At 34.1% G+C, this 70414-nt stretch overlaps 8 protein-coding genes and 1 pseudogene across 11 annotated transcripts; 4 read left to right on the forward strand and 5 right to left on the reverse strand.

Annotated features, from left to right (window-relative positions):
* Positions 1-184: 184 nt before the first annotated feature.
* On the reverse strand, positions 185-6070 carry LOC132622067 (peptidyl-prolyl cis-trans isomerase CYP65). The gene is made up of 11 exons (XM_060336587.1): positions 5727-6070; positions 5577-5639; positions 5384-5487; positions 4886-4977; positions 4693-4782; positions 4507-4582; positions 4056-4429; positions 2384-2640; positions 1998-2286; positions 935-1042; positions 185-818 (listed from the first exon to the last, which is right to left on the reverse strand). The coding sequence occupies exons 1-11, from the start codon at positions 5852-5854 to the stop codon at positions 612-614; spliced, it is 1788 nt and encodes a 595-aa protein (XP_060192570.1). The 5' UTR covers positions 5855-6070; the 3' UTR covers positions 185-611.
* Positions 6071-7462: 1392 nt separating this feature from the next.
* LOC132623674 (uncharacterized) lies at positions 7463-10992 on the forward strand. Its single transcript, XM_060338466.1, has 4 exons — positions 7463-7818; positions 8514-8661; positions 10358-10428; positions 10551-10992. The coding sequence occupies exons 1-4, from the start codon at positions 7606-7608 to the stop codon at positions 10773-10775; spliced, it is 657 nt and encodes a 218-aa protein (XP_060194449.1). The 5' UTR covers positions 7463-7605; the 3' UTR covers positions 10776-10992.
* Positions 10993-11696: 704 nt separating this feature from the next.
* Positions 11697-12275, forward strand: LOC132624705 (uncharacterized). The gene has a single exon (XM_060339445.1). The coding sequence runs from the start codon at positions 11697-11699 to the stop codon at positions 12273-12275; it is 579 nt and encodes a 192-aa protein (XP_060195428.1).
* A 254-nt stretch (positions 12276-12529) lies between these two features.
* LOC132622679 (adenylyl-sulfate kinase 3) lies at positions 12530-16181 on the reverse strand. 2 transcript variants are annotated; one of them, XM_060337332.1, is made up of 7 exons: positions 15601-16181; positions 14629-14769; positions 13920-14069; positions 13719-13837; positions 13548-13621; positions 13097-13142; positions 12530-12781 (listed from the first exon to the last, which is right to left on the reverse strand). In XM_060337332.1, the coding sequence occupies exons 1-7, from the start codon at positions 15845-15847 to the stop codon at positions 12683-12685; spliced, it is 876 nt and encodes a 291-aa protein (XP_060193315.1). In that variant the 5' UTR covers positions 15848-16181; the 3' UTR covers positions 12530-12682. The 2 variants fall into 2 exon arrangements, with proteins under 2 accessions (XP_060193315.1, XP_060193314.1); XM_060337331.1 differs by having other exon boundaries at positions 13097-13143; positions 13537-13621; positions 15601-16180.
* A 4522-nt stretch (positions 16182-20703) lies between these two features.
* On the reverse strand, positions 20704-22606 carry LOC132623409 (peptidyl-prolyl cis-trans isomerase CYP59-like; annotated as a pseudogene).
* A 227-nt stretch (positions 22607-22833) lies between these two features.
* LOC132623408 (BTB/POZ domain-containing protein At3g49900) lies at positions 22834-26814 on the reverse strand. Its single transcript, XM_060338155.1, has 4 exons — positions 25993-26814; positions 25810-25879; positions 24193-24714; positions 22834-23700 (listed from the first exon to the last, which is right to left on the reverse strand). The coding sequence occupies exons 1-4, from the start codon at positions 26136-26138 to the stop codon at positions 22930-22932; spliced, it is 1509 nt and encodes a 502-aa protein (XP_060194138.1). The 5' UTR covers positions 26139-26814; the 3' UTR covers positions 22834-22929.
* Positions 26815-35773: 8959 nt separating this feature from the next.
* On the forward strand, positions 35774-36430 carry LOC132621370 (large ribosomal subunit protein uL24z). Its single transcript, XM_060335608.1, has one exon. It carries the CDS (start codon positions 35827-35829, stop codon positions 36265-36267), a length of 441 nt encoding a protein of 146 aa, XP_060191591.1. The 5' UTR covers positions 35774-35826; the 3' UTR covers positions 36268-36430.
* Positions 36431-39141: 2711 nt separating this feature from the next.
* Positions 39142-43823, reverse strand: LOC132621369 (mitochondrial outer membrane protein porin 2-like). Of its 2 annotated transcripts, XM_060335607.1 has the most exons (7): positions 43580-43823; positions 43212-43271; positions 43012-43079; positions 40319-40429; positions 40147-40233; positions 39846-40054; positions 39142-39746 (listed from the first exon to the last, which is right to left on the reverse strand). In XM_060335607.1, exons 2-7 carry the CDS (start codon positions 43258-43260, stop codon positions 39440-39442), a joined length of 831 nt encoding a protein of 276 aa, XP_060191590.1. In that variant the 5' UTR covers positions 43261-43271; positions 43580-43823; the 3' UTR covers positions 39142-39439. The 2 variants fall into 2 exon arrangements, with proteins under 2 accessions (XP_060191590.1, XP_060191589.1); XM_060335606.1 differs by lacking the exon at positions 43580-43823 and having other exon boundaries at positions 43212-43454.
* Positions 43824-51249: 7426 nt separating this feature from the next.
* On the forward strand, positions 51250-54931 carry LOC132622738 (uncharacterized). 2 transcript variants are annotated; one of them, XM_060337396.1, is made up of 4 exons: positions 51250-51941; positions 52105-54239; positions 54408-54588; positions 54661-54931. In XM_060337396.1, exons 2-4 carry the CDS (start codon positions 53569-53571, stop codon positions 54829-54831), a joined length of 1023 nt encoding a protein of 340 aa, XP_060193379.1. In that variant the 5' UTR covers positions 51250-51941; positions 52105-53568; the 3' UTR covers positions 54832-54931. The 2 variants fall into 2 exon arrangements, with proteins under 2 accessions (XP_060193379.1, XP_060193378.1); XM_060337395.1 differs by lacking the exons at positions 54408-54588; positions 54661-54931 and having other exon boundaries at positions 52105-53555.
* The last annotated feature ends 15483 nt before the right edge of the window (positions 54932-70414 follow it).

A 70414-nucleotide genomic window follows, 5' to 3' on the forward strand; every position in this document is an offset into this window, starting at 1 on the left:
TCAATCATAGTATAGGTTCCATTGCAAGGAATATCATATGGAGACTCGCATGCAAGCAAAGCATCAAAACCTTAATCCCCAATCACCACTCTGAACAAGGGGAGAAGCGGTAAAAATCCTACTATATAAATGTTAATAATAGTACTACCATAGTAAAACAAAAAAACATGTCGGCAAATGTCTATACAAGTGTAATAGATCGTTGTTTCTTGTTTCTCCTTTCTTTTCCATACTCGACCTGAACAGAGAAGAGTCTTTAACAAAACTTAAATGGACTAAAGTAAACTCCACCGAATTAAAAATCATTTGGGAGAAAAACTCTAACCCTAAAATCATCGATTGTTCATAGTACACAGACAGACATAACTATAGTTCAGAATATCAGGATTGAATATGTTACAGATGATAACAGTTCCTCTAGTTGATAAAATAACAGTAAAACTACACCCAAAGCATCTCATGTGCTTTTATTAAGTATCTAACTGAATCACCCTGATAATCTCAAAAAAGAAGGATCACATCGAAGTTTAGATCCTAACCATTTAGCTTCCATCTTACACTTGTCTGCTGAATGCGATTCAATGTCACAGTATTAACAGATAATTGCAAGTCTACCATGCTGAAAAATCTTTAAGCTCTGCTGAGGTGCCCGTTTTTCTCTTCTTTGCTGCAGAAATAGGTGGTAGACTGCTTTCAGTAGTAGTTTTGGAATCAGCCTGTCCAGCCCTTGCTTTCAAATACTTCCCAACACCACTGCCAGCAGCTTGAAACTCTGAGGTACCGGTTCCAGGGTTGCTGTACCATGATCCAACTTTCTCCTGGAACACAGGAAGGAAGAGAAAAGAGAGAGATGGACACAGAGTATTAATAGATCCAACCAAACAAGCAAAATGGCTCTGTCATCAAAAGGCAAAAGAAAAGGAACAATACTAACATCATCTTCATCTTCGGTTTTATTATCATCCTTTGCTTTCTCTTCTTCTTCATCCATCTCTGCATAGGGGTTGACATAAACTTCTACACTTATTATCTTGATCTCTTCCTGCACAGGCAGCATAAGCAAAAAAAATTAAGGACTCAGGCATCAGACCAAAGAACTGTCGGCTTAAAAAAATCTACATCAGAAATGAAAACACTCAATGTGCTGAGACAGCAAGATTTTCAAGCCTGGGCTCTGTCCAGGGGAAGGCTATGAAAGATAAAGGAAGACTAAATGAAAATACCCAGACAAATGAAAGGTCACTTGACAACAAGATTTTATCTGGAAGAAGATGAAGTCTTCTTTGGAATAAGAAAGCATTATATATAAAGGCATAAACAACCAAGAGCCCAGACAGCCGAACAGGTGGGAAGATAAATTAACACACATATGCGGTACAGGTCTATACTGGGAAGATCTTCAAATCTCATCCTTATCCCAAAGCTGAACGGGTTAAAACAGATTCTTGACTTGTTTGATCTCAATTATGAAACTGTTTCTAATAATTTAAATGAAAGAATAAAAATTACCCCAAAAGCTAAGCAGGTCAATGGAGATTCTTGACATGTTCAGTTTGGATTACGAAACTGTTTCTAATAATTTTAATAAGCAAAATTTATATTAGAGAAATATCAGTATTCGCCATATCAACATGTAATCACGTGCTTCTAATAATTTAAATAAGCAAAATTTATATTAGATACTATCAGATCGATCACTTGTATTAGAGAAATATCAGTATTCACCATATTAACGTGTAATCATGTAATACAATAACAACATACCCAGTGAAATCCCACAGATTAGTCTTTGTAATATTGGTTTAATCACGTAATATTGGTTCAAATAATGGAAACTAACAGAGTAAGCTTTCAGATATGTAAACTAGTCTTTTATAGTAGTATTTCTCCCTAAGTTGATTACTCTCAATCAAAGCATATTATTTGCTTCCAAGGCATGACTCAAGATGCTATGTTGTTGAATGAGAGTTAAATATAGAGTTACTTTTCCTACTAACCAGAGGTCGGTCATCGTCATCAACGGGAACGCTCTCCATAGTAGAAAGCGTTGGCAAGCCTCCAACAACCATACCAAAGACGGTGTGTTTGAAATTTAAGTGAGTGGCAGACTTGTACAGTATGAAGAACTGTGAGCCATTTGTATGAGGACCAGAGTTAGCCATGCTAACAACACCTCTACCAGAATGCAGCAACTTGGAGTGCACTTCATCCTTGAAGGGCTTTCCCCAGATAGACTCACCTCCTTTCCCGGTACCAGTTGGATCTCCACCCTGAATCATGAAATTCCTGCAAATGTGGACAAATAAGTTCCTTGACATTCACTAGTTCCTATTGATAAACAAAGATTTTACAACTATTTTCAATTAGAAATGTATCACATTACCGGATGCTTCTGTGAAAAGCTACTCCATTATAATATCCTCGTTCACAAAGAGTAATGAAGTTTTCACATGCCCTTGGAGTTATGTCACAATGAAGCTCAATGTTCAAATCACCATGTGTTGTATGCAGCTGGACATAACCTTTCTTCTTGGGATTTTTCTCAACTTGAACATATTCATATTCATTCGTTGTTACTGGATCATAGGAGGTGGAAGTGAAGGATCGTGAAGCAGCACCAGTGGTAAAACGACTCTTAACCTGAAAGAGTTGAATAGCTTTATAAATCACTTTAAATAAAACAACAGATTCCTATCATGGTTCTCCGTTATTTTCTTGTTGCACCTCGCATCCTTTTTTTTTACTAATAAAAGATTGTTGCACCTAGTATCTCATAAAACCTCAACATTATAGAAGTTAAGACTAACTACACAAGAAAATGTTAACAAAAACTACATGAAGAGAATAACAGATGGAATATGAAATTCCAAATGCAAGCCAATGTCAACTGTTGTAAGCAATTAAAAAGGGGCACAACTGATAGCTACTAGGTGTAAAGCAATGTGTAAAAACCATCTTGTCTATGTCCCATAACAAAGAACTATATGTTTCTTGATTAACGTGTGAAGAAGGAATATTACACCAGCAGCAAATTCTTATAAACATACATCCATATTATGTACTATGTTTTCACTAGTGAGACGTGGTTGTAAATTGGATTATCCAGATGAAGAAACCATATTGACAAGCCATAACAATATACACAGTATAATCCCACCAGGTTGGGTCTTGGGAGGGTAGAGTGTGCGCAGACCTTACCCCTACCTTTTTTGATGACATGGGAACCCGCAGTAGCTACCCTTCAGGTGCGCACAAGGTAAACCCAGCTCCTGTGCAATAGCTCGCAAACCACACAGGAGAGGTAACCCGCACTCGGCAAGCTCCGTGCGACGAGCTCGACCCAGAAAGCAAATCCCCTGCTGTCGGCAGAGGGTTTCGAACCTGAGACCTCCATTATGAAAGCCCCCTGCTCAACCAACTGAGCCACCCTTGCGGGTCCTTACCCTACCTTTTGACGGGTAGGGAGGCTTTTTACGATAGACCCCCCGCATAGTTGTTGTTGTTGTTTACGTCGTCCTATTATCTTGTGCTATTAATGCTTATTATTACTGTGTACTATTACTGATGTTTTTTCGCAACAAGAAGGACAAAATCAACAACTAACAACTATGCCTCAACGCCAAACAAGTTAGGGTCAACTACATGAATCCTCACTAACCATACTGCTCCATTTAAACATATCTTAGACTCATATAAAATACAATAATAAATAATAAGACATAAAGTAAACATGACATGGCTAAAACATACTTCCAATTAACAGGGATTTCCCTATATAGATCTTTTTCTTCCATTGTGTCCTAATTTTTTTACGAGGTGAAGTGACAAAATTACGACGTTACTCAGGCTGTATCACTAGTTATAGAAAAAAAAATCTAGAAATAGACCAGAAAGTAATTTGGGCAATTCTGAAAGCACACCAAGCATACGGATATCTAGCATGAACATAAAGGTTTCCAAATGAAAAGTATAAACTATGCATGCATGTTTAAAATTACTCTCTGTGAATTGATCCAAAGAAAAAGGAACGAGATGATTGCTTTCTAAAAACTAACCAGCTTAGCATTCACTGGTGTCCTTTCACCCGCCATGTGCAAAGCTATCCGCGCAGCTGTTTTATCAGTTGAACCAGACTTTGCAGCAGCAGCACTTCTTCCATGAACTGATGCAGATGCAGCATCCACAATGCTGAAAGTCTGCTTTACTGTTCCTTCACCATTTTCTTTTGTTTTTGTGTCATCTTTGATACGTGATCTTGCAGCTAAAATAGCCTCCAGGGCAGCAGCTCTTTCATTCTGTGCCTTGTTGCCACCTCCACCATGCAGTACGATCTCTTTCGCTTTCTCACTTCCAAGTTCCTTAAGCATTTGCTTGATGTCCCCAGTAATATTTATGTTGTATGTTGGGTCAGATTGCATTTTTTGAATTTCTGATGAAGTACCAAACACCTATTAGCAGTGGAGCCGTAATTGCAGCAAAACCTGTATGAATAAAAAAATTACTCACCTTCATCATCAACCTTTAAACTTTTCTTAACATGATCAAAATCTACAAGCACCTTGGTGTCCAATGCATTGGGATTCTGCAGATAGATGTTCAAAGGTATTGATGTAAACAACACGTCACAATAGTCAGCATTCTCATTAAGCATATATAACAGCAGAGGGGAACAATAGTAGTTTAGAAGCTTACTTGAATTGTTATAAGGTCTTCTCTAGTGAATGGTTCATCAGTGAGAAGCTCCTTCCAGTTTTTTGTTTTGATATTCAATTCTTTAACTGCCTAAGCAAGAAAGCCTGGATCAAACTCTCCATGCAAGAAATGGAAGATGTATTTTCTTTGATGCACATAAATGAATAGTGGTCAGGAGACAAGTATACCATACCTCATAACAGAAAACATTTCCCGTAGTTCTTACAGCAACTATATGCGTGAACTCCGTAAAAACCTTGTTCAAGACGGGGCAATGATACTCTCCTGAAACAAAAAGACACCAGTTTTCATCCCATTCCTGGAAAATGACAATAACTACTAATATCACTGCCCCCCCAAAGCTAGTAGAATTAATAGGTATATGAATATCTACCCTAATTACCTTCACAGGGTAGGGTAAGGTGCGTACGCACCACCATCCCCAGACCCCTCTTGTGGGGTTACATTCGGTTGTTGATGAATATCTACCCTAATTACCAAAGGCTAAAGATCCAAGTTTTCATCTTTAAATTGTGAGTGGAAGTTTGAACTGATTACTCTGAACGAAATAGGCCTAAGTGAATTATCGATCATCCCACATTCAACGTCAGACAAGACATACACAATTTCTTTGCAGCTTCAAGTATACCTTTCTTTCAATTAAGTAAATAACTTCAAATCAAGGTCTTACCTTCAGAATTCTTGTGGAAAGTAAGAGGAATTAAGTCTTCTTGCTTCATAGGTGCTCCAGTCACTGGATTCCTCCCATATTTCCTGATGTATGGAACTATATGCCTACAGAAAACAAAAATATCAATTAATACTAAATGCCCAGATGAAAATCCAGCTTGAAATAGAAACGCTGAGGGGCAAGAAAAACTTACATTATTTCAAAAACACTGCCATCTTTTGTGCATACTGGGTCCTCGAACGGCGTAAATGTAAGACTGCATATACAATTAAACGCCAAGTTTAACAAAAGCAATTAACTTAAAATACGGCAAGTTATGAGGAAAAAAAAAAAAACAACTTACGCGCAGCAATAGAAGGGAAGGCGTTTAAAGGGGGTTTTGAGTTCTTTAGATTTGGCGCCGCCCCATTCAGTGGCCCATTCTGTCTTGGTTATGAACATTCGATCTTTACTATGTTGCTTCTTCCCCATGCTGCTGAATTAGGGTTTTAGAAGAGCTTTAAAGCTTGTTATTGAAATATCTTCCTGGCGATACCGCTTTATTTATAGCATCGTATGAATATCTACTCCAGAGGACGGTGGCCACTTTGGACCTTCTTCTCCGGCGTCTAAATCTGGACCTAATTTCAACCCGAATAAACCATTCACTGGCCCGACCCATATTTAATCTAGTTGTCGTATTACTTTTGTTTGAAATAAAAAACAAATAGAAAATAGAGCTATTTGCCCATTTAACCCGTTATTGTGGTAAAATTTTTATTTTGGCCTTGTGATGGTTCCTAATAAATCTAACCTTAAATTCATAAAAACGTACTTTTTATTAGAAACATATTATTTTTAAACTATATTACTCCCAGGTATAAAGTAATAGTACGAATTTAATATAACTTATGAGTAGTTAAATCGTTGTCAAAATTGCATATGAGCAAAAGTGCACATTTGAATTAATTAATGGTTAACTATGCTCAGCTAGATATTCTTATGACGAAAATCTGAATTTATAATTATTCTAGAAATAAAATGTAATTTCCAAAAGTATAATATGTATTGGAAATTGCAAAATACGAATTTGGCATCAATTGCGAAAATGCTCAATTTTATCAGAAATTTTAATAAAAGTTTTGTCATTCGTCTTTTTTATCTTTCTTCATCCTCAAAATGTTGAACGACACTTAAAAATGTTTATGTTTCACGAGTACAATCATCGTCTACATAATAACTAGTCTACTTTGTACATTTTATTCTCCGAGTGATGAGCATATTGTGGAGCATCAGTGTTTAAACTTTAAACTTATAATATTGTTTTTGTAATCACAACAAAAGCTTTTTCATATGTGTCATCATCATAAATCAAATTTCTATAATGTACATGAGTGAAGTAATTAAAATCAAAACCCTTAGTTTCCCTATTTTTATTTTGTATGATCGATTTTAACATATAAATAAGCCCTAATACATACTTATCCTCTTAAACTTGTCATGACATATTATTTAGACACTCAAATTAGGCGTTCCAATTAAACACCTCAACTCCCCTTCAAATAGGTTGATCTTTTAAGTTTTGCTTTTTAGCAATCGAACTTATGCATAAATTCTTTAGTCATGCGGGACATAACTTGTGGAATATTATCATGTTAAAATATAAACTTATACCTTACAAAGTACTGTTAGTATTGATCATTTTTTTTGTGCGGATTGCCCTTCAAAGGCACTAGTCTTTAATTTTTACCCCTCAAATTGCTGGTCTTGAATATTTGCCCTTCGCCTAATACCTCGAGGTTCAGGGTTTGAGCTCAGTAAAAAAAAAATCGCAAGACAGAGTTTCGTAGCAAAATTAGGCATATTCGAGCAAAAATTAGGCCTTAAGGCAGAGTTTTGTAAAATTTTAAGTGAGTTAAAAAAAAATTGCCTTAACGCAAACTTCTACCCTCTAACTTAAGGGAGAGCCTTAAATAGAGAGGAGAGTTTTGCAGGCGAACTCTACCTTGTAATTTTTCTTAGCGGAAGCTCAAATTCGGAATCCAAAAGTTTTATGCGAAGGCCCAAAATTAAAGGCCAGTAATTTGAGGGACCAAAATTAAAGACCGACCGAATAAGGGCAATCGTGACCTGCACAAAATAGGGACGTAAATAAGCGCCAATGAGCCACAAAAGTTGAACCCAAAGAATCAGAGGCTTTAGGCCAAGAGTGACACCGCCTGAAACCCCTGAAAAAATACTCGATGGGTAGTGATGGGAGTAGAAGCACGAGTAGCAGCAGCAGTGAAGAGGATGGAGATGCTGAATGGAGAGCCGCCATAGATTCTCTTGCTGCTACTACTACTTTTGGCAAAACTACTCATTCCTCAGCCACTCCTACTAACGGAGAATCTGTTTCCCAAGAAGATCAAATTGATACTTTACGACCCAAGAAGCTCAAATATTATCAAATAAAGGTACCTTTCCCCATTTTCACATTCTCATTTGCTTGCTTCAAGATTATACCTTGCAACCCTTGTTAACTCAACCAGTGAGTGCTCCGATGATAACATATCTTGTTTGGATGGTTGTTACCTATTGTATGTTGTGTTTTGTTCTGATTGTTACTTATACTTTAAATCCGAGAAAAGTCTCATTTTGTGTTATTGCCACATTACCTTATTCTTTTTTCTCATTTTGTCTTCACTTATTATCTAATAATATTATTTTATCCTTTACCCTACCTTTTTTATAGTAGAGGGAAACAATACCATTTATCCAAACGCTGTATTCATCAAAACAATACAAATAATACGATTCATTATGAAAAAATATTTAACAACCATCCAAACAGATACTCCAGAAATCCCCTCATTTTTATAGCTCGATTATAGCATTTCCAATTTTTTTTTCATTTTCAAATTTTATAGCTCGATTTTAGGGAGTCTTCTGTCTCTATTCTCATAGCCTGATTATTTTATGCCTTATCATGCAAGCACGAATAACATGACAATTGAAACTAATAATTTTTTGAAAATGTATGTCTTTCATGCTGCACCGTGCAAGATTGTTGTAATTTTCCTGCAGGGTCTTTAACCACATTTTGGTCTAACATTTGCTTGCTACTGTGGTCATTGCTTGATGAATCATCTTCATGAATGGACACTAACAGGCTCAGAAGACTTTGGAAGACATGCTAGACAAGACTATAGAAATAGTGAGAGATCCTGATCATGCTTCACAGGAAGAACCCTCAGTGAACGGAGGTGGAATCCGGTTGTTTAAGCGTGCTCCACCTGGGATTGTGTTTGATCACACAGGTAAAAGAAAAGAAATTCTTAACCAAGTAATTTGTTGATTGTTACGTCCCTATGCTGCTAAAATTTGTTTGTTGTTAGTTTAACATTCTTAAATTCCAAATTTGACTGGATAAAATAAAGAATACTGACTAACCTTGTGTAATAGAAATCAAAGGCTAAAGTTGATATTATGTTAACTTGCTTCTACTTATGGGATAAAAAATATTAGATGCATAATGGAAAGACTATGGTACAGTGTTCCCAGGCATATTGTTTACTTATTCTTAATAAATCAAAATAACTTGATTAAAAAAAAAAATCAAAACAATGTGACTAATGAATACCAAGTCAGTGTCAAAAGTATACGATGTGGCTGTCGGGCAATCTTTTTACCAACACAATGAAAGGAGGTTGGACCAGCTTGACAATTACTCAAATCATTGATTGGGGTCTTAACATCTGGGAATTTCACATCAAAGCTGGTTCTATAAGGATCATGCCAAAAAGCAGTGCACTCTCTTGAACTTTTAGTATAGGCACTTTGGCTTTTTAATTATCATATGTGGCAATTCACATCAAAATTTTAACTCTGAAATCTAGCAATCTACTACTGCTGTTTAGTTCCTTTATTAAGATGGATGAAAGTAGACATTATTTTAGTCAGGTGTACTGCCTGGTTTCATGGCAAGCAAAGGACTTGAATATTACAATTGTGAAGAGATCCTTGGCTAACTCCTCCTCTATGCCCGTGGTCTTTGTTTTCATTGATTGCTGGCATTAGAGTGGCCAATGTGAAACTGGTCTACTTCACGGACAAGAATATTGCACATGTAGGAAGGTGATCTTCCATACAATTGAGAGTTATGTTGATGAACAAAAAATATCTGAGAGGGGGATCCAGAATTTGAGGAAGCAACCGAAAGGGAAGAAGCAGGCTAGTCGATCTTCTGGAGTAGTCTGAGAAACTTTAATAGCCACAATGATAACCATGTCGTACTAGAATCCTGTAAAGTCATAAGCAGGCTGACAGTTGGTATTAAATGCTGACCAAAGCTGCTGGCCAGAAGAGCCAGGCTATTTTCTAATAGCAACTACCGATGCTTCACCCTAAATTTGCTCTTATTCTGGCTATCTTTTAGATGTCTAATTTGTTGTTTCACCTACTCTGTCGTCGTTTTAGTAGAGATGTTAACAAAAACTAACAAAAGGAATAATCTGCTGAATTACTACCCTTATATGTTGCTGTCTTTTATTGCCATCAGAAAATAGTTCTGAGGAGCCAAGTGACCAAACTACAGAAGTTTTTTTTTTTTTTTGCGGGGTTGGGGGGGGGGGGGGGGGGTTGTTGTATATCTATTGGAATTAATTTGTCAAAAATATTAGGCATACAGTGGGGTGAAGACTGGATAAAACTTGGACTTCAACTCTTTCTGATTTTATTTTGATAAGGGGGCAGCGTGAAGGATAGGTGTGGTGAACTAACTGTACTTAGACATAATCTGCAGCAGAATCCCTCAATGACTTACAGGAGGGAGAACTAGGTGAGTGGGTTGAGTTTTAACCGTTACTTGCCCTCCTTTGCCGCCTGAACACATTGCTATAGAGCAACTATAGATGCATACTGTTGAGAGGATGCACATTATGTAAATCCCTCAAAGATATCAGTAGTAAGACTAGAGTGTAAAACTAAAAATTAACGTCCCTGCTTTGTTGCTAGATGAACTCCAACAACCCAGAAAGAAACCAAGAATTCGTCCTGGGAAGGAATTTGATGAGAACTCAAAAGAGGTTTGTCTTTTCTTCTTCGTGTTTTGATTCATAGTTAGTGAAAACTTTTATTTTAAACTCTCTATCCACCTCCAATTTTTTGTTATTTCACCTTCTCACTTGCCCCTTTATGGTCGCCACAGTTTAAAAACCAAATCAAGATCGTTGCTGTTGATGGGATGGACATTTTAGCTGCATCAAAAAATGCTTACCAGAAATTGTTGGCTAGAATAGAAGCAAGAGAAGCAGCAGCCAAAGCAGCTGCTAAAAGAGAGGAAGAAAGAGTTGCAGCGTTAAAAAAAATTAGGGGGGAGAGATGGCTCCCTTCTGTGGCCAGAGATATGCAGTTAAGGCTTCAACGACGTTGACACCTGTAGATGGACAAGGATTCCATTATTCAGCACTCATCTTTCATTCTTTTACTATTGAAAGTTTCTATTGCTCATTACAGCCTGTATTTTATGTTAGGCTACCTGAGCCGTTGTCCTTTGTCAATTCCAGAAAGAGACGTTGACACTGTTTTAGTATTGCCAGGAAATGAAAAAAAATCTTCTGATTAAGTTATTTTGACATTTCTGTATTAAAGTTAGAAAGTGCGGTTATTGGACTGCTATCGGCAGGCAATCGGTGTCAAGGTAAAGCATTTCTGCTTTGCCGCTGCAGATTACTCGCGGTAGTAATTGTATGGTCTGTATAATGTGTCTAGCGTGCTTATTATTACGTCAGAATTTCAGACCTACTTGAACTTTCTTCATGATGATTTGGATAGTTGGTATGCGAGTCCAAAGGCAATATATATTTGGACCAGCAAGAATAACTTTAGTTTCTGAAATAAAAGGATCATCCATAGAAGTTGAGTGGCATGAGATATTTATAATGATGTCAAGCTTTGAAGAGGAGACCATGTACAAGACAAAAGAAAAGAAAATGTATTCTTTATGCATTTTTTTAGAAGAACTAGTTGTGTGAACTTGACAAGCCCTTAAAGTACTAATAGATGGAAACAAGAAGCTGATAATACGTGTAGATTTTAAGTGTACAACCTCAAAGAAACAACTCTTCTTCTGTTGTTATAATCTCCATTACAATGACAAATTAGAAACAGCCAAAAAATCTCAGAAAACTTAACAGAAAGAATTGGATTCACCTCCTAATCGTTGGTTAATACAAAGCCACCTAGGAATAATCTCCATCTGGTGATTCTTCAATGAGTAATCGTCAACACTCGTGGTGTAAATACTCTCTAAATCTCCCTTTGTTCTTCTCAGCATACCAGCAGAAACTGAACCATGGGATGTTGCAACCCAAGGACAAAAAAAGCCCTCAAAATAGGCTGTGGCATCACAGCAATTCTCCTAATTATTCTTCTAGTAGTTGGCATTATCCTATATTTCACTATCCTTAAGCCAAAAGATCCAAAAGTCACAACTCAGTCTGTCACATTAGAGTCCATAAGATTTGAGCCATTTCCAGCATTTCACCTCAACGTCACAATTGGCCTAATCCTCACTATCCATAACAGGAATTATGGTAGTTTCAAGTATGACAGTAGCAGAGCTTATGTGACTTATCACGGTGATCCAGCAGCAGAAGCACCAATTGAAGCAGACACCATCCCAGCTAGAGCAGATCATGATTTGAACACAACTGTGCTAATTGATTCAGATGGTTTCTCTAAGAATCCTGATTTCTTAGGAGATGTATTTTCTGGTTGCTGGAATTTTACTTCGTTAACCACTTTACATGGGAAGGTCACTGTGTGGAAAGTCTTGAAGCTCAAAGCCACAACAGTTAGCACCTGTGACATTTCAGTTTTCATCAAATTCCAGAATGCAAGTTCTGTCTGCAAATCCAAAATTAAGTTCTGAATTTTGTTTATTTATGATTCTGCTATTCTTTTGTCTATTTCTGTTGACTGGTTAGATGAAGAATCCATATCAATAACATAGCAACCAGTTTTTGTAGAACATTTTTCCGACACTTGCATCTTTGTCAGTCAAAGTGTCTTGTAGTTATGTTTCACGTATCTTTCTTCACAACTTATAGCTTTGACGAGGGTAGATTTCAAATTTTCATGTTTTTTATCTTTTTTAAGACGTCGAGAGGGTGAGGGACTGACACATGAATGCAATGTTTCTTTCTGCGATCATATCCTAGCCCTGTATAATAGCAGTGCTAGGCCTTTAGTTTACAAATTAACTCAATCTACATATATTATTATCCACTTATACAAAAGGAAACATGTAGCTTCGCCTGAAGATAAGGTCCGGAGCAGTTAAGCTTTCAGGTATCCTTTTTTATCCAAGTATGAGATGACAACATCAGCCAAGTCATTAGGAGAATCACATAGCCCTTGGTTCTGACGCAACACTATCTGCACAATGAAGAGATACAAGATCCAGAATTAATTAGAGTTTAGAGAAGCCATGATTTCTAATTCTATCCTCTTTATTGAAAACATGGTGCAACTGAATCTACATCCAAAGAAAGTTGAGGCGATTGAAAGATTGTAACTTATATCAATTGCTTATTTGGTTTATCTTGAATTTCAATACATAGTCACGTCATGAAGTCAGGAAATGCTGATTATCTGAATACTGAGAGTAACTGGTTATATGAGCAAGCACTCAATCTTCAAATCAGTATAGCATGTTAAATTGGTTTAAGCAGGAAGGGAGATTTGTCTTACCTCTGATTTCGGGGGTGGCTCATATGGATCATCAATACCAGTAAAGCCTGCAAATTGCCAAAGTCCCATATTAACCTTCAAGAACTAAGAATCAATTGAATGCCACAAAAGATGAAATCACACAGGACACGGAATAAATTTAGTTCATAATTGTGAAACGTTTAATTACTCGAATGTATCATGAGAATCATTTTCTTATTTCTACTAATGATTCTACAAAAATCCATTTTTGTGGTCTCCTGCCTGCAGAAGCAGTGCCACAAAAGTTAAAGTAGCAGGTACTAAATAGCTAAGAGAGAGGCAAACTCAATTCTCAGATCACCTATTTGATATGGTCTTACTTTTCATATTAACCTAATTCATGGGTGCAAGATTGTATACAGCTATATAATATATTTCGTAGTTCACAAAAGAAAGAGATGCTGAATAACGGATAGAACCATTTATCTTTCCTGCTCGAGCAAGCTTATACAATCCCTTAGGGTCCCTTGCCTCACATACATGTAGAGGAACATCCATGAACACCTAGAAATTAGCCAATTCAATCAGCTATTTAGATGTGCAAAACCAGCGAGCTCTCACTCTACAAGCTAATCTTGTGGGTACCATTCCTTGTACAAACCTCAATGAAATCCCCTTCAGGTAGTAAAGCACGGCAGGCATCTCGCTCCTTTCTGTAGGGAGATATCAAACTGGCAATGCAAATAACTCCAGCATCCGCTAAAAGCTTAGCCACTTCCCCTGTGAAATAACCATTTGCAATTGTTAGATCCGAGAAGGAACAACATGATGGCACTGGAATATGGACAAGGTAGAAGCCAACCGATCCGCCTTATATTTTCTGCCCGATCTTCAGCTGCAAAACTAAGATCACGATTCAGACCATGGCGAACATTATCACCATCAAGGATGTAAGTGAGTTTTCCTCTAGCATGTAAACCACGACTTAGAGCACATGCCACGGTGCTCTTCCCTGAAACCATGTTTAATATTTAAAAAATGAAAAACTTAGGAAGTGCCAATTTAAACAGCTCATACACTGAAGAAAGAAACTAGGCAATAAGAGCAATAAGCATAATAGTACTGCTTGATGCCTCCATCTCCTTTTTTGGGGTCGGTGCTTGGCGCTAATAAAAAAGAAAAAAATAAAGAATTTAAGCAATGTCAAGAAAACAAAATAACTGGTCGCGTATTAAGAATATTATGCCACAATCATTCCATGTGCTCCAAGTATGTCTACTCACATGGAGTAATAACTATAAACCAGCATGTTTAGACCACATATGTTGGCAAAATAGCTTTTGGAGAAACTAGAAATGCTTTTGTTGGTAACAGAATGATAGATTAAAGCATTTCAAACTAGTGCATTGTTCTGAAGTATCATATGCATGTTCAGAAAACAAAACAAAAATCAAGTAAATACAGAAACGGCCAGTACATCATATAGAAAAAAGTATCTGCAAAACTATAAAGTGACAAAGAGGTTTAGAAAATTTGATAGCTGGTATGAGCTTATGGAATGTTAAACAAACCTGAACCACTGAGACCAGTAATCCATATAACACAACCCCTTTGCTTAAGCAACTCCTCTCTGTCGCTTTTCTCTACAGAGCATTTGTGCCAAACAATGTTTGCTGAATTCCAGTTTGTAGACATCCGAGGTATACTTTTACCTAGTTAGATTATTCGCCACATCAGTAACTATTCCACTTAAAATAATACTAAGCCACATGGAAACAGTAGTCCGTCGTCTCTTGCACATAGGCAAGAAAAAATATGTCCAAACAATCAAGGAAAATCAGAGGTTAACAACTTCTAATGCTTCTACAGGATATAGCAATATGCAGGGGCGGAACTTGCTTTTTGTTCATATCTTGTATTTCTATTAAAAAAATTCACACAATTTTTATAAATAGTTGACTGTGAACCCAATTAGTATTTTAAGTTAACTTGAGATCCATAAACTTCGAAACCTGGATCCCCTTCTGGCAATATGAGCCAGGGATCAGAATTTCACACTGGTTCCAATCCATACAAATTAAGATTCAAGATTTAGAGCCAGTGCGAATGCTAACTGCACTAACTCCTTTTTCATGATAATTGGTTCAGAATTCAGATCATAGTCAAATATACATTGTTAAAATTTCTTTATTATACATATAGTTTGAGTCCAAAACTTCGCCCGCTGCTGAAAAGCTACATCGTGCATATTCCATAATAGATTAGCAGTTACAGCCTACCGGCATAATGTGCCTCAAGAAAACAGAGGAAAAAATTACTCTCTCTGTCCCAATTCATGTGATACAGTTCGGATTTCCAGAGTCAAACAAGAAAAAAATTTAACCGTCATTTATTCGTATGTTCTTTAAATATTTTAAATCTTTAATTATTGTGACTTATAGTACTTTTTACGTAATTTCTAAATATGTAAATTATTGTACGTCAGGACAGAGGGCAGTCCTACATAAAGTAAGGAGAGGAAAACAAAAGGCAAATATCAATACCAGAAAAGCTACGACAATCATTTACAGTCATTTCATCGTTTGAATTGCATCCGGCTTTTCCGTTGATACGAGACGTTGTACAAGTCTCCGTATGCGCTAAGAAGCTGGTACCGGTAATGTTGAAGCCCAATGAGCAATTACATGCCCCTAGCTTTAAAACCCCTAACTTGGTCGACCATGTCTTAGCACAGTCAAATTCCGGCTGAGCACAATAAATCAACGAACCGTTTCCTATGGCAGTCATCATCTAAAGTGGGTACAATACTTGAATCTATACACGAGATGTACACTTAATGCAACAAAAACTTATCGATTGGATACGCAAGAATTGAATGAACAATTGAATTGGTGTTTATGTACAAAGGTGTTTGAGAAAAAAGAAAAATGAAAATTGGCTATGGTGTTAGAGGTTGGATTGAGGCCGAGTTATGGTGGTTGCTAGGTGAGATGGCTAAGCAGTTATATACTGTGATCATGACAAAACTGAATTGCTGGGAGCATCGAATCCACTCTTAAAAGAACGATACCAGATATAACAACGTGGACCCGATGAATTGTGGAACTCACCTCATATTCCACGCTCCTTTGTTGGCCCTCAAATATATAAGTTGCACGTTTGCAATTTGAAATGATATTTTGAAATCTAAATCATGATTTTAAAAATTTTAAATATAAAACTTGGCTTCTAAGTTGGTAGATATTTTTAACCATTACTTTCACCAACCATTTACCAACTTTTATTTATGTCTATTATATTAGAGAATTATATTAAAGAGTAGTTATATTACTATTCATGTTAAATTTTCTTTTTTCTTGAACCAAAGTTTGATCAATTGATGTTGTATTTTTTAGAAAGACATTCTAGTAACATATTAATTTTTTTATGAACTATGACTTGCTCTTTTGGTAAGATTATATAAGAATTGAGAATATTTTTGATAGTTTTCACAATTTGTGGTGTTTTTATGTCTATTACAAAAAACACAACTTAAGAAATCCAAATTGCATGTCCAAACATGGTTTCAAACCATATCCAAACGGCTCCATAGTATAACCTTTTTTTTTTTTGCACGAATTGCCCTTCATTTGGGGCGGTCATTAATTTTTCCCTTCAAATTGGTGGTCTTTAATTTTTGTCCTTCGCATAATGCCCTGAAGTTCTGGGTTCGAACCCCAGCTCAGTAAAAAAAAAAAAGTAATTTTCGCAAGGCTCAGCCTTAAGGCAAAATTTTGCAAAACTCTATCTTGCGAATCCATACTCTACCTTGTGATTTTTAAAAAAAAAATTGACTTAACGGGGGTTCAAACCCAAGACTAAGGGATTTTTAACACAGGGCAAAAATTAAAGACCACCCCAAATGAAGGGCAATCCTACAAATTTCCCTAGTATAACCAACTAGTTGCATCATGCCCGGGCTTACCAAACTCATGCTCCAAAAGTATTAAATTTAATTTTTTAAAAAATATCACTTATGTTACATTTTTTCTATTACATAATTAATTAAATCTATTGGCACTTGTATCAGTATTTTATTGGTAAGTCTTTAGAATTATTAGAGTTTTCAGTCACAAAATTGAATAATTTATAAAAAGTAAATTATTTATGAGAAAGGAAGTTTGGAATGAGAATTAGCAAATACAACGAAATAAAAGATTTGATATTCACTAAAGAAGCAAAATTTTGGAGGTTTAAAACAAATAAAGGGTGCGTTCTAGGGGTGCTTCGGTTTACGGTTTATAGACATGCTTAACTGATAACCAAACCAATAAGATATTCGTTATCGGTTTTAATCAGTTTAGGTCCTTAACGGTTCAGTTTTCGATTTAACCGATAAGAAAATGCTTTTTTTTTTCTTTCTCTTGTTTTCATTTGTTCATATACATTGCCTTCATGCATTAAAGTCTACACATATTACAAGCAGAAGCAAATTTGAAGACGTTATTGCTAAAACAAACTTATTTTCTTTCTAGCCGAGTTTGAGAGAACTAAAGTGTCGCTTGCGGAATAGGGTCCTGGAACGAAATTAAGAATTTAGGAATAGAGTTTGTATTTAAAATCTAAAGTCACTAATATAATTAGAGATAAAAAAGGTAATTTTAATATAATCTTATTGGATTGTCAGTTTAACCTTTAACTAAAACCTCAAAACCAGAAACCAACCCGATAGTCCAATAAAAATATTTATTTATCATTTTTCTAATTTCACCTAATTGAGCACATCTAGCATATTTTTTCACAGTAGCAGACAAAATCATTTAATAACCGTTAACCCAATAATCCAATACGGATAAATCAATAACATTTTTCTTGGTTCAGTTCATCAGTTAAATCGGATTTTGGACACTCCTAGTATGTTCGGTATGGAGGAAAACATTTCAGAAAAATATTTTTTCAATTTTTTCATGTTTGGTCTTGTAGAAAAATAAGTTCCTTAAAAATGAGAAAAATAATTTTCTTAGGGATAGTAGAAAAATTGGTAAGCTAGCATCAACAGGTTTAAAACTCAATGGTAGCAATATTATTTCTGTTTAGAAGGACAAAAATTAGGGATGAGGAGATAGAGATCAAATTAAGTCTTCAATTGGAAATTCTTTTTCTTTTACCCCCCCCCCCCTCCACCCAAGGCCAGGAGCTCCCCTCTTTTTGCTCTGTTAATGACTCAAACCCACAATCTTTGGGTTGGAGGTGGAGGGTGCTTACTATTTGAGCAAGCCTTCGTATCTTCATTTGGATATTCAATGTTGCAGTTAAAACTTTTTACATGTTGTACATGTGCTGGCTAGATGTTGTACTTATTGGAGTGACTGACTTTTAAAAAGATTGGACAAATTTGTAGTGAAATGAAACATCGGAAGGGGCTACTCCTCTCGTAATTAGAGGTTTCGGATTCGAGCTTTGTGTATGAAAAAATCCTTGTTAGGGAGCGGTTCCCCTGAATGGGCCTTACGCGGCGCGAATCTAAATTTAGTGGGCTTCAATACGGAAAAATAAAAAAAAATAGATATGGGGACAACTGTTGTTTTTTATGAAAAGGATAGAGGAAGAAATACACAATAGTGATTTCCTTAGTAAATACACATGTTTATTTAGAAGCTAATGATGATGGTATGAGATAAGACCAAGTATAAGGTACCATTTTACATAACTCATTGTAAAATCTTCACAGCCTAAGATGTCTTTTTAAGATAACATCACAGCCTAAGCTTTGGGATATATTAGGAATTTCTCCTACGATGCCCCACCAAAGATTTGTGAGGACGACAAAAAATACACATAATTATTTAGAAGCTAATGGTGATGATACGAGATAAGGCCAAATATAAAGTTTTTTTTTTTTTTAAACATAAGTACAAAGTCTAAATGATTAAAATGGAAGTTGCAGAATTCAAATAATATATTTTACTAGTTTATTCTTTTCTTGTGTTCTCTTTTCTCGTTCACGACCTTATCCGTCCCCTAAAAGAACAAAAAGAAGGAAATCATGATGAATTGAATCCTAGTCATTATTTTTTGGCATGTTCACGAGTGGAGTGACTAGACTGAATACGGAAGATCCCACTCCACCTGTGTGCACCTTCGAAGATTTCCATTCCATTGAGATGCCAAACATTAGTGTCATTTTCTTTAAGGTTGAATGAGTTAAAATGATAAGGTGATTCAGGTCAATTGATTTTGTAGTTCTTTATAGATTTGTTTTAATTTTATATCTTGCCTTATAAAAAATCTTTATTTTTATACATAAGAAATTTAAAAACGTTTTTTTCTTGGGAAAAGGGTCTGATTTGGCCCTCTACTTTGCGAAATAGTTTACATTTGCCCTCCGTTATACTATGCGACCAAAAATACCTCTGACGTTAGTATAGTTGTTAAAATACCCCTAATTTTAACAGAGGTCCACCGTGACCGGGCAAAGGAAATTTTTGGGTTCAAACTATACACGTGCTGTCTTCTAATTGGATGATATATTTGATTAATTATATTTAGTTATTATTTCTTAATATACCTTTTTCATTCCAGATTCTTATTTTTTTCCTTTTCTCTTTTTGGCTTCTCTTCTTCCCAGGTCACTGGAAGCTCCCCTTTCTATGCCATTTTCCCCTTTTTTTTTTTTTTTTTTTTTTTTAATTCTTTATAAAGAGATTTGTTGATTGACTTGATATTAAACGGAATGAAGAAAGAATGGAGTATGTTAAAGGTCGAGGGGTATTTTGGGTGGTTGGAAAGCTTAACGTTCTCCGACACCATTTTTCAGCTCATCTTCAAAAGGAACAAGTCCAACTGAAAAAGAACCAATAGATCTGAAGTATCCAACAACAATCATTAACACCCAACTGAAATGTCTAGCAAAGTACATTAGCATTTCCAATCAATTATCAAAGCTTCACTTTGTAGCAATTGCCGATAAAACTCAAGCCCAAAATTTCAATTGCAAGAATCACCAATCTCTTCTTTTTCTCTTTTGTTGCCTTTTAATGATTTGTTGGTTATGATTTATGAAAGAGGAAGAAATGGGTTGTTTCAGTTAGATAAAGGGATGTTGGGTGGGTTTTAGTGTGTATGAAAGATTGTAGTTATTTAGATTCTAATTTAATTAGGAATTAATGTGTAAAAATATCAGCAAGGGAAAAACTTTCAATAAGAAAAAAATATTAAGATTTAGTATTTTTCTTAAAACAGAAAAAAAAAATCGGTGGTGAGGTGGCGTGCCACATGGCTTCCATCTTACCCAAAATGTCAAGCCATGTAGGATTGTAATAGATGGGAATTCGCCACGGTGGACCTCTGTTAAAATTAGGGATATTTTTAATAATTATACTAACGTCAGGAATATTTTTGATCGCATAGTATAACGGAGGGTAAAAGTAAACATTTCGCAAAGTAGAGGGCAAATCAGGCCCTTTATCCTTTTTTCTTTCATTCAAATTGTAAGTGGCCATAGGAAGCAAATGATTTAGGACTGTCATCTTCATATGTAGCAGCTTTCTTTTATTTGACTGAATTTACCTGATAGAAAGTGGTAGTTATAAGCTATTTATGTGCAAGCTTGTTTTAAATTTAAAACTACTGAGTTTAAAAATGGTTGTTAAAGAGAGATGATTTATTAACCGTACAGGTTCACAACAGTCACAAGGTTCTCTTGTGATATGGAAGTAAGAAAATTAACTCTTATTTCGCGGAAACCCAAATATCTTTAATTATTGCTTGATCAATGTACCTCTTGAACACAAGTTGATTCATGCAAAGTTGCAAACTACAATTCTTTCAATCATATTCTCTGAGCAGAAATCCTCCCTCGCCTCCCTGAATCCAAGGAAAATCTAGGATTCGAGTTAGTGAGTGCGTGAAATAATTACAGTACTAGTGTATATAAATTAAACTCTAACTGACCTGGATAAAAATCTGGGGTTTGAAATTCTACCTGATCCATTTATGCATAATAGCTTTTTATTTTCCTCAAATTTTCTCTCATCCTTTGGACAGACAACCAAAACGCAAGTAAAAATTCAAATATTCAACATTGAGCCAAAATCTGCCACAGAAGGAAAGTTAGGGACTGAAAACCGACCAAATGCTAAAAAAGAAAAATTAAGTCACGGCTGATTACAGATATAACTTGAACCAGCTGCGGATCTCCACATTGCACACTCTGCAGTAGCATAAAGGAGAATTCAATTTGCACATAGCAAATCATACTGGTCTTCTATTGCGTCGATATCGGGACCACAACTTTGCAACACTCTGACTGAAATCAACATGTATCCATCGGTGATCAATTTCAGCATTATTCATCTGATGATATGCTTGTTCACAGGCCTCTTTGGTTTCAAACTCAATGAACCATAGCAGAGGCTATTCCCAGTCTTGTAATCCCTAATAACTTCACCAGATTGCACGGTCCCAAATGTTGAGAAAATAATATTCAAGGATTCATTGTCAGTAGCTGCATTCAGTTTGCGAACAAATAACACATTATTTGGAGGCTTAATTTCAGCATCAGGAATATCCCCTATACTTTCAAGTACTACTGCTCGGCAAATGTGCTTCTTTTGCCCGCACAACCACCTCAAGTTCTCGTGCACCTAATCGATCATCCATTGGCACCCAATCATCTTCTAATCGCACATCATCTCGGGATGAAGCTTCTGGAATGTTAAAGGCGATCATAAGTTGGAGAGGATCGGGGAAAGGATCGCCTAATATGTAAGTGTGTTTGATTCGGATATTTATGAACGGCCTGCTGTTTCCATCCACATATGCTTCATTAATCCGATTCAATGTGTCGTGCCAGGGGCGGAGCCACATTGGCTCCAGGGGGTTCATCCCCTCGACGAAAAATTACAGTGTATTTTCAGAGTTAAAATTATTTTGTTCTTTATATTTCGTAGATGTTGAACCCCCTGACTTCTTCGTGTATTTACCTTTTAGAATTTTTGAACCCTCTGGATGAAAATCCTGGCTCCGCCACTGTGTCGTGCCCTTCTGCAATTTCTCCAAAAACCGTGTCCTTTCCATCAAGGCAGTCGATATCATCACGCAGTGTGATATAGAATTGAGAAGCGTTTAGATTCTCACCAGCGCTAGCCATGGCTAGAGTTGCCATCTTTGAATGGTTCAGATCCGGATGGATTTCATCCCCGAAGAACCGAGCCTGGTCACCATACAAAAATTTGTATACCGAATCACCCCCAGATCCTGTTCCAGTGGGATCTCCGGTTTGCGCAATGAAATCTTTCTTAACCGTGTGGAAGAGGCAGTCATTATAATACTTGATCTTGCACAACTTCAGAAAATTCTTGCATGTTAAAGGGCAGCACGTGAAATAAATCAAGTAAATTATTCTAAATTAAATAAGCTACACGTGAGCGCATTAACAAATCATGACATTTTAATTGGGATATACACTGCAGCGTAGATGAGGATTTATCTTATGAAGTTACATATTTACACATTAAGTTTGTCATGAAAAAGTAGTGATATAGTAACAATATTTTACCTCTATTAAAACCGCTTTTGAATTTGGACCACTTAAAAGCAAGTAGGGGTCCAACGTCATACCCATACTTGTAAGGATATTAAGAATGAGACTCTGCACTTTATTCTTACTAAATCAATCAACTGGTAACACCATTTAAATCCTAAACCAGTCCCCAAATCAATCCTATAAGAAAGAAAAAATAGTAGTACGCACCAGCTTCACACTTTTGAGAAACGCAGTCTTTTCAGGAAGGTAATTTTAAAACTACAAAGAGAACACAAATTCAATAGAAACTCCGGTAACACATAAATCTAAAAGAATTGTGAAACGAACAGAACCTTTTTTTTTTTTTTCACTCTAGACTAGAACGACGCTGCCTGCGAAAAGGCACGTCCTTCTTTATTACCACCACATCCCCATGTTGTTCTTTAACATCTTCGGTCTCTTTTACATTTTCCACCTTATCTGTTTTCTTCTTCGATACTCGGAATGCACTCTTCAATCCATTCATAAACCTTCGACTAAAATTACTCTTTTCCAATTTCGTACTTTCCTCATACGATATTTCCGATGAATTAGACGACCCCATAATAGCTCTATCTCTAGCTGTAAGTATCCGAAAGCTTGCTGAGGAAACTGATCCAATTTGTCCTCTATCAATCTTATTCTCTGAACTCAATCGAAAACTAGCAGAGCGAGCAGAGTCATGCGACAAATTACTCTTCGTGTTCTGATCCGATTCTTTAAGAAGTTTCTTCATGCCACTTAACTCTTGCTCTAAACTCTGGATTCGCGAGCTCGTTGCATTCATCGCTGCCTTGAGCTGTGCCACTTGACGCACTGCTGCATCTCGTTCGAGAATTGTACCTAAGCTGACTTGGTTTTTGTTTTGGAGATGATTAATGTGATGATCGTGGTGGTGGTGGTGGTTGTCAGCAGCAGTCGCAGTGAGGATAGAGCGACGGGTGTTTAATTGCTCAATAAACATGGCTTGGACCACAAACCTTAATGGCATACTTGGGTTTTGAACAGCATGCATGAGAAGTTGAGGCGAAAGGATGGTGCAGTCGATGTAATTGCACATTGCTATTTTTTCTTCATCTGATATCTTGCCCTTGTATTCCTGTTGAAAGAACAGAGTTTACAAATTTAAGGACAAAATCAATTTGAAGCATCATTGGTAGGAAATTAGTATGAACTAGACCCAAATTTGAGACCCAATTTATTGAATTTAAGTTAATAAATTGATCCGCCGTACAAGTACGCAAGGTGAATTTAGTTGTGTGTAAATACTCCTTTACACGGTGAGTGACTAAATTTTAAACTTAAGCTATGCAAAACTGTAAATGTAACGTGTACAACTCAGTTCGACGTTAAGGGACAAATTTATTCCTTATTGTGGGATCAAATTAACTAGTTGCATAGTCTTTGAAACTTTTTTACGTACACGACATATGTAACGAATTACATTGTGCTTCGATGAATAACACATTATTAGAGCTGAAAAAATACAAATAGGTTGAAAACCTGTTCACCAATGAAAAACTCTTTTACCAAAATTAACCTCAGAAAATAAAACATAGCAAAAAATAGTGTACTTAATTAACAACCTTACCTTAAGATAAAGGTCAACAATTCTATAGAGTTGGTCATGGCTTCCACTCAACCACCGATTCATTGACTTGACAATTAATTGAAAATCCACTGGCCGCAACTCTTTAACATCATTAAGACACTTCACAATGCCGTTACCATCGTCAACCAAACTCAACGCTTCAATACATCTACTCAATAGGCACGACGTCGTTTCACACTCTGGCAAGAGCGAAACGCAAGAACGCAGCACAATCGACGCATACTCTCTATTAACGGCAATTACACGGCGGAAATATGTTTCCGTTTTCTGAGCCAAGGTATCTCCACCTGCCACGTTATTAGCCTCCGTCATCTCTAACAGTTCAGCAGCCGTACGAAGAGCGGCCACATTAAACGGCGTTATGACGATGTGAGAGTCGTAACAATACTCGGCGATCAAAGAAAATGTTTCGGCCGTTATGTTTAACGGTGGAGAGAGGGTTAATTCTGACAGACCCTTCAGCTTTCTTTTCAGAAATCCACTCCTTGCTGTCAATGGATCCTAAGGTAAATTTAGGAAATACTCAGTAAATGCCTTTTGAATTAATTGCGAAATGTACAGTTCAGTTTTTAGGCACAGCTCTCAAGTACATACCAAAAAAATAATAAAAGCAATTTATGGCTTTAATTATGTAGTGGATTTTTTATTTTTCCAAAAGGTATCAATTTGGATTAAAATGATATGTCCATTACTGACTTACTGTTAATTTGTCTTGAAATAGTCTAAACCTTATGAATACATCAAAAAGAAAAAGAAGTGCTGCTAATGGTGAAAATTGAGTAGCCCAAAATAAAAAAGTACAAAGTAGAACAATTTTCATCCCTCTCACCACTATTTATCGAAATTCGCTGGTAATTACTCTACTGCTTTTTTTTTTTTTCCTTTTTCAAAAAATTACTCTACTACTTATAATTTTGCAATCTGATAAATATTGGGGGTAGAGGAGGAAAAGAGGAGAAGATTACATGGTGAAAAATCAAATTTTATGTAAAAGTTCAAATAGTCAACCAACTGAGTTATTATCTTGATAAGTATTTGCAAAAAGAAAGAAAAAGAAGGGGAGGAATTCTAGAAATTTGATACAATGAGCCTTGAAGACCAGACAATTACATCTCTTATTAACATGTTATTATAGTAAACCTTTAATCCGCATTTGGATTATTTTTGTTTGAATGGACATGTCACGTTAATTCTTGTATTGTATTGTGAAACATTTTTCATATTTACGTATAGATGGCAGAGATTTGTGTTGAAAGAATTTAGCTCAAGATTCCCCTAAGATAAGAACAAATAAACAAATTATTAAGTCAACTTTAGGCCTTTTCAGATTGATGGGGATGTAGCAACAGCACAGCAAAAGTCAATAATTTTTATCCCTTCGCGGCGACACTCTCGCCTGTTAGCCATAATTTAAGATTGGAAAACTTGTTTATAATTTGCAGCTACACACACATATAGACAAGAAGCACATATCAATCCGCATGAAAAGACGAAATTAAAAATAAAAAAAAAAAAAAAAAAGCGCCTTTTGGTTCACTTTCCCCCTGGGAGAAAAGAAACAAGTGAATAGTGCATATATTTGGAGCATGAAAGTACCTTGCGTAGGCGAAAACGTGAGCCTTCAACATGTATGACTACATCAGTCTCATTCCCTGTAACTTGTGACCTTAATATAACAAGTTAAAAGAAGCACAAATTAAAAATAGAGTAAATTATGTTTGCTGAATGTAAATTGAGTAGGAATTACAATTAATTACAAAGCGAGTATTAAATTCTTACCAGGAGACGGCCCTAGAGCGGGGAGGTGAAGGCAATGGGGAGTCTCCTGGAGAGACAGAAAGGGAATCACTGGAGGAATCTTCAACATCTTCTTCATAGATAGTATCCACAATCCCTAATTCTGCCCAATTTCTGATGGTTTCCATGGCCAACGCCTTTTCACCTTACAGTATAGTTACCAGCGCTGCTGCTTCTGCTGAAACGTTACGTTTTTTTTTTTTTTTTTTGGTTTATGATAATTTTAGGGGGAGTAGAGAAACCAAGGAGAAGGAGAGGTAAGAATTATTCCCCCGGTGGTAATAATGTAGTTGGGGGCATTAATTATTTGCAGGTAAGGGTAATAAATGCCTTTGCCTTAATGCACTATTGGTTTGGAAATTCAAAAATACTTGCTTCCTTTTGTGAGTACTACTTACTGGTGAATGGTGATTTTCTTCCTAAACCAGACTTTGCAATCTGATTTGCTTTCTCTTGTAATCTCAACTTTCCTTAAAACCCATCAAAGTACAGACCATGGTTAGTCCAAATGGCTGGAAAGCTTCATTGGACGGTAGACAAACAAATACTTTACTAAAAATAGAATGCAATGATGTTTTTTCGCCTTTCTGTTGAAAAGAGATCTAGGAACTAAAAGTTTGTTTACCAAATGGCAACGAAAGAAGAGATGTCGACTTATTGGACACGAATTCGAATTAGATACAAAATACCTCAAAAAAATAAAAACAGAAAGAAAGAGATGTCCAAGCTTTCTATCAATGAAATGACAATGGCAAGTGTAGACTATACTTCAAAACTTAGCTCTTAAAGAAAGAAGCTATTGAAGGATAGGGTGGAAGCCATCGCTTTCAGGAGCGGTGCATGTAGTTGTGCCAAATAAAACTAAACGAGAGACTCATTCAAAGGGAGTGTTATTGAGTAATTATTATTTTAATGGAATTATCATGATTGTTTTTGTTATATTTGCATTAATATTCATGGTTGTTACGTTTGTTGACAACTGGTCATGGCGTTATGTATGATGCATTCACCAAAGAAATTAAATATAATTAGATCAATGATCAATTTTTCTGTTTGTTTGACCGTCAAAGAATATTTTTCAGCAGTCTAAGTAAGGATTTAATTGGAGAAGTATAATAGGAAAATAATAATAATCAATATTTAGAACAAGGTTAAAAATATAACAGAAGAAATGATGAGATTTTATTCATTTTCTTTGGTTGGTCAATGAGAATTTAAAGTGGTTTTAATAAGGATTTGGTAACTGGTAAGAAAGTATTGCATTGAATTGGGACAAGGAATTAAGTACATGCGTATTTCAATGACAGAGGAAAAAGAACAAAAGGAAAAACAACTTTTGGTTTCTAAAAGAAGCATGGGAACCCAAGAAGCATTGCCTTTAAAAGAAAAAAACAAAAACAAAAAAGACGAATTCAAGAGCTCAATGAGGTTTTTGCTCTCATAATATGATTATTTGGCTTGCTAATATAGCCTTTTCTTTTTTCCGATGTTAGGACCAAGTTATTATTCAGGGGCATGAGAGTGAATGGTCATGTATATATGTCGATACGGACATACGGTAATTGAAAAAATCAACCAGTTAATATAGAGAAGTTATATTTTAGTGAAATAGGCTATTAAATGCTCATCTTAAAATTTGGTTACCCTGTCGGTGCTATTTTAGAAAACTGAAATAACCCGAGCAAGAAGTGTCATGAAGAGGCAAACTAGTATTCACCGAGTACCACATGTCCTATGCATTAGGGTTATATTGAATTTGAGCGAATCAAAAATTCAAAATGAGTTGAATTAATCAATAGACGCCAAAGTTTACTAAGGTTGGAATGAGTTGGACTAAAATGGGCTAAAAATTGGATCATAACCCAAAACCCCAATTTTTAGGGCAATTTGCATGAATGCCCTTTGATGTAGGGGTGGACGTTCGGTTCTTCGGTTCGGCTATTTCGGTTTCGGTTTTTTGAAGATGGACACCGAAAACCGAACCAAACTAGTTCGATTCGGTTTCGGTTTTTTCAATTCGGTTTTTTTGATATGATATTAGAAGCGATTCCATTTACACTAATTCATATTATCAAAAGTAACAAAACATAAAGCTGACAAATTAAAATTAAAATCAAACAAACAGGATACACAAGAATAGAAAAATCATAACAATAATATATGATTACTAGGTGTTATATACATACAGTAAGAATAATTAAGAAAACACATAAAAGACATACATTAATCCTAAAGACACATCCTAGTCACATTTCTTTATTAAAGATATTTGATTTTTTCAATTGAAGTGAAAAATTAGGGATACAAAAGTAAAAGAGGGCTTGTTATAATTGAGTTTTTTTTTGCTTAAACTTAACGGGCGTGGACTATTTTAATTTTTTTGGATAATGTATTAAATTTCGGTTTAAATTTCGGTTCTTCGGTTCGGTTTAGTCAAAGTTCGGTTCGGCTATTTCCGTTTTGGTTTTTTGAAGGTGGACACCGAACACCAAACCAAACTAGTTCGGTTCGGTTTCGGTTTCTTGAAATTCGGTTCGGTTTTTCGGTATTTATGCCCAGCCCTACTTCGATGGAGGTGGTCTTTAATTTTTACCCCTCAAAATGGTGGTCTTTAAAATTTGCCATTCAAGCAGAAATTCTGCCTTAAGGCAGAATTTACATGGGCAGATTTGCAAAAACTCTGCCTCGGGCAGAATTTAATTCTGCTCAAAATTTTGGCTTGTGATTTTTTTTTTTAACTGAGCTGGGGTTTGAACTCACAACCTCAGGATGTTAAGCGAAGGGCAATACTTAAAGACCACCAATTTGAAGGGCAAAAATTAAAGACCACCCCAAATGAAGGGCAATCCGCGCAAAAAAAAAAAAACAATTTTTACATATATTTTTTTGCGCATATTGTCCTTCATAAGGACTAGTCTTTAATTTTTGCCCCTCAAATCGCTGGTCTTTAATTTGTGTTCATGTTTCTCATTTAATGAAAATTTGTGTGCCAAAGTATCCTTATTCGCTAGTTTGCGAAACCAGAGATTGTGGGTTCGATCCCCAGTAGAGGCAATGAATTCGTTGTTTTCTTACCAAAAAAAATAAAATAGCAAGGCATAAGTTTAAAGAACTTTTGCCTTTTCCGGCATAAGTTCGTATGAATTATATTATCCGGCATAAGTTGTGTAATAACTAATTCGCAAGACATAAGTTTATAGAAATTTTGTCTTGTCCAGCATAATTTCCGTAGGAATTAAATTTCCGGCATAAGTTGTGTAGTGCCGAGCGAATTAGTTACCACACAATTTATGCCGAAAAATATTTTTTTATAATTCAAATATTAAAAGAAGATTAGTTCGTCAATTTAATGAGATCTTTCACGTTTACATTTTCTTATATTTGATATTCAAAAAAATATTTTTTTAATTGGCGCGGACAATTTCACTAGTTATGAACAAAGGTAAAACTTAAAGATCAGAATTATACCTTTTGATAATCCGAAACCTTCTTGAGTTATTATATAAAGAATTTCCATAGAATCAGCAAAAAGGGTAAACATATACTTGTAGAAACACGCAAAGAAGACAATAGGGTCTAATTAAGAGAAAGACGTGGTTTGTCAGTTTCTTTAGTAACGGTGGTGGAAGAGTAATGTGTAATTAATTTTGCATATAAATGAATAAATAAGAGAGGGATTTTTTTAAAAAGGAAATGGCAGAAAAAGGCCAAAAAAAAGGAAAAAAGGAAAAAAAGATAAATACCTTGCTAGAGCTATGAGGCATGCCACATTACCTTTCCTAAGCCTAGCTTTTACATATATATATATATACTAGTGTACTTTCCCGCGCTTCGCGCGGTTATTGAAATTAACCGAACTCTTTTACAATCATATATTTTTGAAGGTATTCTTTAAATTTTTAAGCTATTAATAATGTAATTTATAATTTTCATGCATATTCTAAATATGCAAGTGTAATGCACATTAAGGTGATTATCATTAAGGTTGCTGCTACGTAGGTTATTAAGACAGCAGCTACGTGGTTTGATGACTTTATTGCAAAGGTTAAGTCTTAAATATCGGCCTTTAGTTACTGCTACTACGTGGGGTTGATTGCATTTAATTTATAGGCACAATCATTTTTTAATAGAAAAATTAGAGGAAAGACTAAAACAAAGGGGGGAAAAGTTAAATACATTTTTTGGCTATTGAGAGGTGCCAAAAAAAAAATTATATACATTTCTTGGCTATTAACAGGTGTCATATCAAGTGCTTTGACCCTGACACTTTAAATTCATCATACTGTGTTACCTTCATTCCTGAAAATTCTTATCACTTCCAAAAACTTATTACTTTGTGGGGCGACCTCTCTTTAAATACTCCCTGCATGCTTGTGTAAAGTTTGTTAAAATCCTTGCATATTATGTTACAAAAATCTATAATGATTGGAATCATCATGAATTGAATCACAAACCTTGAGAACCTGCCTTCTAACCTGAATGATACGATTTACCTTTTTCCATTAGGTTTCTTTTTTTAGTGTGGTAATAAAGAATTAATGAAAAACAACTTCAAGCCTGGGGAAAGAGTAGATCAACAAAAACTTCAATATAACTTATTATAACACTATGCAAATAAGAAAATGGATACAATGTGAATGGTATGAATTATCTTTTTCCATTGGGTTTCTTTGGCCTTATGTGGTAACAAAGAACAAAAAAAAAAAAGAGAACTTTAGGCCCAGGAAAAGGAGTAGATCAACGAAAACTCCAATATTACACTATGCAAATAAGAAAATGGTAGATATCATTAGCAAACTATTATATACAAAATCGTTGCATACAGGTGAATTTGGATGCCTACACTACAAGTTGTATGTAGTTGTTTTTGAGTAGTGATAATATATATATATATATATATATATATATATATATATATATATATATAAAGAGTATATATTATGTTCAAAACAGGATTAATATAACATTGTAGTTTGTGCTCCGTATCTAAAATTTTATTATATTAATGTTCGCTATGAACACAAAATTGACAAATTTATTAATATTTTTTAAAAGAGAAGACTTGATTAAAAGGAAACTATTTTCTTCTCTTTGAGATAAAACAATAGTAATATTTAAGCATCAGTTGATACTTTCAATTTTAATTTGATTAATTTAAAGGTGTAAAATACTTATTATTTTTTATCAAATTTTGATTTGGACAATTCTAATTCAAATTATTAAATTAATTTTACATGTTTACAACGAAGAAATACTATTTTTTAATTTTTAGTAAATATTCTCGGTTTAGCTCATTTTACTTGTCATGTTGTCTTTTGCATGATTTTTTAAGAAAACGTCGATTAGAATTATAATTTGACTAATTTACCTTATTCATTATTTGCTGTACAATAATTTCATTTGCTCCCACTAATGGGTTGATACGCATGTGGCAATAAATTCATCATTATTGATTTAATTGTTTGATTTTCTAAGCATTTTTGTATTTTAAGTATGTTGCTGTACAATAATTTCATTTGCTCCCTCTCAAAAATTGCAAAACGGATATATATATAAGTATTTTAAGTATGTTGCTCTACAATAATTTCATTTGCTCCCACTAATGGGTTGATACGCATGTGGCAATAAATCCATCATTATTGATTTAATTGTTTGATTTTCTAAGCATTTTTGTATTTTAAGTATGTTGTTTAACAATAATTTCATTTGCTCCCACTAATGGGTTGATACACACGTGGCAATAAATCCATCATTATTGATTTAATTGTATGATTTTCTAAGCATTTTTATATTTTAAGTATGTTCCTATACAATAATTCCATTTGCTCCCTCTCAAAAATTGCAAAACGGATATATATATAAGTATTTTAAGTATGTTGTTGTACAATAATTTCATTTGCTCCCACTAATGGGTTGATACACATGTGGCAATAAATCCATCATTATTGATTTAATTGTTTGATTTTCTAAGCATTTTTGTATTTTAAGTATGTTGTTGTACAGTAATTTCATTTGCTCCCTCTAATGGGTTGATACACATGTGGCAATGAATCCATCATTATTGGTTTAATTGTTTGATTTTCTAAGCACTTTTTTTTTAACATTGTTTGTTTTTCAATATGGGATTCACTTTTTTTTTTTTTAATATTGCTTGATTTTGTTAATATGGGATCCACTTTTTTTTTCCCGTGAGTTTGGATGTGGTGGGTTTCACTTTTTTTCTTCTCTTTTTTTTATTACTGGTTGGTGTTTAATATGGGGCCCACAATTTAAAAAAAAAATATTAGTAGTTGTTTAAAGTATGTGGGCCACAGTTTTTTTTTTTTAAAATATTAGTAGTTGTTTAAAATATGTGGGCCCATAATTTAAAAAAAAATATATTAGTAGTTGTTTAAAATATGTGGGCCCACAAACGGACGACGAAACTTGACGACGAAAAAGTGAGGAAACTCACTCTTCTAAATAGTTAGAATATATATATATATATATAATACAATGTAATTACAATAATTATAAGGGAAGTAATGGCAATGAATCTTTATTATATGTGGGGGATGAACCTATAATATTTTATTTTATGTAGTAAAATAGAGAATGATGAGAAAAAGGTCAAAAAATTGAGAAAAAAGATAAATGCTAACGGAGTCCATAGAGAGGTGCCATATCACCTTGCTTATACCTAGTTTTATATTATATATAAATTGAAATAACCCAAGCAAGAAGTGTCATTAAGAGGCAAACTAGTATTCACCGAGGACCACTTGTTGTATGTACTGAGGGTCTCAGATGAGCAGCTTAAATTGGATTTTGGTGATCAAAATGGGTTGAGTTAATAAATGATCGGAATAGTCAAAGTTTACTCGGGCTGAAATGAGTTGGGCTAAGAGATGAATCATATCCCAACTGAATTCTTATATGGGAAACTTACAGAAATGACTATATAATTGGAGGTGTTAATAACTCGTTACTATGTTTTGTATATTTACATTTCGTAGCTGGTTTTTAGGTGTATTTGAGTGTATTTGAATACACTTTCCAGTTGTATTCGTAGCTAGATTTTAGGTATCCCTGCGTGTATTTCAGTGCATTTAGATGTATTTGAATACACTGCTCAACCATATACATATGTATATAAATGAAACAAACAACAGATAAATTCAAAAATCCATTTCATTTGGCAAACATACCGTCACGATACAGTCAAACTATGTATTCAATCATATACATGTGTATATAAATACACATACAATTGTATTCAACTTTTGCATTATGTAAACCAAATACATTCAAATACATATATACAACTGCATATAGCTACAAAATGTTATTAAATTAATTAGTTGTTATTAAACATAATACCTCTTAGAGTTAGCTATGCCATGTAAATTTTCCTTCTTATTAAGTCTTTAACTTCTTTGTTTGTTCTTTTATAAATTGTTTAAGTATATAATTAAAGAAAATCACACAACAACAAATCCCGTGTGACCCCACAAGTGGATTTGAGGAGGGTAGGGTGTTTGCGCACCTTATCCCTGCCATATGTGAGGTAGATTTTTTTTTCTTATTATGATTATATATCAAATGAAAAAATATCTTCTTGAAAATATTTAGACAAAGTTTTATAAGTCAATTTGGGCTACATATCAACACAATTTGGACTGCATATCAACCCAATTTTTAAATGGGATGAAATGGGCTCAGCTAATAAATGGGCAACTCAATGACCCATCAAAACTTGAACAGTTTGGCGAATTATATTTTCACGTGCTAATTCTAATATACGCCAAACAGAATCTGCGAAGAAAACTCCCAAAAGCTTTGGGAGAAGTGCGTAAATAGTCACTTTTAACATCTGCTATCAAATATTAGTCGTTGTTTTAAAAGTTATTATTAACCACTCTTTTGACATGAAATTTTTTGTAGATATCCTAACTAAAATACGGAACAACTTTAGGGAACGCTGCTGGAATTCGAAGGATTCGTGAGGTTGTAAAATTTGTTGGAATTTCAATAATGATTCAAAATCAAGAAATAATTCATGGATTCAAACCTTTATATACTCTTCCGTGTTTTAAGTAGGGGGTACATTTTGTCAAAATTATATTTTCATATTAAAATGTGGCTTTTCCTCTATTACTTTTCAACAATGACTAAAAACTCATAGCAAACTGGAAAACTGGTCATTCACCTAATTTTCACAAAGCTCTTCAATGGGTTCTGTCAAGAGAGCTTGAGTACATCAAGCCAAGTCCAATATGTTTCCGTTGGGCTGAAAAATTAAGTACTAGAAGTATTAAACATTTTTTTTGTGCTTCAAAGGCACTGGTCTTTAATTTTTGGCCCTCAAATTTGAAATCTTTAATTTTTGTGGTTTTCCTAAAACCCATGAGTTTTGTGTTCAAACTCCCGCTCAGTAAAAAAAAAAAAAAAAAATTCGCAAGACAGAAGTTTGGATTCGCAAGACAGAGTTTTGCATTCAAAACTCTGCTTGAGGCCTAACTCTGACCCAAATATGCCTAACTTTGCTACGCAACTCTGCCTTGTGATTTTTTTTTTTTTAACTAAAGTGGGATTCGAACCCCGAACCTTATGATATTAGGTGAAGGACGAAAATTAAAGACCACCAATTTGAGGGACAAAAATTAAAGACCTATTCGCGCAAATGACCCAGTATTAAACTTTTAAAATGTAGGTCCAAATTAGCGGCCTCGAATAGATATCCTAAAATTTCATACGTCCATCTGTGCCATCTAATCAAAATAGGGTCATTTGCACGATCACTCTTCAGAGGCATTGGTCTTTAATTTTTGCCCCTCAATTGGCGGTCTTTAATTTTTGTCCTTTGTCTAATATCATGAGGTTTGGGGTTCAAATTTCAGCTCAGTAAAAAATAAAAAAAATAGAGTTTTGTATCAAAGTTAGGCCTATTTGGGCCAAAGTTAGGCTTCAGGCAGAGTTTTGCAGGCAGAGTTTTAAACCCTACTTTAAGGCTTTGCCTTGCGAATCCAAACCTTTGCCTTGCAAAAATCTTCCTTTTTTTTTTACTGAGCTGGGGTTCGAATCCAGAATCTCGGAATATTAGGTGAAGGAAAAAATTAAAGACCACCAATTTGAGGGACAAAAATTAAAGACCAGTGCCTTTGAAGGGCAATCCACACAAAAATACGATCAAAATAAGTATCGTTTTAGCTCTTTTCAAGCTTATTAATAAAAATAATAATACAAGGTGTCATTTATTAACTTACCCTTATTTATTAGATGTTTCTTAAAAATTGAGCACTAAAAAGTAGTTCTCTAATATAAGGGTACAATTGAAAATAATTGTTAACTATTATTGTCTTGAACGATAATTATTTTGGGTCAATTTTTGTTGCTAAAAACTACACTTATTTTGGGATTGAGGGAGCAATATAAAATAAACTACAGAGAAAGTTATTTTTTTAGTGAAATAGGCTATTAAATGCTCATCTTAACATTAGGTTGTCCTGTCTTAACTATTTTAGAAAATTGAAACAACCCAAGCAAAAAGTGTCGTAAAGTTATATACTGAAACCACCCAAAGAGAAAGTTTTTTTGACATTTAATTCCACACAAAAAAACAATAAAGAGCCAAACCGAGGACCAAACAATAGGTTCTGTCAAAAAAAGCTCGAGCACATCACATCAAGTCCAATATATTTCAGTTGGGCCGTAAAATTAAGGCCCAAATTACCGGCCTCTAATAGATACCCTAAAATTCCATATAAGATCTCAAAAACCCTAATCTCAGTCATCACCACATTTGCAAAGAGAGAGTGAGAGCAAAAATCGGCAAAGATGAAGTACAACCCCAGAGTCTCCTCTTCTCGCCGCAAGAGCCGTAAGGCTCATTTCACGGCCCCATCCAGCCTTCGTCGTGTCCTTATGAGCGCACCATTATCCTCCGAACTCCGTACCAAGTACAACGTTAGATCCATGCCTGTCCGTAAAGACGACGAGGTTCAAGTTGTTCGCGGGACCTACAAGGGTCGTGAGGGTAAAGTTGTCCAAGTTTACCGTAAGAAGTGGGTGATACACATTGAGAGGATTACTAGAGAGAAGGTAAATGGATCTACAGTTAATGTTGGTATTCATCCTTCAAAGGTTGTGATATCGAAGCTGAGGCTTGATAAGGATCGTAAGAGTTTGATTGACCGTAAGGCCAAGGGACGTGCTGCTGCTGATAAGGATAAGGGTACTAAGTTTACTGCTGACGATATCATGCAGACTGTTGATTAGGTCCTTTTTTTTTTTAATGCTATCTTATTGTGTTTCTGTTTTGTTGTTACTATCTTATTGCTCTTTGGTACTTTGAAACTTGTTGGGATAGTTAAAGAGTTTTTCTCTGAGACTCTGAATTTTGTTGAAGTATTTTAATACGAGTATGCAATTTTTGGTATAATCAATTGTCATTGTTGTTAAGTTTTTTTTCTGTATTAGCTCTACTTGCAATCTCTGTTTCCCCTGTTACTTGTGCACTTCTGCTAGTATGATTGCTCAATAAGTTCATGTATGAACCATGTTTGTTGGCACACTAAATTTAGTAGTAATCTTTTAAGGATGAAGTGATTGGTGTTTAATGCTCAAGCACTTGATTTTTGAATCAGCTTTACCTAAGTTTGAGTTTTTTGGACTCGGTTTGAAGTGTCTATTAGAAGTTCAAAGCTTATTAATTTAGAGCTATATCCTTTTGTTTGTATGCTATAAGTGATTGTAAACGTTGCCCACTTTCAGAATATGTGATTGATGTTCTGCCGAGAACTGGTTGTGATGATTTTTGGTTCTTTGTTAACTAAATCTTTAGGGTGAAGATTTTCTTTGCAGCAGGAGTTCTGCTCTACTAGAATATTAGGTAGGTGGTGAAACACAATTTAGGAAGAGTTTGATGTGCACCTAAAAGTCGGTTTGAAGTGTCTATTAGAAGTTCGAAACTTTATTAATTTAGCTACATCCTTGTGTAAGGTTTTCCAAGTGATTGCGAGCAAATACGTGATTGAATTTATTCTGAGGATTTTGTGGTTCTTTATTAATTAAATTTCTAAGGGAGTGTCCTTGGTGCCTGAACCTCTGCTCTACGAGAATATTAGGTAGGACACATTTAGGAGGACTTTGATTGATGCGTGTGTCCTGTTGCTGCATTTTCTGCTTTTGTTGGAGCAGCATATCTATAATTTAGTGGCTAGCTGCGCCTTCTACTATAGTAAGCTAGCAGTCATCTTTAATAGTTTTTCTCTCTGTCTGAACTACTGCATTCACTAATCATTTTCAAAGATGAATATGGCCGTGGTGCAAGTGTATTCTTTGATAAACTTATCAATTATTTATTAGCAGTTTGAATCTCAAGTGTGTGGTGTATGAGCTTGACTGCTCTGTTCTCTAATTGCTTGGGAGGAATGGAACCCAAGAAATGCTGTGAAATGTGAGGCACTAGTCTTATATCTTCTCTTTACATGTTGCTTACTATAATTGGAAGGATCCTACTCCTCCTCTTTCTTCTAATCCCCTTGGCATAAATGGCACTTTGATTTGGTCACTTTTATTATAATTTTGTTTAAGAGTGTCCTTTTCTTAGTTTAGTCTTAGCTAGCGTTTGGACAGATTTTTTATCAGATTTTGAAAATTTATCTTCAAAGATCTGTTTGGCCATGAAATTTGATTATCTTCAAAAATATTTTCAAGTTCCAAAAAATCATCCAGACCAGTTTGAAATTTCATTTCCATTCACAAAACTTCTAAAATTTTCTAAGTTAAACACAAATTTAAGTTCCACGACTTTAAAAACTCATATTTTCAAGTTTCAACTTCAAAATCTATGGCCCAACGTGAGCTTAGTTTCACAGTGCAAACTTTTTAATGTACTTCACATTGTCCAATTAATAGCAGAGTCCACCATTCTGTGGCTTCAAGCTTGTTTTCCTGTAAGCAACCGGTAATAGTCTTTCTGTTTGGTTCCTGTATGTCGTCCTATAGCTGTATTATTATTTCAATTTTCTTGTGGTCTTGTTTTAATTTAGATTCATATCTCTCTCTTAAGTTCTTGGTTCCTATGGGTGTACCTTGAAGAATCATCAAACTCCCTCGTATATGTCTTGGTGAATCACTTTATAATCTTTTCCCTCTTGATTTATGCCCTTCCAGTAGCAGTATGCGATGTTACAGGGTGTAAATGAAATGAAAGCAATAGATTATTTGATATGAAAGAATGTAGTCAACAGAGCAAACTCCCTCGTATATGTCTTGGTGAATCACTTTATAATATTTTCCCTCTTGATTTATGCCCTCCCAGTAGCAGTATGCGATGTTACAGGGTGTAAATGAAATGAAAGCAATAGATTATTTGATATGAAAGAATGTAGTCAACAGAGCAAACTATTAACACCACCAGAGTAATAGCCAAGATAAGTTCAATTAAACTCAAGCTGTACATCTTTAATTGCGCCTCCAAGATAACAGATAATGTCAGCAAACACTATTTCGTTCGGAGCTGTTGAGGTCGTGGTTCTATTTTCTGGAGTTGCTCAAAGGCTTCAAAGCTTTGCTTTCTGAAAACTTACTGTACGAGTAGTCTCAAACTATGACACCAGACAGCAGCCAGATCAAAGGCATATGATAAGCAGAGAGCAAGTGTATTTCTAATTAGCATAGGAAGAATCTCGTTAAGCGTTTGCATATAAATTTGGTTGAAACACCCAATTTTTTTTTAAAAAAATTGACCTTGAATATTAAAATGGTATTTGAAAGTTGAAGTTGTACTTGAATGAACAGTTTTGTGAGTGCAACAGTTTTCCCAAACAAGTTTTTCAAACTTAAAACGCTCACCAAAATTTATCAACAAATCATGCTAACGTATAACCAAACAATGTTTAGGAAATACTTTTCGAACGGATAAAGAAAAATTCCCAAACAAGCTCAATACCATGTGAAGGAAAAGAAGTATTTGTCTAAAAAGACGTAGGTAATGTAGTAAGGATGGTATTCACTACATAACCTAGCAATAAATTGCATTTTCATGTGCTCTGCTTGGACTAGAACTTATTCACTTTAAACGTCTAACTATTATCCAATCACATCAAACAAGATCCAAAAACAGAATGTAACAGCTGAAGAAGTCAATTTAGAAACAGTTAAATGAAATTTACGCAATCAGTGAAGTTAACTATTGCACCATACGAAACGAACAAGCTCTTCCAGAGGGAATATAGAAAACTATTCGTCTTTCTCGAAAGGGAAAAGTGGAAAAAACACGGAAAACTAGAGAAAGACCATAAACAGGCCGTAGCATCAAAGCAACTCATCCAGAATTCAACTAATATGTGGAAAAAAACACACAAGTTTGTTTAACTACTTATTGAGCACCTCTCCTCCAGGCACTATCCCAAAAATTTTTTGCTGTTCACATCCAAGATGCTTTTCAAGGTCTAAGAGCAAGGGCCACACCAAACCTGGGAGTGTTATCCAAGGCCTTGGTGTCAAACTCACTAGAAATAGTCAACAATGACTTCGGAATCAGCTCATGCTGCAATAGAGCCCCCAGCTTGCCATGATTATTGAGCTTGAGCTTCGCAATTGTCAGGTTATCAACAGCATATGACCCTCCAACTGTGAATGTGTTCTCATTTGTGGAAAACCGTCTAGTGATCTCGCCCACCGCAGCAGTCTTCTTCAATTCATCTAGATGATGGATATATGATGCCTTTATTGTGTCCCCTTTGTCACCCCTGATGGAAAAAAGATAGAGCAACAGATAATGTCAAACTTTCAATCTTCTTATCATTTATGCTTTAGTTTTCATAGAATGCTCAGACCGATAAACTTACAGTATTATAGCAGCACAGGAATCTGGTTTAGTCACACTAATGCCAGCAGTATATTTCGCAAGTTTACCACCCGCCGTCTCATAACTTGCCTCAGCACCAATGGCGAAAGTGGGAGTACCAAGGGTGACAGAGAGATCAACTACAGGACTTTGCTTCAGACCAACAGCTGTACTAAAGGCAGCATGATGGTGATAGTACTGAACCTCTAGCTGCAAAAACCCACTAAATTCAAGTCTCAGAAGGGAAAACTCTTATGAATTCTAGCAAATGATCATAGTCATAACATCAGATTAAGTTTCACCTTCCCAGAACTGTAGTCAGGGAACTTCAGAGAGGCAATGGTTTTAGTCGAGGGGACAATGTCATTGAGAGTAAGAGTAGTTGAGATCTGCAAGCAAAAAGGTGTAACATGAGGACATTAGGAAAAAAGAAGGAATGATTTTGCAAAGAAGACTAAGGTATGAACAGCTCACGTTTGACCCTGTATCAACTTTGACATCAATCAAAGTGTTCTTATATTTGTATTGCGCTCCAACATCTCCAGTTGAAAGCCCTCCCTTCTTTACTGCAGTTGATGTAAGGGCCTATATCGAGAAATCAAGATTAAAGAACAGGAAATTAGGAATTCAAATTGATCTATTAATGTTCAGCAATACAAATAGAGAAGAAAACTTTTGCACATAAAAATCTGAAACTTTCTGCTGGAGCGAATAAGAATCATCCTGTATTTTGGAAAGTGACCATATGGGAGCTTACTCAATTCCTTTTGTATCATTTCTTTTTGGCAACAAATAAAGGAGATTATTTTATTTCTGAAAAGTACAGCACCAACAGAGTGCTATCATCAGCACAGAGACAGGTTTAGAAGATTGTACAAGGATCTTTGTCAATATACTAAGGAAGGCAAAATCATAATGAATCTAATAAACCCATAAACTCCACAAGCTCCTCAGTACCATCTACACACTCTTATATGTACCAAAAACATAACACATGCTATGCATCCGAATTCCTATCTGGGTATAAGCATGGAAATACCAAGCTTTAAGTTTAATTGCCCTTCTAACACATTGTGAATTGTGATACAAGATATATAGTTAAGCCAACTGATGTATATTCCTCAAATAGCGCATATGGGAACACATGGAAACCTGCACAGTGGTACTCCAAATAGATTATTAGGAGGGCTCATACATGTAAAACATTTGCATCAGAGCCTGTGGCTCTAGATATCAGTAACCGATGCTCTCAAACAATCGTCATTTGAAACTGTATATAGGGAGGCCCACCTCAAATATTTCAATGTTCGCAAGTATGGTAAATCTAGTTGGTGGGAGTAAGGGTAGAAAGCTTGAATGAATATTTTGAGTTAGATATTAGTTTAAATCAATAGTTGAAATATGCAAAAAAGTTTACCAACTATGAGAAACATACGCTGGAACGAGAATAGTTTATTCATTAATCATAGAGATCCCTATTGAACTCTTAAAAACTTGAATCTATCTTACATATACTTGTACAGACATAAAATTTAAGGATTCAACAGTGTCATGTTGTTTTCAATAAGCATCAATAAGGATATCCAACTAATTCTCCTCAATTAGTCAACTCAGACATAAATTATTACCTTACACTTGGCTTAACTGTTCCATCCTTAAATTGATCAATGCAATTATATCCATGATTGTGGAAACCATCAAATTTAGGTTTGTGATAACTCAAACATCTTCAACCTATCAACTAAAGGATGATTAGTTCGCGATTTGAGTGTCTTATCAATTTATTTTCCCAAGTTCGTTTTCCTGTCAAACAGTATTTTTTTTATTTTTATCTACCCATCTCTGTCCTCTTTATGCGTTTGTTATTCCAATTCAGAATTCCTTTGGCAGCTAATTTCATACTTCCAATTTTCTTTCACTTCTCCCGTTGTTCCAAGTAGTGTAATATATTTTTCCTTTTGAGTAGGTGGAATGGGTGGTGGGGCCATAGGCAACGAGATGAATAGAAGCATGGCAAGGTGCAGCTTGCACTGGGAAGGGATAGCTGATATTGTGGAAGGATGGATGTTCTTGTCAGGAGATGGGAGAGTGTTATACGAGGCTGGTGCTTTGGACCGGAACAAAGAGAGGTAAGTTGGACTTTCTTAAGAATTTTGAACTTCTCTTTTCAACTTCAAGAAAGAACTCCGCCTAGAGCAATCTTTAACAAAAAATGTACCTCAAGAGCTGGAACTTTCTATATGTGTATATGTCATATCAATACTACTTAAATTTGTAGTATACACATCAAATTGAGGTTACCAAGATGGAGGTTCCCAAATACTAAGATGGTCTCCATTCTCCACTTGTGTAAGTTTTAGCCTTATAAGTATCACTAGTTTTATTTACCACAAATGATGAAAAGATATCCTCCTTTACTGCAAATGAATTAATAACACGTCCCCTCGAAGACATCTAAGTTAAATCCAATAAAGCATCAGGGGAATTCTAGGACTGAGCTAAGTTAAAGTTGATACTTAAACATTTTTATGAGGTGAATGGAAGAGAACGATTGAAATTTAGCCGTGGCTTGCGAAAAATAGAATAAAAGATAGAGCATATCTAAACTGTAAGGAATAATATTTCTGCGATAGAATCAGCAATATCCTTAGAAAATAGAAACTATAATTAAATCCATTTTCCTGTATAAGATCCCTGGTGAAGAAGATTGATTTTATTGGCCTCCCTCAACAGCATTACAACATTTCTTATTTTGTAATTTAAGTTCAAACAATTGCACTGTTCTTTTACAATAAAAATGACTGATACAGAAAACAAATAGTAAAATTTTGCAAAACGCGCTTGAAAAATACACTAACATCGTACAAGTCATCATAGAGCAAATAGCTGTTTTTTCTCATAGTTGAGAAATCCGCATCATAAGAGAAACAATCACTGTTGCGCTGGTAAACAGAAAATTCCACTAAAAATAGGGAAAGGAGTTTAGACTATCATGAATCAAGCAACTCCAAATGACAACTCAAATCAATCTAATAAGGACACTGCAGAAACCTTAATATGCACAAATTCAGCACCGAACATAACCAAAACCAGAATCTCAACGGCAATGATATCAACTATGATTAAATACATGATCAATCGGAGCTTGTAAGTCAATGAAATCATACCACTCCAGTGTCACTGTAGGTTGAAATAGAAAGTTTCTGATCGGAGATATAGTCCTTATTCAACAGATCTGTCGATTTTAAAACAACAAAAACAAATATCATGCGGCCAGCGTCGCCATATGCATAATTTCATCTGCTTAACTAATTAGTAACGAAACTGAAATTAAAATGAGATGAAAGTAAATGGATGGGAAAATTACCTCGGGCTTTCTTGCCAATATCAGAGAAAAGTCCAGGTCCCTTGCTCATTTTCGTAACAACTTAGAGAGAGAGAGAGAGAGATTAGCGTAGTGAAGGGAAAGGAACGAAAAATATTGTAGACCGTCTATTATAATCGAACGGCCAATGTTGTGTTCTGCTAAACTTTTCTTATGTCAATCTGGTAAACGGGTGGCAACTGATTTCTATATTCCTTAAATTACTTATTAAACTAGTTAATTTACCATAGAAGACATCTTTCAATCTATGAAATAGATCGATTTGCAACTATAGTCTATATAGAATAGATAAAATTTTCAGTAGATTTTGATTTCGAGAATTAACTCATTAATGTGGTACCAAGACTTACTAAGAAAGTAGACACAAAATCATCATATGTGTCTTCTTGCCACATAGTCGATATATGATATCCTAGTGCTTTAGACGTTCCGCCAAAGTATAATCCTTGAACTTCTTGCCAATACAAGTGACGAATTGGAGCTAATTCATTTGTATCGAACATAAAATCAACATAACACACAATTTCCCCCTTGCTCAATGAATTCAATGTTTACTGTAAATAGAAATTATAAATAGGGCATATTTTGGAAATAGTTCGATGGAATCATGGAAGTGTTATCTAAGAATGATGCATCCACTTATATATATATATATATATATAACCGCCGAATCAGAAAAATTGGGTGCTATCATAAAGCTTTGTATCGGCTAAGTTCATGAGTTGGAGATAAGCGGACTCGAACCGCTGACATCTGCCGCAGGATTTTTCGACGCCAGAATGATAAAAAGCTTAACACCTCTCATTCTTATTACTTTTTCAATATGAAAACAAAAAAATAATATATATATATATATATATATATATTACTATATTATATAAGGGTTAATCTAATTTTTTTGTAGTACTTAGTTGGGAACTTTAGTTACATTACAACTAAGTCTTACCAACTAAGAGGTTCCTTCTTCCAAATTTGCCCCATATTTGTCTTTTATTACTTCATCTACTATAAGGTGTTATATAAAGATTAATCACTTTCAAGTCTTTTTTGGTAATACAAAATCCCGTAGACTACCTTTTTTAAAGATGATGTAACATGTATTTTAACTTTTTCATATGTCACATTTTTACTCCTACTATATTTCTTTATTACTTAGGGTGCCACACTCAATTTGATAAATTTAGAAAACTTTAAGCTCCGCTTGAAACAGACACTTATAAGAAATTGTGAACTGTGATGATGTCAATTAAAAAAAAAATCATTACATGTAACTTGAATGAGACAATGCACTACATTTGCAGTTACCTTAATTTAAACATGTATGGCACACGAGAATTGAATTTAATTGTCCAATGCGAAACTTTAAATATTTAACAGATAAAATTGATCATCGTTTGAATTAGATGTTGTTACCTAATTTGTTTATTTTTATCTAAATTATTTGTTTATTTTTATCTAAATTATTTGTTAACCCTATTCGTTCATGTTTAACAAAATTAACTTTTTTCGGATATTATTTGGTGTATTCTAGTATTTTATTTTTTAAAATGCATGCGTACTTAAATATTACAAAGTTTCTAAAATGATAGCATAATGAACAATGTATGTAGCTTATACTCCAATCATCTACAAAAAAAAAAAAATAGTATCGATGGCGAAGCTAGAATTTTCAGTAAGGGGGTTCAAATATGAAAAAGTAAACACACAAAGAAGTTAAAGAGGGTTTAACGTATAATATATATACATAAAAAATAATTTTAATCATATATAAACAGTGAAATTTTTCACCGTAAGAGGTTCGGATGAACCCCCTTGACTTTTCCTCCCTCCGCCTCTAACTACGCGATATGAATTCATAAATATATTTCTTAATATAAATATACATTTTTAAAAATTACATAAAAAGAAACTATAATCCAAACTTGATGGAGTAGTTAAAAATTTTAAGAACATCTTTCAAAATTTGTAGTTAATGAAATAATTTTTTAGTTTTTCAATAGTAGTAATATCAAACAACTTGTGATAAAGGGAGTAAGTTTTTTTTTGTGATTTTGAGTATCATTTTTTTTTTGACCGGGGGGGGGGGGGGGGGGGGGGCGGTGTGGTGGTAAAAAAATGTTAGACAGTGTTTGTTAGCATAGTGAAACATGGTTAAATGAATCATTGAAGCTTCGTCTGTGTTTGAGAAAATAATCAAATTATACATTTTATAAAATGATATTCCACTTAAACTAACAAAAGGAAAAGATGTCATTTTCTCATTATAGAACTTTAGAAAGTAAAAGGAAAGTTTAATTATATTGAGAAAAAGAATTAATTTTTTTCATATTTTCAACATACTTTGTATAATTTAAAGGGAAAAGGGTCAAAAATACCCCTCTACTTTTAAAAAAGGGCTAATAATATCCTCCAAACTTATTTTGGGTCAAAAATACCCCTCCCATCCTTCAAGTTTTCAAATATCTCTTGTCTTAATGGAAATTATCCCCTAAAATAACACCAAATCATTTTTTAAACCCACTCTAGCATTTAAACCAGACCTAACTAAGTAATATCCCATAAGATCCCCTTATTCCCCCAATTTCCTCAAACTTCATACCTACGTATTGGGGGGAATAAGAGGATTTTATGGGTTATTATTTAGTTGGGTCGGGTTTAAATGATGGAGCAGGTTTAAAAAATAATATGGGGTTCTTTGGCGGATAATTTCAGTCAAGGCAGGGGTATATTTGAAAACTTTAAGGATGGGAAGGGTATTTTTGACCTAAAATAAGTTCGGAAGATATTTTTAGCCCTTTTTCCAAAGTAGAGGGGTATTTTTGACCATTTTCCCTAATAAATGAATTGACATCCACAAATATTGTAAAGTATAAATTTTATGTAAAAGTTATCTTGGTATAATAAGTAACTTACGAGGCCAAAGTGCATAGGAAATTTCACTCGTACTCTGTCAAATTCTAATATAGTTTAAGATATCGTCCCACAGAGATTGGAAAATCTATGTTACAGACTTGTAGTATTTTTGCTGCTATTTGAGAGAATCAGATTGATGAAAGGAGAGTAGTGACTTAAATTTGTAAATTACTTTAACAAAAGAAAAAAATTATTTTAAAAGAGAGAGTTGGGAGTCGTTGAATCCACTTAGTGTATATATGACAATAAAACCTTTTTTTTAGTAAATTCCACAAAACAGTAGAAATATTTCCTAGACTTGATTTGTGTTATGAGGAATAAAGACCTCTTGCAATTAGTCCTTAAATCAATAAACTTATTTGAAACAATCCCTCCGTGAGAATTAGAATTGAAAGAAATAAGATAGAGATCCCTCAAATCAATGAACTTATTTGAGACTGTCCCTCCGTGAGAATTAGGACGGAAAGAAATAAGATAAAGATTTAAACCTAAGACTTAACTTGAAATAACCCCTCCGTGAGAATTAGGATTAAAAGAAGCAAGTTCAAAGATTTGGAATAATAGATGATTAAAAATTATTATTACATATATATTTTATGTGATTATTATAGTATATTAATTTCCCTCCTTGTTAGAAGTACAAATTAATATAACTATAATCATAACACAAATATTCTAAGTAATGATAATGATTAGTAGAACATATCATTCCAACACAAAGTATGACACTTAAATAATATCAAGACGAGGAATAACTAAAATAAGATAACATAACATTACATCAAGTTTCTTCAACTATCCCAACAAAAAGAGATTACTCCATTATGGAGTTAGAAAAGAGAAAATATGAATTTAAGAAACTAGAAATATTGAAAGACTTGGAAAAATATTTTTACTACAAGGCAAAGAAAAGAGAATAGAACAAGATTAACACTTTGTCTTGTAATTTATTGGATGATTTGTAAGCAAAGTGATGCTTCTATTTATAGGAGAATGTAGTGTCTCCCCCTATGAATGCATTCTTTGAAGTTGGTGTTCACATTCGTGACCTTACTTGACGGGTGAGAGTATGACAACTGTAGTCGTACCCGTGAATTTTGCAATTCTTTTCTTGATGCCCACAGTTGACGGGTGTGAGTATGAAGCGGCGACACCCGTGAATTTCAACACTTGACGGCTGTGAGTATGAAGCGGTGTCACCCGTGAATTTCAACACTTGACGGGTGTGAGTATGAAGCGGTGACACCCGTGGATTTTGCAACTCTTTTCTTGATGCCCACAGTTGATGGGTGTGAGTATGAAACGGTGACACCCGTGGATTTCAACACTTGATGGGTGTGAGTATGAAGCGGTGACACCCGTGGATTTTGCAACTTCTCCCAATGTTGTCTTTTGTAATTCCCACATGTAAAACTCCACGGTTATGACTTATGAATTCGTGGTTGCACCTATTGAATTCTTTGCTTACTTCTTTGACAATTTGTTTCTTCTATATTCTTCTGCAGTACTTTTCTTCCTATAGAATTTGTCAGAAAATATGCGAGAATAGGATATATTTATTCATGTTTTATTTAAAAACTTATTTTTATATACAAAATATCATGAATAATTTATATTCATCAGTAACCTCATCAAAATCTCAGTAAAGAATAAATGTAGCATGTAACTGATGTCTCTAGAACCAACTTATTTTTTCTTCTTTTTGGAAGAAAAATTTATAGTCCATAATGGATGTTGTTAATCACACATGTGTTATAACTAAGTTGGATTTCAAGAAATTATCGAATTCTGAAATTTAAATAAAATTCAACAAATAAGAAGAGACTTTTGTCATGTAAATGTTTGATGGTAAAAAGAAAGTCTAAAGTGAGGACAAAGAAATCTATGTTCAATTTTTAAATGCTTTTGTTCAATTTAAATATTAAGTCTTTTGTTTTTAAAAGTTTGCAAAGACTGTCGAACTAATTTTTCAATAACTTAATGTAAAAAAAAAAAGTGAAAAGAATAATTATTAGTAATAACCAATGTAACTTTTAATCTTAGTTTTGCTAAGCCCGGGCCAAATGCCACTAGTGTGTGTGTGTGTGTCTCTCTCTCTCTCTCTCTATATATATATATATATATATTTACTAGTCTTGTGAAGCCCGTGCTGAGCACAGGCCCAAGATTAATGTAGAAAATTTTATAATAGTTTAATTAGAAACTAACATAGTTGGAAGTATTTAAAATGATTCCAAACTGACTACAAGAGTGGTCGACCTTTGTGTTTTGCTTCTTCTTCATAGTGATTCAAAGAAATTTATTATTTTTCAGCTTAGATGTCGATAGGTAAAAGGATCCTTTTAATTCTTCACCACAAATTCTTGCATCATTTTCTTAAAAAGATATCATATTAAAATCCGTAAAAGGCTATGTTTAGCTAAACTAAAATGGTTTAAGAGTTAGAAAAGATAAATAACAAAATTAAACTTCAAAAGTTACAAAATTATTAAAAAGGTTAAAAGTTATTAAAAATAGATTAAGGAGCCGATTACTTAGCAGACACAGTTTACACCTCTCTCCTTTTTACCCCTCCTCCACTTAATTAAGAACACTGAAAGATTCAATGCAAAATCTCAACAACAACAAAATTGCTAGAAGGACCGGTAATTTACATATGCACGATTAGTAAAAACCATGTTTTATGAAGTATAAACTACTTTTTATAGAAAAAGAAAAAGAAAAAAGAATAATAATATATAAAGATAAAATTTTACATTTATTCTTCTGTTTAGAAATTGGTGTATTTACTTGTAATTAAAGATAAAATTTTAAATTTTAAAACTTGACACTTTAAAATGATATTAATATATGCTAATTCTAATTAAATCATACAAAATATGAAAAAATGTTACTTTTCTTAATTTAAACTTTTTTTCCTTTTCAAAATATGCATGTGGAGAAGTGACATTTCTTTTCCATTTTTTTTAAAGTTTATTCAAAAGCTTGTACTAATTAAATAATTTGGGACACAGATGCGAAGCGTGTGTCAAGAGACTAGTTACAATAAAATGTCACCGCAAGTCACAATAGCTAATAATTGAATATATTTAATAAATATTTTAATATTTTTGATATTAGAAAAAGATTTACCGTACAATAATATTTACATCGATTTTACCGTGGTATGGCAATATACTCATCAATAATCCATATATCGGATTTATAATGATAAAATGGCTCTTTGAACCATTACATTTTTGGTCAATCAAGTCTTTCGAGGGAAAAAACTCTTATTATCCTCCGACTTTGTTTGTAGGAATGCTTGTAGTGTTTAAAATTACAAAAAAGAAGAAGGAAAAAAAAAAAAAAAGATACCGAAGTTTCTGTGGTTAGATTAGAAAAGAGGAGGACAATATTTGCTTCTTTTTGGTCATAGTTCCTTAAAAACAATTTTCCAACTGAACCCACTCGCTAAAAGACGATTTCAATATCTTCCTGAAAAGAATATTACCAATAATACCCTCGCAATATTGTCGTCTATATAAACCCCACTTTAAGCGGGAAGCCATTATTATTTCAACCCAGCATTTGTGATCTCTCTTTCACTTCAAAATTCAAGTGAAAGGATATTCCATTTTTCACAAAACCTGATCTGTGAATTCTGGTATGATCTCTCTTTCATACCAAGTGTGAAGTGTATAATCTACGATAATTTGTGATTCATTATCCATTTCCCGCAAAAACTGAGCTGCGAACTTATAATTTGTGTATTGAGACATTGATTGTACTGATATCCAAGTGCGAAATGTTTAATCGAGGAAATTTTGTGATTCATAATCCATTTTCCGCAAAACCTGAGCTGGGAACTTGTAGTTTTGATGAATTCATGTAATTGAGGCATTAATTGTACTGGTAACCGAGGAAATTTTGTGATTCATTATCCAGTTTTTGCAAAACCTGAGTTGTGATTTGTTTCAATTTGTAATCAAGGCGAATTAGTGTACTGATATCGATTACATATCCTCAAATTTTAGAACAATCGTAAAGATGTTTTCAGAGATGATTAATTTACGCTAAGCAGATAGAGGTGAATCCGAGCTATATATTACTATATAGATTAGCTACGGAGAGTAAAATATGTACATATATACAGCGTTTGCATAATGCTCCAAGTTTTGTTGAATTGCTGAAGTGCATGAATATTGTATGCTTCAATATTTGGTTAGAAGGTAATTTTTTTCCTCATAGCCTTGTCACCGGACCAGTAAGTATAATTAGATTTAAAATCACATTTCTCTTCTGTTTTCCCATTTATTCTATATTCTCTTTTGCATTCACAAGTTAATCATGTTATTTAGCTTCAGGAATTCGGAGAAATTTGTCGGAAAAGCAATTAGCATAAAGAATCTCCTTTGTAATTGGGAGGAAACTTAATTTCTGATCCTACAGAGTCAAGTATCCGCTTGGCTAAGCGAATAATAACTAGGATTCTTTGGTTCGTTGCACTTAATTGTCCTATATGCTCATTCTACAAGAAGCTTGTTCGACTCCTTAAGATATTTCCTAGAAAAGTTTGCTTACAAATTTCGGCAGTTAATTCAGATATCTTGTGACAGGCAGAGAACTTAAAAGAAGTTTTACATACAATGAGTGTGCTTGAAGATTTACTCACGTACTCCTTTTTATTCCTCCCTTTGTTTGTGTTCGTCATGAAGCATTTAAGACCTACAATTGATGTTACTTCTTTTTCATTCCTCTTTTTATGGTTTAGGCAGCATTACATTTTTCTGTAATGAGTATAGAAACTTTACAAGAGATGTTGCTGCGTATGTGACTCCTTTGCAAAATAAGTCAGTGCTTGGTCTTGTCATCCTAATGCTTTGAGTCTATAATACCCTATTGCAGCTATGTGGTCATCCAAAAATGTTGAAAGAGACATCTACATTTTATGACTTGATAACGGTCTTATATCAAACGCCTTATTACAAAAAAATAAATAGTCTTATTTTCAAACTATCAGAGTACTAGTAAGAGCTGTTGGTAATTCTGTGATATGTTTTCTCTTTCTATTACTACTCCTTTACCTGCCTTCTTTATGCCTTTGATATCCTGCAGCATTCGAGTACAAAACCAATTCTTCTTGCAGATGGCAAAACCAATTCTAAATGAAGACGTTGGTTCGTTAGAGGAAGGGACAGTTCAGAAACACACTGCATCAGAGGCTGGGATGACTTTAACCATTGATTCTCATATTGACATAGATAAAAGTCATGACACCATAAAGCATAGTTTACCTTCAAACCATACTACGAGCGACAATGAAACTCCAAAAGTGCAATCTGCTAGCGATGGAGTAGCATTTGAGAAAGTAAATAGTTCGTTACAGGAAAAAATATGTACTAGCACTCAAGAAACAGTTTGCCAAGTAGAGGAGGGAACTTCTTTGATATCACAGAGTAAATCAAGAAGGAATATTTCGTCAAGTTTACAAGAATATTGTATTTCTGTGTCTGCGGATGTTAGTTTCTTAGGTGTAGGAACAGGCGCTAATAAAAAGGTGCTTTTGGACTCTGACACAAACTATGATATGTCAGTTTTAGAAAGTTCATGTTTGGAGGATGTTGCAACCTCAGTGAAGAATGCTAGCGAAAGAAGAAACTTTGAAAATGATAAGGATGTTTTGGAGACCAATAAGGACAGGAGTGAGACACATCCCAACAATATGTCAAATGCTACAGAAGACAAAATACAAGACATGAAACTCGGTAACGAGATTCAGAGCCCAACTTCGGAGCTTTCTGCATCCTCATTAAGCAAGTAGGTCAATAGAGACCATCTCCCTTTTCTTCATTCAGCATTACTGTCCATGATGTCTGACTTGGAATCTCCAGTGCTTAGCTTTCATAACAGTTTAAAATAAGTTTCCATCCCGCATATTATGAAATTATGGTAAACTTGCTTTGTGTTAACATTGTCACAGTGGAATAGTAGCTGATCATTTGACAGCAGAGAAAAGAAGAGACACTTGTGTCATCAGGTCAGAGTTTTTTCTTCCATCAATTAAGCCTGCAGCTCAGATGCAGAAGACAACATCATGGAAAGTGCAAAACAATAGCAAGTCCTCAGATGGTGGTTTAAAAAGTCTTTTACAAGACTATCTCTTTACAACGAAGCTGGACCAAGTGCCTGCTAAGAACGGGAGAACATCCACAGTTTTGCAGGTATGGGGTACTTATTGCAGGAGGAAGGACATAATCATTTTCAGTTTGATATTAATTTTTATTTTTTATTTTTTTAAAACGATTCATTCAGTTCCGGGTCTATTTTTTTTTTTTTGGACCGAGTCACGAGTTTATAGCCACCAGAAATGGTACAAAGAGAAGGAGGACTAGACCTTGCCTTCTCAGTACAGAGGAGTAGTGAAACAGGAAGTAACTAAGAAAAAAAGTTACAATTGCAAAAATTTGAGCTCTCAAAAAAAACTCATGGTGGCAGTAAAGCTGAGATTGACCTAAGGTGGTTCAAACACAATATATCTTGGTCTTCTCTTCTTGAGTCGGAATGAGGGCATATTAAATCTATCTACGTTGAAGAGCCCTCTCACTTGAGTAGGCAGTGTGCTGACCTGGAAGTAAATTTGTACATCTTCAAAAGTGTAACTCAGAGCAGCCAGTTTGTCAGCGACTTTATTGGCTTCCCTGAAGCAGTGGTTAATTACTATACTGTTGTTAGTGGTCATCTTGTGCAGTTCCTTTACAATATCTGCAATGATCCAAGGAGAGGTCCAAAGTTTTTGAATGCAATTGGCCAGCAAAAGTGAATCAGACTCCCCTCGAATGAGATTGAAACCATTCGACAAACACCAGTTTATACCAAACAAAAGAGCTTTAGCTTCAGCCCAATTACTGGTTCCTTGACTTAATGGGATGGAGTATGCCATGATGAACTGACCTGTTGAGCTCCTCACAATACCTCCTCCACCACATAGACCATTGAGACATGAACCATCACTGTTGATTTTGATATCATTCCTCTTTTTATGGTTTAGGCAGCATTACATTTTTCTGTAATGAGTATAGAAACATTACAAGAGATGTTGCTGCGTATGTCACTCCTTTGCAAAATAAGTCGGTGCTTGGTCTTGTCATCCTAACGCTTTGAGTCCATAATACCCTATTGCAGCTATGTTGTCATCCAAAAATGTTGAAAGAGACATTTACATGTTATGACTTGATAACGGTCTTATATCAAACGCCTTATTAACAACAAAAAAAAAAAAAAAAAAAAAAAAAAAAGGTCTTATTTTCAAACCATCAGAGTACTAGTAAAAGCTGTTGGCAGTTCTGTGACATGTTTTCTCTTTCTATTACTACTCCTTTACCTGCCTTCTTTATGCCTTTGATAGCCTGCAGCAGTCGAGTACAAAGCTAATTCTTCTGTGCAGATGGAAAAACCAATTCTAAATGAAGATGTTGGTTCGTTAGAGGAAGGGACAGTTCAGAAACACACTGCATCAGAGGCTGGGATGACTTTAACTATTGATTCTCATATTGACATAGATAAAAGTCATGACACCATAAAGCATAATTTACCTTCAAACCATACTACGAGCGACAATGAAACTCCAAAAGTGCAATCTGCTAGCAGTGGAGGAGCATTCGAGAAAGCAAATAGCTCGTTACAGGAAAAAATATCCACCAGCACTCAAGAAACAGTTTGCCAAGTAGAGGAGGGAACTTCTTTGATATCACAGAGTGAATCAAGGAGGAATATTTCATCAAGTTTACAAGAACATTTTATTTCTGTGTCTGCGGATGTTAGTTTCTTAGGTGTAGGAACAGGCACTAATAAAAAGGTGCTTTTGGACTCTGACACAAACTATGATAAGTCAGTTTTAGAAAGTTCATGTTTGGAGGATGTTGCAACCTCAATGAAGAATGCTAGTGAAAGGAGAAACTTAGAAAATGATAAGGGTGTTTTGGAGACCAATAAGGACAGGAGTGAGACACATCCCAACAGTATGTCAAATGCGACAGAAGACAAAATACGAGACATGAAACTCGGTAACGAGATTCAGAGCCCAACTTCGGAGCTTTCTGCTTCCTCATTAATCAAGTAGGTCAATAGAGACCATTTCCCTTTTCTTCATTCAGCATTACTGTCCATGATGTCTAATTTGGAATCTACAGAGCTTAGCTTTTCATTGATAACAGTTTAAAATAAGTTTCCGTCCTGCATATAATGAAATTATGGTAAACTTGCTTTGTTTTTACATTGTCGCAGTGGAATAGTAGCTGATCATTTGACAGCAGAGAAAAGAACAGACACTGGTGTCATCAAGTCAGAGTTTTTTCTTCCATCAATTAATCCTGCAGCTCAGATGCAGAAGACAACATCACTGACAGTGCAAAACACTAAGCGAGATAATAGTGAGAGTGATCCGCTCCAGGGAATTAACAAGGAGGTAGAACATTCCAATACTTCTCCTTTATTGTTCTTGATGCTTTGACAGTTTACATTATAAATTTATTTGCAGATGGCAGCATCTTCAAAGCCAGAATCTTCAAAGTCAAAAGAACAAGCATCTTCGAAGCCGGAATCTTCAAAGTCAAAAGATCAAGAAGCTGGCAACAAAAACATACCGCATCAAAAAGCATTAGTGCGGGACAGATCACCGGAGAGGCGCAGGCCTGTTTTTTTTAATTAAAACCAAAAGTGATTTCGATACCATCACGGTGCAAACATCGGGAGAGGCCACATCGGGACAGCCTAGCATAGTTGTGTACATGCGACCTGCTGATGGTATTAATCACCATCTTTATGAGGATATGGCGAACTTCGCCAGAAACTACGACGAACTAAGAGTCCTTCCCATGCCACCTCCCATACTCCAAGAGCCCCCTGAAGAACTCCCCGAAGAACTGCCTGAAGACCCTGAAGACAATGCAACACTCTCTGGAGGCAATAGACTTTTTGGGCTCGGATTTGTTTTTGTGGGCCTTAGCTTGTTCGTCTGTAGTTTAGCCTTTGCTAGATGGGTTAAGGATGGACCATCTATCAATATAGATGGGGACCTTAACTCTCTAGTCAAAATGGCTGTTACTACCTATGTCAAATCGTACGTGTCAGAGAAGAAATAGACAAATAGGTAAGATGACTAGTTGTTTCTAAAATAACCAAATCTCTGACATTTGTATTTGTTGTTTGCTTAAACCAGATTGTGTATTGTTGAAAATTTGAGTATGGATCGCAGGTGTTACATCTCGTATCTTCATAAGTGAAGTTCGTGTAAAATAATCGATGCAAGCTCAAAGAGCGAGATTATCTCAAATTTATAGTGATTAAATCACGTTAATCCTAATAGCATGAAGGTTTAAAGGCATCTTCAATAACCACATGCTTATGATAATTAATATATGAGGTGTACTAAAAATGATTTTTATTTAAGTGAATTGTGATCAAGAAATTCATATGTGTGTGATTGGTTAGATATTGGATGATAACATCTCCACATGGTAGCATGGAAACAAGCAATGAATGACTATTCTTTTATAGGTATTAAGTGGCAGATTTTGGTGTAATACAATGCTTATGAGAATTTCAATATGTATAAGTGAACATATTAGTAAAGAAATATAGGGTGGTTTTATTTTAGTTGAACAAGTTCCAAAGGAATATGTATATACGTTGTGGCATCTATTCTTGATATTTATGAGATGCAATCACTTTTTTTTTTTAATTATACAAGGCAACAAAGTATATTGGCAGCAAGAAAGAAAAAGAGAGCATCTCTAGGTCGTTATCGTAAAGCAATAAATACACATAACGACACAGGGGTCATGCCACGTCGGTTTTCTCCGGATGATAGCAAGTCGGGAATTTCTTCAAAGTGAAGTAAGGTGAAAGAAGAGTAGTTCTTGGCAAATAAGGTAAGATTTCTCCTCCTCTAGATGAATTTGATTCAATCTAGATCATATCTAAGTTGCTTAATGAGAAAGTACGGAAATATTACCGTAAATTGTATTTTGATGTTGTCGTTGTTGTATGGACAGTTTGGTAATTTTATAAGTTGTGTTATGGCAGGAATTTGATATGATGGTGGTTGTGTTGGTTGTGTTGAATATGGAGAATGTGAAATAAATAGGGGAAATGCTGTCCCAGTCATTGCAAGACAAGTATACCACCCCGATATACATGATATACCAAGTACTTCCTTGGCCTAACGAGAACTGTTGTCATTATTATAGGATAAGGAGTGAGACGAGTTACGGTTGACGAGATTGACTAGAAGGCAAACAAGATATGTAAGGTGTTCGTTTCCTTCCTATTTTTTTTTGACCCGAATCCAACTAAAACTTGCTAACAAACGTTCCATAATGAATTCGCTCCATTCTAATGCTTCATGCTTCGTATATGGTGTTCTTATCTACGTTGATTGAATCCTATTCTTGATGCTTAGCTACATTGGTATACTCCTATTGTTGATGATTAGTCTCATTGAATGGTCTCCTTGATGTTGATATAAGTTTCCATAACGTTATTCGGAGGATAACGACCCTACGTCACTCCGAAAGGGCCATATATCATTTCTTTCAGTTCCTCATAAGCTCGTTAACCGGTTGAAACCGGAACGGACCAGCAACCGGTTAGAAAACTGGCCGGTTTCCGGCCAAAAAAGGGGAACCGGCCACCGATTAACTGGTTCCAAAGTTGGAAATCAGAACCGGACGGTTTTAAAACGTAAAAAGACCTTTTTGTTTTTTTGTTTTTTGTGTAGTATGTGTATATTATAGTATTTCTTAGTATATTGTAGGTCTATTTATATATGTTATATAAGTTTGTAACTAAAGTTTATATATTTACTAACTAACAACATATATGTATATATATTAAGTTATATGCTTAAGTTATAACTTTCTATTTATAACTTAAGTATATACCTAAATTATACTAAGAATATACTTATAATATAAATATACTTAAGTTATAAAATAGAAATTTATAAGCTTAGAAAAAAACTTAACTTATATGCTTAGCTACTTATAATATATATATATATATATAAAGGTTGTAGTTTAAAATCATGAGCCTCGGGAGGAGTCTGTATGCTTGGAGTAGCAACAACTTCCTTCTGTTTTTCCTTATCAGAAGTAGAAGTTTGTCAACTTTTTCATGAAGTGAAAATATTTGTTCACCCAAAATATTCATATAAATATTAGAATAATTTTGCTGTCTAACCATATTATTAATATATTTAGTCATGATAGGTAAATTATCACTTTCAATTAATTTTGAAAAGGCTGCAAAATGCAAAGTTTTATCATCTTTGCCTATTTGAAAGGATTGTTGTGGAGGAAATAAAGTATGAACGATTTCTCCATTAGACAATTTATAATCTCTTTTGAGAACAGAAATATAACTAGCAAGATATTTTGCCATAAACCAAGGCACAAAAGATATAATTTTATTTGCTTTGGAAAGATCTTTATAAAATTCATCTTGGAAAATTATTGTTTCCTCAGGTTTAAAACTTTCGAAAAACCATTTTCTAAATGATTCCCATTTGGGAGTATAAAACTCTTTACTGATTTGTAATCTTGCGGGTGATCCTCGACTAAAATCAATTTTTTGGACTTGATCCATTAAATACTTGGAAAATCCTCTATGCGCCCAGCTGGCTATTCCAAGTGCCAAAACAAGTACAAAACAAGTGACTCTCCAGCATGGAACAAAGGAAGGATATTCTGTTCCATTTTATCAGGAAGATGTAGCTGGAGCTTATCTAGCCCAGTTTGTTATGGATGTGAACTTCCTTAATGCAGAGGAAAAGAGATTTATGCCATTGACTCTGTTCTCATAGATAAGGCCATAAGACGACGATATAAGCTCCTCCTTTCCTATAGCAAAGGAACAAACAAAAAGAATATAAAAACCATTGAGGTTTCAATCCATCATCTCTCTAAGTGAAAGTCAGATATTAGTTGTCGTACTGCTCGACTGAATAGATTACACAGTTCATTAAAATGTGATTCGGCTACCAGTGGACTCTAACAAACCTAAACATATACTTGACTGCATAATTATGTGATTACTTATCTTATGCTAAATGAGGTCCTTTTTGAGTCCCGGAAAATTTTTGTACTGCCACAGAGCCAAAATGGAAATTAGAAAATATTGCTTTTTATCATAGCACATAATAAATGAAAACCTGAAAGTGTAACATGCACTAAATCACATCATTAGTAAGTGTTGTAAGATTGTTAGGAGTTCACCAACAGATAAACCTAATGTTCATATCTAATCAATCAATAGTCTATTAAAAGTTAGTTTGCTAGCTTGTTGAACAAAAGTTAAGAACAATTAAGGGCCACAAGTGAATTTTCCCCCATAAAACACAGACTGCAGTTTGATGTCACCAAACCAACCATCAAAAGAAAAAATCACAATTTTGTGATAGGTATTATCAGTGAAGCTCAAGTAGACTTTTTCAACTTGCATTATTATATCACACCTCCAAAAAAGATGGTAAAGCTAGTTGGAAAATGACTACTTCAGCATTAAGATAATGAACACACCAGAATCAATTGTTTAAGTAATTAGGTCAGTTAATGTGAAGGAGAATAATGATCACCTTAGAGCAGCCATTGAGTGGATAGCATGAAAAAGAAATATTTGGATCGTAGTATATGTTGATTGCTTGCAGAGCTGAGAGCACACCTCACGCTTCTTGACAACACATCAATCACAAAACACAACTGACAACATTGCAACCTCGAATGAAACAAACAGAAAATAAGGAAATTCATGTTCAGAACTCAGGTAAAAGCCGTAAAACAGATAAAAAATCCTATTAGGTCTGGCTTCTTACGAATCCACTTATTAGTTTGACAATCGCATATTTGAGCAGATAATACTCCTCATTACCTCAACCAATATGTTCATAAAAACAAAACCTAGAGAAGTACACACCTTCAACCATTTCTAGCTTTTTCCGAAGATGGTAACTATAGAAGGCATTGGGACTATAACAAAAATCTTGGAGGACAATGTCCCAGTTTCCATATTATGCTAAATTGAAGACAGATAGAGAGACTTACTACCATCATCATTTAGGGATAATGATAAAGATTTAGGTGTTTCAATGTCCATATTTCCATTCTATACTAAGTGAAAACTTAGAGAGAAACCTACTACCATCGTCATTCAGTGATTCATGCACAATTATTTTTTGACGTCAGCAATTGGTATATGAAGAACTCTTTTTGGACCCCTCAAAGAGATAAGGCATGATGTTTTCTCTATCTGAAGGATCATGCACATTAATCTCTTTTCCGCCTACCTCCACAGTTTTTCCCTCATCCTCTCGACTACTAGAGGATTCTTCAAGTACTGACCTCCCTATTTCGCCAGTACAACCATTCACCTTTACAGAAATTAGGACAAACAAAAGAGGTTTAGAAGGCTCAACCTGAATTAAATAGTAAACTACTGTGCCATTATTGTGCATCGCTTATGCTCAATCTTCAATTCTTCTGGAACTAAGATGGCCAGCTAGAAGGATTTCAAAATGCTTCCTTATATCAAAACAGTAGACTAGAAGATGTGTTAAAAGGAAATTCTAAAGATTATCAATGTCATAAGGAATATCCTATAAGTTTTTGATCAACAACTCATGTTGGATTCATAGTTCTCTATGAGGAGTATAACAACAAAATTAATATGATATATAGGAGGTTCAGTCATCTTATACAATAATCGAAACCTTCTTGCTATTTTTTTCCCGAAGCTGGTAAAGTTGTATTCCTTAGCCTTACGACATGTTGGAGACCTCCAAAAAGCTATTAAGAACGGCCTAAACTATTTACAAAGACTAAACGATCTACTAACTGTTCAGCTTCTTCTATTCAATGTTCTTTACACCAAAACACAAACAGTAGCAATGCAGCTTCTTGCTATCATATTAGATATACTGCACTGAGTGGCCACATTTATAAGATATTGGTCCTTCTAAATTTGTTCAGCGTCAGGTTTATTTCTTAAAGAAGGAACTTTTCCAAACTAATAAAAAACATGACAACTAATTATAACATAATGAAAATCCATGTTGAAAGCGTTAATACATTTAAAATGATCTATCTACTTGGAGCCACATATCATATTCCTTATTAAATGGTATGATATTGGTCCTCTAATTTTTATATTGGTCTTATAACATGTCATTAGTGTGGGTATAAAACTTTTGAAATTAAATAATTGTTATTCATTTTAGAATAAGTTAAAATAGAAATATTGCTACATATACTGAAACTAGTCTCTCGGCACGTGCGTTGCACATGTATGCCGAGTCATGTAGTATACGCTTTTGCAATTAATCAATACTACTAAAATAAAATTTAAATAATTAATTATATATGGAAGAATAAAATACAAGTCTCTGTGAGAGAGATTAATGTGATTCGTCGTATGTTTGCTGGTTTGCCGAGATTAATTGATTGGATATCATCTGAAACTACAAAAATATATATTTAAAATTTAATTAGATACAGTGTGTTGGAGTTGTTCAGATATTCTGCTTTAGGTAAGCCATTGATAGAGAGGAGCCTTAGTCCACACATTGTCTGCTCACAAGGGCAAGATACAAATTAATCTTTGCTCCCTCAACAGGTTAATAACGGAAATAGGAAATGGTGATCTATGTTTTACTCTCTCTGGTTCCAAAAGAGTGTTCACTTAGTCATTTGCACACTTTTTAAGAAAACATTAATTCCTAGGTAAAAATAGATAATTTGACTAAATCAATTGGTTTTGGGATTTGATCACTTAATAAGGACAAAACTGAAAAAATAAAATTAATTCTTTCTTGATTTGGTAAGTAGATTTTCCTTTTAAACTAAAAAGATAAAGGCTAAGTAGACACTTTTATATTTTTTGATTTCTAATTGTATGTTTTAACATGTTTCGGATCAGATAGTAAAGGTTCATAGAATAGCTTTTATTCGGTAAAGAGACATATTCAAGGCACCATTTAGGTCCTATATTGTTGTGAACATTCATACTCGTATTTTATTTTGTCAAACTATCTCATTAGACAGTAAGTGCCTAATATTGACATTAATTATCAGCCAAATATTCTTACACTTTAGATATATACTAGTAAATTTATTCGCGCTTCGCGCGGTGATACTATCAACATAGTCTCTAATCCTTTTTCTAATGCTTGGAGATAAAAAATAAAACTTTTGATTTAGTGACTTTTTACATTTATATTTTTCATACTTAATTTAAAAATCAGCTTTTAAGTTGGGACTCTCTCGCTGTCTCGTCCTCTTCTTTCAACATTATCTATTTTCATTTAGCTAATAAAAATTACATGCCAATAAATTACATAGCAAAACACTTTAATATTTCTTGAAGGAGTCTTTTCTTAATGATCTTTGTTCTTATAATTTTGTAAGTCTTTTTTAGATTTGTTCTCCTTTTATATACTTTATTTTTTACATTCAACCACAAAATAGCCTTATAAATTTAGAAAGCTCAGAACACATCAAATTTTTTATCAACCTCTTTGTCCAATAAATATAATTTTGAAACATTTGTTATGGATTTACAATCTAATCTTTATCTATATAAATCTAATTTTAAGAATAAAATATAGATATTTAAATATTTAAGAAAACATATTATATGTTGTACACCATAATACACATTTTTCATTTTTATGAAACTATTGGCGAAACAACATCTTTAAAACACCATAAAAAAAAATCTATATAGCAGATTTTGAGGAAGTTAAGTCCTTTTTGTGGTTCCAACTTTTTTCTATTGTTTGCATATGCGTAGGAAAACAATGACATACTTTTCATGTTATCATTTGTTTGGGGGGCATGTAAAGATAATTATACACACTCTCTCTCTCCCCCTATTGTGAGCAATGAAGAGATAACGAAAATCAATTTGAATTTAGAAAAATATCACCCCTAAAATTCAAAGTTACTAAATATGAATTAGCACTATAACTATTAATTTTGGAACAGACTAAAAGAGTAACAACACGTATATAAATTTATATACCCTTTTTTTTCGAGCTCTTGAGGAGTGAATACCTTTCTCTCTGATATTGTCGTCACCTATCAGAAACTCAAAATCATTTTAAAAGCAAACACAATAAATAAAATAAAACATAATCTACAACAATGTGCATCACGAAAAAATACCTCGAAAGATTATTACCTTTGTTTTGTAATTCTCACTGTCTTGTGAATTTACCCTCCAAATCAACCTACATAAAAAGAAATTCTATAACAATGTGCATCACTTCTATCTTGTTTTGCAAAATTCATTTTCTCGTGTGATTTACCCTCCTACTGAACCTACAACCATTTTCGTTCACCTAAGAAGAGTACATACTTTTTGTATTTCCAAAACGAAATATGTCAAAAAACTCACCGATTGTATAGAAGAGTCAGATAAGAGTACGAAAAAGAAAATGCTGAGCAAAAAAGCACTCAAGTTGAGGAAAAAGGAAAAGAAAAGGAGGAAACTTTCTCTGCAGAGATTTTGGGATGAGGAGAGTGAAAATGATAAATGAGAAAGAAGAGAACAAAATTATGCAATGAATTAGATATGTTTTTGTATTTATAGTAATAATAAAATTAGTATTGATAAATGAATACATCAATTGATTGTAATAAAAGTAGTATTACGTGCACTAATATTGAATGCATTAACTGATCATTGTAACAAAATTAGTATTAAGTGCACTAATTTTCATAAAAATCATTTGGGAAGAATGTTCTTCTTTTGAACGGAAGGATTGGCTGACTCTTCATTGTCATCCATTTCCTGCAATTCTTAATTGCCTTCATAACTTTTCATTTTCCTCTCTATTAAAACAATAATAACGAATAGAAGAGCAAGAGAGTAAGATAATTAAGAGGTATAATTAAGAGAATTAAGTGAGTAATGTTTTGATTTTTTTAATATAGAATATTAATTTTTAAATAAGGAAAAATTCAAAAAAAGGAGAAAAAAGATAAATGTCAATGGAGGTCATAGAGAGGTGCCACATAGGATTGTCTATGCCTAGCTTTATATTATATATAGATTTGAAGTGCCTTTCTTTTAATAATACATATGAATCGGTCACAAATTAAGTTCCACTAAATTATTTTCTGAGATCTCAAATATTGGTTAACAACTTTAAGTATAAATATGATCTTTGCAAAATAAAATACTTCATATCATCCCGTAACATGGAGTTCCACGTAATCTTATGCATGTATCCTAGAATATGTCAATAAATAGATTTCTTTTTTGTTGGTAGTAAATTAATAGATTTCAGTTTGCCAATGGAACAACAAAGTTAATTTTAACATTTAACCAATTTATTCCTTATCACAACAAACATGCATTTCAAGATAACCATACAATAAGTCATCTTCGCTAACATGTATATCGATTATGTTCATTAAAAAATACAAAGATAGAATTTAATAAATAAATAATAAGTAAAGTTAAGAAGGTACTTGATTTTGTTGCCACTTTCCTCTTGATTCATCATTTTAATTTTATTTGCTCAAGAAATTTCTGGTTCTGTAAGACCAAAGCCTGCAAAAATTTATTCCTCCTCTTGGATTCCAAATCGATACACGATGCTAAGGGGTGCAACAATTAAAATCAACCACCATATTCAATCAAGATATATAGATCTCGCCTTGAAATCGTTCCACTGCCCTTCAATTTGTTGCAAGCAACTATCATGATTTTGCTATCGTATATTGATAGTCTGCTCTTTGCACATGTTACTGGTCCAATAATGTTTCCCCTTGACACAACTTCTATGCTATTCAAGACATGTTCTCCGTTTTCTTTAAACATTTTTTTTTTAAATTTCTCCAAAAACATGTGAGATGAAACTGACAAAATAGTTCAGTTGTTTGATGAAAGTTCTTTAAGTTGTCTTTTTTATTTTGCTCTCCATATTAATCATGCCCGTTTGAATTAACACCTGCAATAACTTTTGTTCCTAAAAATCTATAAGACCATTGAGGTTAATAATGTCGAAGGATTATCCAATCCAAGACTCCTGTATAGTACAAGTGTTGCTGAAAGGATACGTCGATATTTCTCTCTAATTTGAAATTTGATCAAACACACAGAGTCAATAACAACAACAATAACATACGTAGTGTGCTCCTATAAGTGGGGAAATCAAAAACACACCGTCAAAGTTCCAAGACGGAGAAGATACCGATCATACTAACATAATGTTGGTAATTTTAAAAAAACAATAATAATAAGAGACCACCTTTTCTGGAAGAAATTCTGAATTAATAACTACGGTTCGGACCCTATGGACAACCTACTATAAAACTCTTTGTATTTATTTTTCTGATTATACGGTCTGTTTTACTTGCTAGCTCCATCGGAAAAAATAATTGCATAAAATTTTGGTATGTGATTTTGATTTTTCCATTTCTGTTACCACACAAGTTGTTGATGCATACAAAGTTGGTGCGTTTGTTTTGTCAAGTATCACTGTTAAATTATCGTAGTTGTGAAATTTTGTAGTTTGGAGCCTCTTTACGAATTTTGATGTCCCAAAAACAGTGATACAACACTTGTAGTTATCTATGGAAAAAGCACAAAATTAGGAACAGGCACTTCAAATTAAATTTACTTCCTTTTTAAAAATTATTAAATACATAAATAAGATACTTAGATTACTCAGAAGGGTATTATTTAGATTTAATAAAAGGATATTTTACTAATTTAACTTTTGGCTTAATAAATTTCCATGTGTATATCAATTTATGAATCACAATTTTATAACATAATATCAATATTATTAGAATAAAGATTTGACGTCCTCTTTATTAAATAATCGTATATCTAAATATAAATAGATAATCAGCGAAAGTTGAACAAAAACAAAAGTATTAGGAAAAATATGGATCAAAATAGACTAGTGAATGCAACAACCACCACATACCCAGTGTAATCCCATAGTGAGGTCTAGGGAGGATAGAGTGCCTCTTCTCTCTCGCCTTAGCTAACCGGTACAATTTTTTATCTCTCCTTTGTCCTCTAATTCGACATAAAAGCGCTCAAAAGCAACCACTTTTGTCGCCGTAACTGCTAACTTTGCCTCCTTTCAAATGATCTTATCCCGTTCCCTAATCGTTTGCCTTTCCTCCTCATCCTTACTTTCTACCAATTGCGCATACACCACCTTCTTAGCCTCCACCTTCCCTTGGATTTCACCATTCCACCACCAGTCCCCTCAATGCCTAATAAATCTACCACTGGAGACCCCTAACACCTCTCTAGCTGCTTCCTTAATGCAACTCACAGTCCTATTCCACATACTGTTCACATCCCCGCTACTCCCTCAAGCCCTCATAGCCACCAACTTCTCCCTCATCTCCAGGGCACTGGCCATAGTCAAGCTGTGCCATCTGATCCTTGGTCGGTCCACAACCCTCTTCTTTCTCTTCCTCTTAATCTTCAAAGCCATCGCCAAGAGCTTATGTTGGGTCGTAAAACTCTCACTTGGGATAACCTTGCAGTCGTTACAAGCACCTTTATCATCCTTCTTAAGGAGCTAATAATCTATCTGAGTCCTTATCAATGCGCAATGGAAGGTTACCAAGTGCTCCTTCTTCTTTGGGAAACTTGAATTCGCTACCACCAACCCAAAAGCGCTCGCAAAATCCAACAGTGAGACTCCTCCTTCGTTCTTGTCCCAGAAACCAAAACCACCATGCATATCATCATAGCCCCCGGAGTTGACCCGATGTGTCCTTCAACAAAAATACTTTTTCGACAAAATCAGCTTGAAATCGAATAAGTTCATAGTACACTTCATTTTAAAGAGAAACTACTAATTTTTTATACTTTATTGTTTTTAGTTATTGGACATTAATCTTCTTGTTTCTTCTCATATCATCCTCTTCATTTATGTCGCCAAGAGCTTATGCTGGATCATAAGAGTCTCACTTGGAATAACCTTGCAGTCCTTACATACACCTTTATCATAAACTCGTAGATAACAATAAATTAGTAACTCATTTTTTCATGAAATAGGAAAAAGCTTTTTAAAGTATTGTATAACTTCCAATCTCTTTATATCATGGCTCATCTATATTAATATAAATCCTACACACAAACATTAATCAAATTATTAGATTATACTATACACGTCATAAAAGAAGTATGCATATTGTGAAAATGTTTGTAAAAAGTTACTATGCATATGCTAAGGAGTGGAATTCAAGTGCAATTCAAAGAAGTTGTAGCTTCATACGAATTTGGCAAAATTGAAACTTTTAAATTTGTATTACTTAAAAAGCATCTAGTTTGATTATATATTTTGCTTATTTCAAGGGACGATATTTTCTGTCACAAAATTATGCTTAAATAGAAAGTGACGAATTCAATGTAAATTTAAGGCCTTATACATTAGTCAAAATTTTACGAGCAAAGTTTAAACAAAAGTATCCGGGATTGAAGCCGTCAACATGATAAAAGAATTTTCAAGTATAGAAATGAATAGATGTGTGGAATTAGGATTTAAAGAAGGGGGAAAAGACAGTATTAAGTGAGAATCAATCCATGTATCTCTAATTAAATAACTCAATATTCAACCAATGCACCATTAATCCTCTTTGAAGCACGGGAGACAGCAAATAATATTATATCAAATCTAAAAATATATGTACAAAAAATACCTATTTTATGGAGAACCATGGGTTCACGTGCATCGTAATTTGGACAATAAATTGGTCCCAGGAAATAAGGTACGTGAATGATTACGATTATCACTTGAATCAGATAAAAACACATAAGAAAAAGAATCATATCAAAATTCATAATTTACTATAATGAGGATTTGCCTGACGAAAGCAAGAAAAGAATAACAGCTGATTAAGACGATCAAGTGCGCAAGAAAGAAAAAGTAAGGAAAGGGGACGAGACTAAAAAATCATTAGTGTTTAAGATGATTTATTTTGTCCGGTTTAAGGTGACTAATTGAAACAAAAGGTTACTGTTGTTGATGTTTGCTTTGAACCAAATGGATGACACGTTAGCTGGCTAGAAATCACCAAACAAATATCACCAATGATTCAGGCAAAACCCCGCGTTGCTAGTTAAAAAGAAGAAAGTTAATACAAGTTGAAAAAGAAGACACATATTTGAATGGGATGGTTGTGAGTCGTGACTGTTCACGAAGGAGTATGAAGGTTTTGCGGTTAGGTTACGACCTAGTGTTACAATCCAATGCAATGTTTTTAGCATTCTTATAATGGTATGTGCAGAAATTGTGTTTGATAAGGGCCACAATATGATATTACTAACACGAAAAACGAAAGGAACAAACACAACTTTTAGAGGAAAAGCCACTTAAAATCAAGTTACTTTTACGAAGATAGGTTGCAGCCGTTCGGTTAGAGTCCGGAGACAAAATGGGTTGTTTTTTGAGCTAATAGCCCAAAATAGAATGCATTTTTTTTTATACCAAAATGGGTATTTCGTTGGTTATCCAACGAAATACCTATCACTACTGTTCCGGTCCGGTTGCATTTCGCTACACTTGTAGCGAAATGTAACAAATAGTTTTTTTTTTTTGTATTTCGTTTATAAAAAAATGAAATAAATATTTTTTTTATTTCGTTTATATAAAAACGAAATAGGAAAATATATATATATATATATATATATATATATATATATATATATATATATATATATATATATATATATATATATATATATTTTGTATTTCGTTGGTAGTCCAACGAAATAGGATTTTTTTTTTCTTTTTGTATTTCGTTGGTACTCCAACGAAATAGGATAAAAATATTATTGGTAGTGTGATGTTTTTAGTTTATTTTTATTTTGCGTGATTGAAGGGATATTTAACTAAGTTGATTTTATGATTTTTGGATAGAAAATTTTACATGGTTGCATAACTATTTAACTGAAAGTGGTTAATGCGATTTCCCAATTATTAATTCTTTATGAAATTGACAAACAAGAAAATTTTAGTGCAATAATATAGTTAATCTATTGTTAATCCTTTGATATTTCATTTGGCATGTGATTTTATTCTATCTTATTAATGATGAAAAATATCAAGAATTTATCTTCATATCTGCATTTTTGATACAGAATTAAAGGGATTATTTCTCTCTCTCTCTCTCTCTCTCTCTCTCTATATATATATATATATATATATATATATATATATATATATATATATATATATATATATATATATAAATTTTTAACTTGAAAATAATAATTTCATTTTCAAGTTAAGATTCAACTTTTAAATTGATGTTAATGCATTTCCAAAAAAATGTTAATCATAAAATCTGATTTTTTTCTCTCTCATTTCATTAAGCACATTAAAATACTTTCTTGTGCAAGTTAAATTGTAAATTTGCTGACTTTTAATGCATGTTGAAAGTCTAATTTTCATTATAGTCATTCATTAAAACATTTACTACTCAAGTTAAATTTTTAATTAAATTCAAGGTCATTCCAAATTATATAAATGTTAATCCATGTGAAGGATCTATTTATGTTTAAAACTTAAAGTATATTATTATTATTATTATTATTATTTATATTTTTTTTTGCATTTCGTTTGAATACAAATGAAATAGGAATTTTTTACTCATTTACACCCCTTGAAAAACCAATATTCAAACTTGGGAGATAGGTGGTACCTCCAAAATCGAACTCATTGTCGATCAGTACTTCGACCTGGGTAGAGCGTTGAACTGTAGCATACATGTCAAGCGCCGCTATGCATATGTGATTTTTAAAAATCTCAGGACAACGAAGAAATGATGATAAAGATTCATCGTCCGTAATTGGCATCTCACCTTAAATTGGTGAACCATCGGCTATAAATGAACTTGGACATCGTCCGGTTATAACCACCGATAGTTCAGGATCATTTACGAACATTTTACTCCTTAAGACGCATTGCAGATGATCATATTTTAGGGAAATTGGAAACCTTTGCCCTATTTCAGGACCACGGCTGTATCTAACCGAACCTGCTTCATACACAACTTCAGAGTCCGGAGCCTAAAGGGTATAAAAATACACGGTACAAACCAAAAGGGGGTAGCCGAAAATATATATACCAAAACGGGTATAACGTGAACTGATCCACGTTATACCCCGACTTTTTTTTTCCAATGTCAGAATCACAACGAAAAAAAATAATATTTTTTGTATAACGTGGACTGATCCAAGTTATACAAATAATTTTGTATAATGTGGATCAGTCCACGTTTTACAAATATATATGTTGTAAAACGTGGACTGTTCCACGTTATACAAAATTATTTGTATAACGTGGATCAATCCACGTTATACCATTAATGTATATTTTTCTCCCCAACGTTTTATAAAATAATTTGTAAGACGTTGCCTCTATTTAAATCATATTCGGTTGTGTTTTTAATAAAAAAAATTTATTGATTTTTTTAATTTTTAAAGCATATAGTTAATTTCAGTGATTAACTGAAATAAATATTTTAACACATGCAATAATTAATAAATCAATAAATCTTTTCTTTGCAACCAACACTTAGTGTTTTTTCCATACTTTGACCTACGATTATTCGTGTGTCAAGACTCCGAAACGCCAATATTTTATATAGAACCTGATATTTTTTTCTGCGTACGATAATGTAGGCTCAATACATCAAGAATACGTAAACGTTCGGATCGTCGTTTTAGGGGTTGAAAAGATACCCGAAGTAAGTTTTGTTTGGAATCTTTAGGGTGTTTTATTTTTTAAGATTTTGATTTAAGCGTGTTATTTTTTAATCAAGACATAACTTTATTTTGAATATAAATCTAATTTTAAGAAATATAAGGTGAAAAACTAGTTGTAAAGTGGTCAAACTTTAGATGGTCATAACTTTGCGCTCGGACGTCCGTTTTACGCGTTTTTTTTTTGAACTTGCATATTTTTTCGAGATCTATGCGGACATGCTGCATGGCGGTTTGGCCAAGCCGATTTTTAAAAAAACACCTTTTATCCCATTCAATTTCAATTTTCCCCCAAATTGGCCTGAAATTTTCAGTTTTATTTACTTATAAGATGATGATATGCAATAGATTTCAATATAAAAATCTCGGGGTAATGTAGCTGTGAATGTCAATTTCACTTCTGCGGTTTCAATTTTTGAAAATAAAGCTGACTAATTTTCTCGACATATAAAGTTGACTAAAAAATTATTTTCCTATTTCGTTTTTATATAAAT

The sequence above is a fragment of the Lycium barbarum genome, chromosome 12 (assembly GCF_019175385.1).
Source record: "Lycium barbarum isolate Lr01 chromosome 12, ASM1917538v2, whole genome shotgun sequence".
In the NCBI taxonomy this organism is placed as follows: Eukaryota; Viridiplantae; Streptophyta; class Magnoliopsida; order Solanales; family Solanaceae; genus Lycium; species Lycium barbarum.

What these genes read in the sequence shown, in the direction of transcription:
- LOC132622067 (XM_060336587.1), bottom strand. Translation starts at nt 5,854, where the DNA reads ATGGGGAAGAAGCAACATAGTAAAGATCGAATGTTCATAACCAAGACA. An exon ending in GGCAGTGTTTTTGAAATAAT is followed by an intron (nt 5,488 to 5,576) that starts GTAAGTTTTTCT and finishes TGTTTTCTGTAG; the next exon opens with GCATATAGTTCCATACATCA. An exon ending in AAGACCTTATAACAATTCAA is followed by an intron (nt 4,583 to 4,692) that starts GTAAGCTTCTAA and finishes ATCTATCTGCAG; the next exon opens with AATCCCAATGCATTGGACAC.
- LOC132623674 (XM_060338466.1), top strand. Translation starts at nt 7,606, where the DNA reads ATGGGTAGTGATGGGAGTAGAAGCACGAGTAGCAGCAGCAGTGAAGAG. An exon ending in TCAAATATTATCAAATAAAG is followed by an intron (nt 7,819 to 8,513) that starts GTACCTTTCCCC and finishes GGACACTAACAG; the next exon opens with GCTCAGAAGACTTTGGAAGA. An exon ending in TTGATGAGAACTCAAAAGAG is followed by an intron (nt 10,429 to 10,550) that starts GTTTGTCTTTTC and finishes TGGTCGCCACAG; the next exon opens with TTTAAAAACCAAATCAAGAT.
- LOC132624705 (XM_060339445.1), top strand. Translation starts at nt 11,697, where the DNA reads ATGGGATGTTGCAACCCAAGGACAAAAAAAGCCCTCAAAATAGGCTGT.
- LOC132622679 (XM_060337331.1), bottom strand. Translation starts at nt 15,847, where the DNA reads ATGATGACTGCCATAGGAAACGGTTCGTTGATTTATTGTGCTCAGCCG. An exon ending in TACTGGTCTCAGTGGTTCAG is followed by an intron (nt 14,070 to 14,628) that starts GTTTGTTTAACA and finishes ACATGGTTTCAG; the next exon opens with GGAAGAGCACCGTGGCATGT. An exon ending in TCGAGCAGGAAAGATAAATG is followed by an intron (nt 13,144 to 13,536) that starts GTTCTATCCGTT and finishes GGCAATTTGCAG; the next exon opens with GCTTTACTGGTATTGATGAT.
- LOC132623408 (XM_060338155.1), bottom strand. Translation starts at nt 26,138, where the DNA reads ATGGAAACCATCAGAAATTGGGCAGAATTAGGGATTGTGGATACTATC. An exon ending in CACGTTTTCGCCTACGCAAG is followed by an intron (nt 24,715 to 25,809) that starts GTACTTTCATGC and finishes AATTTACCTTAG; the next exon opens with GATCCATTGACAGCAAGGAG. An exon ending in TTGTTGACCTTTATCTTAAG is followed by an intron (nt 23,701 to 24,192) that starts GTAAGGTTGTTA and finishes TTCTTTCAACAG; the next exon opens with GAATACAAGGGCAAGATATC.
- LOC132621370 (XM_060335608.1), top strand. Translation starts at nt 35,827, where the DNA reads ATGAAGTACAACCCCAGAGTCTCCTCTTCTCGCCGCAAGAGCCGTAAG.
- LOC132621369 (XM_060335607.1), bottom strand. Translation starts at nt 43,260, where the DNA reads ATGAGCAAGGGACCTGGACTTTTCTCTGATATTGGCAAGAAAGCCCGA. An exon ending in AAGTTGATACAGGGTCAAAC is followed by an intron (nt 40,234 to 40,318) that starts GTGAGCTGTTCA and finishes TTTTGCTTGCAG; the next exon opens with ATCTCAACTACTCTTACTCT. An exon ending in TCCTGTGCTGCTATAATACT is followed by an intron (nt 39,747 to 39,845) that starts GTAAGTTTATCG and finishes TTTTTCCATCAG; the next exon opens with GGGTGACAAAGGGGACACAA.
- LOC132622738 (XM_060337395.1), top strand. Translation starts at nt 51,271, where the DNA reads ATGGCAAAACCAATTCTAAATGAAGACGTTGGTTCGTTAGAGGAAGGG. An exon ending in TCTGCATCCTCATTAAGCAA is followed by an intron (nt 51,942 to 52,104) that starts GTAGGTCAATAG and finishes ACATTGTCACAG; the next exon opens with TGGAATAGTAGCTGATCATT.